The following is a 72,089-nucleotide window of genomic DNA, read 5'->3' on the forward strand; positions in this document are numbered from 1 at the left end:
AGTCTCTTAGTTCTGGGACGGTCTCTTAGTTCTGGGACGGTCCCTTAGTTCTGGGACAGTCTCTTAGTTGTGGGACAGTCTCTTAGTTCTGGGACAGTCCCTTAGTTCTGGGACAGTCCCTTAGTTCTGGGACAGTCTCTTAGTTCTGGGACAGTCCCTTAGTTCTGGGACAGTCTCTTAGTTCTGGGACAGTCTCTTAGTTGTGGGACAGTCTCTTAGTTCTGGGACAGTCTCTTAGTTCTGGGACAGTCCCTTAGTTCTGGGACGGTCTCTTAATTCTGGGACAGTCCCTTAGTTCTGGGACGGTCTCTTAATTCTGGGACAGTCCCTTAGTTCTGGGACAGTCTCTTAGTTCTGGGACAGTCCCTTAGTTCTGGGACAGTCCCTTAGTTCTGGGACAGTCCCTTAGTTCTGGGACAGTCTCTTAGTTGTGGGACAGTCTCTTAGTTCTGGGACAGTCTCTTAGTTCTGGGACAGTCTCTTAGTTCTGGGACAGTCCCTTAGTTCTGGGACAGTCTCTTAGTTCTGGGACAGTCCCTTAGTTCTGGGACAGTCTCTTAGTTCTGGGACAGTCTCTTAGTTGTGGGACAGTCTCTTAGTTCTGGGACAGTCCCTTAGTTCTGGGACGGTCTCTTAATTCTGGGACAGTCCCTTGCATATCCTCTTCTACAGCTGGAATCGGCTCTGAATTATTGTCACTTTATGATAGTTAAATGAATTCAACTAAAACAAGAAAAGCACTTGGAAAGCACAGACCTCCGCCAAGGCAGATCAGTGCCCCCCCCCCCCCCCCCCCCCGATCACCACCAAAATGTAATCATTTCTTCCTTGTGCCAGTATCAACATTTCCTGAAAATTTCATGAAAATCCGTCCATAACTTTTTGAGTTATCTTGCTAACAAACAAACAAACAAACACGCATGCACACACACAAAGCAAAGCGATCACAATACCTCCTGGCGGAGGTAAAAACTGTATAATCACCATAGTAACCATAGTAACCATAGTAACCACAGTCACCCTTTCCATGCATCAATAGTACAACATTAACTAAGTTGACATGAGAACCATGTCCCCTTATTACACAACAACGAACACTAGTGCGTACACCATCGAAAATGCACTGTGGCACGCACACACACACACACACCCACCCACCCACCCACCCACACACACACACACACACACACACACACACACACACACACACACACACACACACACACATACATCATTTCTCTGTACCTCACAAGACAAAATGAACAATGCTGTGATTCCTGAGTTTTGCGACAGTCCTTCAGTTGTGGACAGTTGTGGACAGTCCTTCAGTTGTGGACAGTCCTTCAGTTGTGGACAGTTGTGGACAGTCCTTCAGTTGTGGACAGTCCTTTAGTTGTGGACAGTCCTTCAGTTGTGGACAGTCCTTTAGTTGTGGACAGTCCTTCAGTTGTGGACAGTCCTTCAGTTGTGGACAGTCCTTTAGTTGTGGACAGTCCTTCAGTTGTGGACAGTCCTTCAGTTGTGGACAGTCCTTTAGTTGTGGACAGTCCTTCAGTTGTGGACAGTCCTTCAGTTGTGGACAGTTGTGGACAGTCCTTCAGTTGTGGACAGTTGTGGACAGTCCTTCAGTTGTGGACAGTCCTTTAGTTGTGGACAGTCCTTCAGTTGTGGACAGTTGTGGACAGTCCTTCAGTTGTGGACAGTCCTTCAGTTGTGGACAGTCCTTTAGTTGTGGACAGTCCTTCAGTTGTGGACAGTCCTTTAGTTGTGGACAGTCCTTCAGTTGTGGACAGTCCTTTACTTGTGGACAGTCCTTCAGTTGTGGACAGTTGTGGACAGTCCTTCAGTTGTGGACAGTTGCGGACAGTCCTTTATCGTTTATAAAATGAAAGGATGTTACTAACAGTAAACAGAGCGTGTGGGAGCTAGCTTAAACAGCACTGACCGTGAACGTTAGCTGTGACTGTGAGCGACTCCACAAAAGCCTAACATGCAGCACATCCATGTCCTGTACCAACACCAGGTCACAGAAAACAGAAGGAATACAAAAGGACAAAAACAGCAGACTGGTCACATGGACAGAATCGACACAAATGCAGGTTTATTGGAACACACGTCTGACCTCTGACACAGATGGAATCGGCTCTAAGCCACACCCACGAACACACGCGAGAGGGAACAGCGGTGACGTCACAGTGCTGCGTTCACGGACAGTCGGCCCACAGCCCATTCCCTAACTCCAGATACTTCACTGATTTAGTGGAGTTTAATCAATTATAAAAAAATGAATGGAAACTAATTATTTTTAATAGCCTGTTACACTGGCAGCTGCACCCCCTCCAAGGACCATTTACACACACCCGCACGCACAAACACCTCTACCCATGTCCCCCACCCACCCCCACACACACATCTACAGCCCCCCCCACACACCTACACACACACCTGCACGTCTACTACAGATGTGATGACATTAGAACTCCACACCACGGCCCCCTGCCACCACAAACACCCCAGCCTCCAGCAACACTGTGGCCCCACCAAGACACGCCCCAAACGCCCAAAGACCACCCACCCAAACACACCAACCAGCCCCCCCCACTCCTTCTCCTACATACATACATACATATATACATACACACACACATACATACACATACACATACACACACACACACACATACATACATCACACACACACATACATGCATACATACACACACACACACACACACACACATACTTACACACACACATACATACACACATACATACATCATACATACACACACACACACACATACATGCATACATACACACACGCATACATACATACATCATACACACATACATACACACACACACACACACACACACATACATGCATACATACACACACACACATACTTACACACACACATACATACACACATACATACATGCATACATACACACACAGACATACTTACACACACACATACACACATACATACACACACACATACATGCATACATACACACACACACATACATACACACATACATACATCATACATACACACACACATGCATACATACATACATACACACACACATACATGCATACATACACACACATACATACTTACACACACACATACACACATACATACACACACACACACATACATGCATACATACACACACACACACATACATACACACATACATACATCATACATACACACATGCATACATACATACATCATACGCACATACTTACACACATACATACGTCATACACACACACACACACACACACACAGACACACACATACATACACACATACATTTTTCAGAGCGGGACCCCGGGTACCTGACCCAGGTACCTGACCCAGGTACCTGACCCAGGTGCCTGTCCTGGGTACACAGTGCAGAGGAACCAGCCCCAGACCATCTGGTCAGTGGAGGCAGTCTGAGGAGGGTCATGGAAGATGGACATTCAAATAATATGAAATGGGATCCATACTGGGACCTATTGCCGAGTTTCCACTATGTGGAACCAGCTCGACTCGACTTGGTATTCCTGAAGACCGTTTCCATTACAAGGTACTACCCACTTTACAGTACCTGGATGCGCCGCATTACTTCCGTGTTGTCTGCTCAGAGAGTTGTTGATAAACTCGCTCGTTGCGTGTTGTCTCGTCTGAATTTTTACGTCAGCCACCACAGACTGAATCTCCTGGACTGACCATGGTGTAGTTTTGGGCTGTTATCATGTGGATTCATGTACCGACAGATTTACTGTCCACTTCTGCATCTGTTTTTTGTAAAACAGAGGGTCACAGAGAAAACTGTCTGACCAATCAGTGGTCTGCAGTGTGTACACGTCACGGTTTAGTATCTGGTCCCCAGACCTGGAACCTCGGCAGAGGTGATACCAAAAAACTAGTACCAGGTACCAGATTCCAGGTCCTTTTTTGTAATGAAAACGCAAAAAGGCCGAGTCGAGTCGACCCGATACCACATAGTGGAAATGGGGCATAAACATGATAGTAACACACACACACATATGTGTGTGTGTGTGTGTGTGTGTGTGTGTGTATATATATATATATATATATATATTCTATTTATATGGATGTAGATGTGGATATGAATTGCAGGATATTGTATATATTAAAATATTAGAGATAATTTATAAAGCAAAACAAATAATATGTGTTGACTGTCGTAAAAGTCAGACAGAAAAATCAAAGCTTCAGTCAAACATTGGCCCGTTAAACCCAGACTCAGCAGTGACAGCTGAACGGACGCCTTCAAACAAAGAGGATGAGACCAAAGTGGACAGAGTTCTGGGACAGGTTCATGGAAACCATGCACAGAGTCAGTGTGTCCAAATATTTAAAGCTGTGTGTGATTTACACCGCACTATCAAAACAAACCAAAGAAATGTCCAAAGCAGAGGAGCCCATGGACGACAGAAGGACTGATGAAGGAGTGCATAAAGACAAATACTGTCCAGAAAAAGAATTGTAGTGGCAGAATGGAAATATAAAAAAGAGAGAGAGGAACAAAGGAACGAATGAGCGGAGTCAAAGGAAGGGTCACATCTGCTCTAACACATTTAATGACAAGCATCTACACCAGACTGATATTTGTGGGTCAGTAATTACTTCTATTTTCAGGAAAATGTCATTTGAAACGAGAACAAATTTGTGGAAAAAAAAACTGTATTTAGTGTGTGTGAATGTTTGTCCAGTGACCCAGTTTAGTGCCGTCACTCTTTGTTCATTTTATAAACTCTATAAATAAAGTACATTTATTCAAATATACTAATATTTGACTATTATATTATTTATGTCATATTCTAAACACACAGTGTTTAAATTAATAAATGCATATATCTGATGCAAAATACATGTGAATATAATGTTAATATTATTTGTATGTTGTAAATATTGTAAATAAATGTATATGATATTGATAATTGAAATAAAACTGTTTAATTTGAAATTTCCTTTTGTTTTTCCATCTGTGACGCTGACATTTGTCTAAATTCTTTCTATTTAGGTTTGATCATATATTTTTTTCCTCTATAACCAACTATTGGGTTGTAAAATAGAGGGTTTAAGGTTTACACTGAATACATTTGAGTATGAAAACGTCAGAGGAACTTCACTTTGGAGAACTTTGGAATTCTGGAAAAAAATAGACGTACATTTTCAGTCCGTCTGTGAAGCAGTAGTTTTAGATATTTTTCATGTAAAAATATTTCAGCTAAATGTTTCCGTTTGAGTCTGTTTCAGATGGCCTTTAGACCTTTACAATTCTGTGGAATATTTGTGTTCAACTGGTCTGGTTCAACAGTTAGGAATCAGACAGTAGTGGGCGGTCCATCTGGGACGCCCTGGACCTCACACTAATAGAATAAGAAACTGTAAAAAAAAAAAAAAAACAGAAGAAAAAAAGATTATTGTAGGAGTTTAGTTGGAAAAAACTCAGAAGAAATGAAAGGTGTGTGGAGTTTATGAAATAGTGTTATCATAAAAGGATAGTGGGGAGAACATCTGCCAGATTACCTTCTGGAAAATGGACAAAAAAGTGGAAAATATTGGAAATATTAGAAACACACTGAACGACCACTTTGTTCATATAACACAACTAAACCAACTCCTAAACTAAAGTCAGTTTGAGCCTCATTTCCATCATGACAGACACATGACCATCAGCACACGCTACGACTGAAATCCAACACACCCCTGACCCGTCTGTAACGTCTCCATGGTTACCATGTCCACCCTTCCTCATACCTTGGATCCAGAAGGACATCCAGATGATCATCAGTGTGTGGTCCATGCCCAGTCCTGTGCTGGTCTCTGGTCCCAGTCGTCCTCTTCTCTGTCTCTCTTTGATCTCCTCTGCTGTGGTTCGTGTTCTGCGTCACATGACTTCACATATGTGAGCAGTAATATTCTCCTGTCCATCCAACCGCTGTTTTCTGGATGTAACCATTCACTAAAAAAAAATCTGTAATTTAACAGAATTTTCACTGTTTATTTTGCAGATTTTTCCTGTATTTTTAAGATACAGGAAAATATCAATGAAATGACAAAAACAGACTGATTTTACATGTCAAATGGAAAAGAACATGAAAAAACTGTAACTGTGAATAACCAAAAAATATCCATTTTTTAAAAGAAATTTTTTTGTTTTTTCACAGAAACATACACAGAAAATGTCACAGAAACATACAGCAAATGTATCATATCCATCCACCACCCACCCACTGCCTGCCCACCCGCCTGTCCATCCGTCCGTCTACGACGGCCGATGACAAACTCATATTTATTTCCATGGAAACCATGGAATGTGTCCTCAGTGTCCAATAACGGACACATTAACAGCTGTGTTGAATGATGGATTCTGATTGGTCAATGCCTGCGTCATTCAGTCTATTATTTGTGTAGAACAGACTTTTTCTCTGTTTTATTCCGTTTTATTGGAGAATCCAACTGTTTAATTGAGCTAAATGTTTCAGAACATGTTCAACTCATTATCTGAACTGAATCTAGACACGGAAACACGAACCCACTGAGTCGAGCTGATTTTTATCTTCAGCCACTTCCTGTTTCAGTACAAACAGGCATCATGTGACACGACAACAGCACCAGTCAATCAGATATCTACAAGTTTATATCTATTACTGTGGTCACCATAGCGACCAGGGACCACAGGAACCATGTGTGGTTGGGTTCAAGTCTGTCCATCCTGTGATATGGATCAGAAAAGTGATGAGAGAGATTGGTGGTAAAACAGCAGATCCATTTGTGAGAAATGTTGTTGCTTAGTTTGGATTAGTTACAGATCAGCAACGAAAAAGGTTCAAAGTCTGTTTAACCCTTTCATGCATGATTTATGAGAACCTTAAGATTTTTTTCCTGAGTGTTTTAATTCCTCTGTAGGCATTAAAAAACAATGCAATTACAAAAAAAAAAAAAAAAAAAAAAAAAAAAAAAAAAAAAAAAAAATATATATATATATATATATATATATATATATATATATATATATATATATATATATATATATATATGAACTCATTTTTCATGGAGTTGCAAAAATGTCCACTCAGCTGGACACCATGTGTTTAATTTTTGAAGCTAAGAAACACATATTTACTTATATACTGTGTGAAAACTATGTAATAAAAACATGTTTAATGCAGCTAATCTGATGTTTTCTTACATTTTAACATACTGTAATACTAGTTATTACTCACTTCATGGAGATAATATGCAAAAAAAACAAACCAAAACACCTTTTTCTTAAAAAAAAATGTTAATCAGTCTAATAACAATATCAAGCAATTTTTTACACTTAAACATATCATTGTAGATTAGGAGTATGAAGAACAGCAAATTTACACTAATGGTCTGAATGTCAGTGTATAGGATGATGCATTAGTGTCCACTGTGTCGGCTGATATGGAACTAAAACAACAAAACCCATGAATATACAAGAGAACAGCTGGAGAAGAACTGACCACTGGAGTGACCACTATGCATGAAAGGGTTAATTGCCATTCTAACATTTATTTCAGTATTAAAGTAGCTCCTTGTTTTGGATAATCCCTTATGGTCCAAGTAAAGCAAAAATGAATAGAAAAGTAAAGATGTGGGTCATTTATCAACACTAACCTGTCAAACTGTCTCTAAAATGTCCCATCAGAGAGATTTCAAATACCATGTTTTGATCCTGTATTTAAAATGCAATATCAGAAAGTGAAATAACATGTGAAAACTATGATTTTTTTTTTTTTTTTTTAATGCAGCGAATGTGATGTTTTCTCACATTTTAGCATACACTAATATTAGTTATTATTCACTTCATGGAGATAATATTACATAAAAAAAAAACATTTTATTTAAGAAAACTGTTAATTACAGTTCAATTACAAATAGCAAATGATTTTCACTGAAACATGTTAGTGCAGATCAGGTTTATCATGAGCAGCAAAGTTACAGTAATTGTATGAACTGCAGTGTTTGGGATGATGCATTAGTGTCCACTGTGTCGGCTGATCTGGAACTAAAACAACAAAACCCATGAATATACAAGAGAAGAGCTGGAGTAAAACTGACCACTGGAGTGACCACTGGAGTGACCAGTATGAATGAAAGGGTTAAATACTGTCACTATATTCACTAACCATTAGTACATGTGTGAATAGTGTATGTGTGAGCATAAATGCACATCAGAACTGGTTTGAAAGTGACGCAATACTAAATGTTTAAATGCTGAATCCATAATTTATAAAAGTATGAAAATATAATCATTAAGCACAATGTAGATGAGCTTATGAATGATGAGTAAAACATTTATAACTGTGCTTATAAACCATATATTAATGAGTATTCATGTCATAAATATGCTTTATAAATGATGAATTCAGTATTTGTTAATGTAACAAATACAACCGGAACCCAGAAGCAGACCGACACAAAGGTATGAGTTTGAAAACCTTTACTGAGGCTTTGTTGAAGCAACAGGAGTTCAATATAACAGTTACAGTTTTAGACACAGTTACAAACTCAGTCTCAGTAATCTGACAGGGGTAAGGCAAAGGGGGGCGTCGGGGACAGGCAGATAGTCCAGTAACCGGGGAGTCCGTAGAGTCCAGAGGGGCTGAGACAGAAGACAGGGTCCGAGGCAGAAACAGGTCGAAACCAGACGGCAGGCAGAGAGACGTGGTCAGGGACAAAGGGCAGGTCGAGCACCAGGGAAACGGACGAAAAGGCAGAACCAGGCTGACGAGACAGGCAGGGATCAGACGACAGGTAGCAGAGCGGGTCAGGGACAAACGAGATCAGACACGAAGAATCAGGTAGGTGTAATGCTGGAAAGTTTCTCACAGGTAGAAGACAATCTGGCAAAGAACAAAGGAGAGAGAGGTGAATATAAACCCTCTACCTAATGAGCCCAGGTGTGCTCACAGGTGAGGGGAATGAACTGATGAGGAGGTGTGACAGAAAGAGCAATGAGGAGGTGTGGCTGAGAGTGAGGGGAAAAAAGAGAAAGAAAGAGAAACAGCAGAACAAAAAGACAGAGATGTTACAGAACCCCCCCCTCAAGGGACGGCCCCTGACGTCCCAAAACAAAGCTGGGTGGGTGGAGGGGTGTGGAGGAGGGTCAAAACTCTTCAGAAAGGACCTCCTCTTCTGATCTCGACCCCTCCTCCTCCGAAGAACTCCCCTCTGCCGCCGGCGATTCAGGAGCGTGGGAAGGAGGGGAAACCACACCATTGTCAGCGGCATGGTGTCGGTTATTAGATGGCTGATCAGGGTGCAGATGATGAAAATCACGGATGAGCTGACCATCTAGGATCTGACGAGCCGGAACCCACGACCTTTCTTCAGGGCCGTAACCCTCCCAGTCAACCAGGTACTGGAGCCCCCTGCCCCGGCGACGAGAGCGCAACAATCTGCGCACAGTAAAGGCTGGAGCGCCGTCAATCATCCGGGGGGGAGGGGGGGGCTGAGAGGCAGGCATCAGGGGACTCTCATGAGCAGGTTTCACCTTGGAGACATGGAAAGTGGGGTGAATGCGCATAGTACGAGGAAGCTTCAACCTGACGGCCACTGGATTGACCACCCTCTCGATGGGGAAAGGACCTATGAATTTCGGGGCCAACTTTTTAGATTCAGTTCTAAAGGATAGATCCCAGGTGGACAGCCAGACCTTCTGTCCTTCCTGATACTGGGGAGCCTGTGAGCGACGGCGATTAGCTGTGGTAGAATATCTATCAGCAGCTCGCTTAAGTGCGGCTCTGGCTTGGGCCCATGTCTGACGGCAGCGGCGGATAAAAGCCTCTGCTGACGGACAGGATGATTCCACCTCCGCTGCAGGAAAAAGCGGAGGCTGAAAACTGTGAACACACTGGAATGGGGTGAGTCCTGTGGCAGAGCTGGAGAGGGTATTGTGGGCATACTCCACCCACAGCAGCTGTTTGGCCCAGGTGGCAGGATGTTTAGATGCCATACAGCGGAGAGTAGTCTCCATCTCCTGGTTCATCCTCTCCGTCTGACCATTGGACTGTGGGTGAAACCCTGATGATAAACTGGACGAGGCACCGAGTAGTCGGCAGAATTCCTGCCAGAAAACAGAGGTAAACTGGGGACCTCGATCTGACACGACATCCACTGGGATGCCGTGTAAACGGAACACATTAAAGAGAACCGCCTCAGCAGTCTCCTTGGCTGAGGGGAGCTTGGGCAGGGGAATAAAATGTGCCATTTTACTAAAACGGTCAATAACTGTCAAAATGACTGTATTCCCTTCAGAAGGAGGTAACCCGGTGACAAAGTCTAAGGAAATATGTGACCAGGGTCGGTGGGGTATAGGCAGTGGCTGAAGGAGACCGGCAGGGGAGCGACGAGGAGTCTTGTGTTGATTGCAGACCGGACATGCGTTGACAAACCCTGTAGTGTCCTCCACTAGGGACGGCCACCAGAACCGCCGCTGCAATACCTCCAGGGTGCGCTGAATACCAGGGTGACAGGTGAGTTTTGAACCATGAATCCATTGCGAAACCTCTGACCTTAACTCCTGAGGGACGAACAGGCGGTTCTGGGGGCAGGTGCTGGGACCCGGCTGATCCTCCAGGGCGGCTCTTACTCGTTCCTCCACATCCCAGGTGAGGACTGCCATGCGGGAGGAGACTGGGAGGATGGGGTCTGACTGATCATCGCTTCCCTCCCCGACCATAAATTGCCGTGACAGGGCATCCGGTTTGATGTTACGAGAGCCTGGCCGATAAGAGAGGGAGAAATTAAAGCGGGTAAAAAACAAGGACCAACGGGCTTGACGGGAGTTGAGCCTTTTAGCTGTACGGATGTATTCAAGATTCTTGTGATCAGTCCAAACCAGAAATGGCACCTTGGTCCCCTCCAGCCAATGCCGCCACTCCTCCAGCGCCAGTTTCACCGCCAACAGTTCACGATTGCCAATATCATAATTTCTCTCTGCAGGGGATAGCCGCCTGGAAAAAAAAGCACAGGGATGCATTTTCAGGTCATCTGCAGTTCTTTGAGAGAGAACTGCTCCCACCCCCACATCAGAGGCATCCACCTCCACTACAAACTGTCTCTCTGGATCCGGAACCCGCAGAATGGGTGCTGAACTGAAGCGGTCCTTCAGGTGTCTGAAGGCCTCATCAGCCTCTGTAGTCCATCTGAATGGAACCTTGGAGGAGGTGAGGGCAGTGAGAGGGGCAGCCACGGTACTGTAGCTGCGTATAAACTTCCTATAGAAGTTGGCGAACCCCAGGAACCTCTGCAGCTGCTTACGGGACTCGGGCACCGGCCAGGAGGTGACAGCCGAAACCTTCACTGGATCCATCTCCATCCGGTCCCGTCCCACGATGTAACCCAGGAAGGACACTGAGGAGGCGTGAAAGTCACACTTTTCAGCTTTCACATACAGGGAATTCTCCAGGAGGCGCTGCAGGACCACCTGGACATGATGTACGTGCTCCTGCTCAGAATGAGAAAAAATCAGAATATCATCAAGATACACGAACACGAACTTATTCAACATGTCTCTAAGAACATCATTGATTAGTGCCTGAAACACAGCTGGAGCATTGGTAAGACCAAAGGGCATCACAAGATACTCGTAATGGCCAGTGGGGGTGTTAAATGCCGTCTTCCACTCATCCCCCTCACGGATCCGTACCAGATGGTAAGTGTTCCGGAGGTCCAATTTAGTAAAGATGGTGGCCCCCTGCAACAGCTCAAATGCAGAGGAAATGAGCGGGAGAGGGTAACGGTTCTTAACCGTGATGTCATTTAAGCCCCAGTAATCTATACAGGGGCGGAGAGTCGTGTCCTTCTTTTCCACAAAAAAGAATCCCGCTCCAGCGGGGGATGACGATGGCCGGATAATACCAGCGGCCAAAGCCTCATTAATATAAGTCTCCATGGCCTCTCTCTCAGGGGCGGACAGGGAATAAAGACGGCCCTTAGGGGGAGTTGTGCCTGGCAAAAGGTCTATGGCACAGTCGTAAGGACGGTGCGGTGGCAGTGACATGGCCCGGGATTTACTGAACACCTCCCTAAAATCATGATAAACAGACGGAACGTGGGACAGGTCTATGGCAGAACAGGGGCTGACTGGGGGGTTTGGACCATGGGTCTGTTGAAGGCAGATGGACTTACATGCAGGGCTCCATCCTAAAATGGACCCTGTAGACCAGTCTATGTGTGGGTTATGACGCCGAAGCCAAGGAAAACCAAGGATTAACGGTAGGTCAGGTGACTTCAGCACGTGGAATTGGATGGTCTCATGGTGATTTCCAGCTATTAACATTGTGATAGGCTTTGTCTGATGAGTAACAGTTCCTAGAAGGTGTCCATCTAAAGCACTGGCTGGAACTGGATGGGGAAGTGTTTCTAGCTCCAGCTCCAACTGTTCGACCAGACCCTCGTCCATCAGATTAGTATCCGCCCCAGAGTCAATGAAAGCAGCGAGGGTGAACGGTTCTGAAGCCATCTGGAGCTGCACATGGAACAACGGCCTGCTGGTTGGGGCGGATGTCTTAAATCGGCTCAGCAGGATGCCCCTTTTCCCTGCTGAGCCCTCCCTTTTACTGGACACTTAGAAACAAAGTGTCCAGCTTGACCACAGTACAAACACAGATTCTCACGGCGCCGTCGTTCCTTCTCCGCCGCTGTCAAACTGGTCCGTCCCACCTGCATCGGCTCCGCCCCTCCCTCAGCAAAAGTCTCTGTCTGTGGATCGGGAGGAGGCGGGAACCCCGGAGCTCGGAGTGAAGTTCGGCGCCCTCCCCCTTCCCGACGTGACTCCTGCCTCCACAGCTGTATGCGTCGATCCAATCGTGTGGTTAGTTCAATTAAACCATCCAGAGATGAGGGAAGATCAAAAGAAATCAGCTGATGCTTGATGTAAGGGGCTAATCCGCTGAGATAAGCATCACACTGTGCACCTGAGTTCCATGTGCTGAGTGTAGCTCGGGTGCGGAAGTCTATAGCGTAATCAGAAACAGATCGATTACCTTGATTGACGCTCATTAGTCCACCCGTGGCATCAGGACCCGAAGTCACCGGTCCGAAAACTTTACGCAGCTCCTCAGCGAAAGCCTGGAATGAAGAGCAGGCGGGGGTACTCTTCTCCCATTCAGCCGTTCCCCACAGCTGAGCTCTGCCGGTGAGATGGTTTATGGCGAAGGCGACCTTGGCTGCCTCAGTCGCAAACGTGCGTGGCTGCAGAGCGAACAGGATGGAACAGTTCGTGAGGAACGGGTTACAGCCTTCTGGGTCCCCGGCGTAACGTTCTGGTTCCCCTACCCGGGGCTCCGGCGTGGAATCAGATGACAAACCTGGAAACGGAGCCGGAGGAGCTGGATCGGGTGCGGAAGAAGTCTGCTGTGTGAAGAGGACCGCCAGCTGCTGGACCTGCGCAGCGATAGCCGCTACTCCCTGCTCCACACGGTCCAAGCGAGCCCCCTCCGAGGATCGGTCCGCTGGGTCCATTTCTGGCCAGATTGTACTGTAACAAATACAACCGGAACCCAGAAGCAGACCGACACAAAGGTATGAGTTTGAAAACCTTTACTGAGGCTTTGTTGAAGCAACAGGAGTTCAATATAACAGTTACAGTTTTAGACACAGTTACAAACTCAGTCTCAGTAATCCGACAGGGGTAAGGCAAAGGGGGGCGTCGGGGACAGGCAGATAGTCCAGTAACCGGGGAGTCCGTAGAGTCCAGAGGGGCTGAGACAGAAGACAGGGTCCGCGGCAGAAACAGGTCGAAACCAGACGGCAGGCAGAGAGACGTGGTCAGGGACAAAGGGCAGGTCGAGCACCAGGGAAACGGACGAAAAGGCAGAACCAGGCTGACGAGACAGGCAGGGATCAGACGACAGGTAGCAGAGCGGGTCAGGGACAAACGAGATCAGACACGAAGAATCAGGTAGGTGTAATGCTGGAAAGTTTCTCACAGGTAGAAGACAATCTGGCAAAGAACAAAGGAGGGAGAGGTGAATATAAACCCTCTACCTAATGAGCCCAGGTGTGCTCACAGGTGAGGGGAATGAACTGATGAGGAGGTGTGACAGAAAGAGCAATGAGGAGGTGTGGCTGAGAGTGAGGGGAAAAAAGAGAAAGAAAGAAACAGCAGAACAAAAAGACAGAGATGTTACAGTTAATGCTTAACTAATGCTTCATAGTGTGGACTTATTATAAAGTGTTCCCATATGTCTTTGTAACTGAGTAAAAAGATTGTAGTGCCCCATATGTCGGAACGGGATGAAACGAAAGGACGTTCACCTTAGGGCCTATGTGGGCTTTGGACAATCCCAGCGCAGGACAGGAAACTCCAAAACTAGCCAGTAGGGGGTAGGGCTGTTAGAAAATATCGGTTCTGCAATATATCGGGATATTTCATTTCACAATACTGTATCAATATTAAAAAGTACTGTATTGATATTTTTAGGTATTTATTCAAATGCAGATATGGCAGAGGTTCATTTATGTTTTTTGGTTTTCTTGTTTGTTTATATTTTATTTATTATTATTTAACACTGTTTTATTAAATAATGTTTATTTGAATCCTCTTAAAAGCACTTTTTACTGTCTGAGAGGCAGATGGGAGTTCCTTTGGAAATGAGGAGAATTAGAAAAAGGTTGTGATAGAACATTAGATCCTGTTGTTATCAAATAAAAATGTGTTTAGTATCTGTGCAGATTTCTGCTGTAATTCAATTCTTGCAGGAAATAATCTTAAAAAAAAGAAATAAACAAAAAATTGCTATTTTAATAGTATCACGATATATCGTCATGTATCATATCATGATCCTAGTATTGTGGTTTGTATCGTAACGCCAGATTTTTGCCAATACACAACCCTAGTAGGGGGTGTGGTTGCACTGGTTTACCCAAAGCAGTTTGAATCAAAGCAAAAATATTATTCCAAAGAGTATGAAGTTTTGAGCAAGACCAAAACATGTGAACATGATGAGCAGGAGCAGCACCACAAAGGGTTCAGTTTGGACTGACATCAGAGAAAATCTGTCATGTTTTGGTTGGTCCAAAAACAGCCATGCCAAATTTGACACTGCACATCCTGTTGTTATTTTTACAGAAAACATTGCTGTGGCATGTCTTTGCAATGATTAATCAAACTAGACTTCCATCCATTTCCTGAAGGAAATGTAACCCATGTGCTTGCCTGTTGCCGGATCGGTGGACTTGTGTGACGTTAAAGCAAGAAATGCCTCCCATTCAGTTCATCTGTGAATGTGTGTGTCTGTGTTTGTGGACTGACGTCAGCACAGACTGTGTGTAGACCTGTATTCAGATGAGAAGCCCCTCCCACAGTCTGTGTCAGTCCTGTTACAGCAGTGTTTCAATAGGCTCCTTTAACTGAATAGTTCCATGTGTGTGTGTGTGTCTGTGATCCCAGGTGAGCTCATTCATTTCATACAGAGAATTTATGGGAAGTTTTTCAGCTTCATTATATTTATATGTTTTTATATTTATTCTTATTGCATTCATTATTTATTATTTAGATGTATTTGTAATTGTACTGTATCTGTATTAGTGTGTGTTTTTTTGTGGAGTCTTAATTATCTTAATTGTCTGCAGCTGTGACACACAGAACACATGTGCCGTTACCATGACAACGAGTAGTGCAGACACTGATGACACAGACACAAACATGCTCATCTATGACTGAAACACTGAAACAGCTCTGGAACAGCGGCTAATTATGGGAAAACCGTAAATGATAGGTGAAAACTAACATAATCGTGAGCGTCAGACAGACCTGGGGAACACACAGATGTGTTTTTTTTGTCCGTACTGTGAGAAATGACGGAGTTCTGTCAGTGTGAAAACAGTCATCTCAGCAGGAGCACAGCGATCCGTTTAACACTGATTTGTACTGCTGTGAATAGGAGCTGAGAAGGGACCTGCCCCAAAACTACTGCCTCCCATTTCACTGTAGAAAGAGCTAGGTCTTCAAACATGGGTTCATTTGAAGCCCAGGAACCATGGCTACATTTTTGGAAAAGATCATTCACCTCCTGTTTATCGTTTGGCTGGGAGGGCGAGTTGTTCAGAAAATTTTCAGGTGAATTTTTGCTGCTCCTCCACTCTAGGTGATGACATCACCCACTCTAGCAGATCAGATTTTTACTAAATCCAGGGGTTTTTGAAGACTCACCTATTGAAAACCGTAAACCACATCCTCATACCACAGACATTTTTGCAGAGATGACAAAAATGCCTTCGTTTTAAAGTTTAAATGAAGTCTGTAGGTGAAAGTATGGCGAAGCAGTAGTGGTCAGAAAACAGACAACTTTTTTGTCGCTCCCATTGAAAATGAATGGGGTTTTTTATCGCATTTTTGTGCAAAAACCGTACGTGATATCGTTACCATGTGACCACACAGATAATCTTTGGGCCAAGCTGAACATTTCTGCGCTGACAGAATAATTTTAGCACAAATCGTTTGGGAATGGTAGCCACTTGAAAATGGCCCAATTCATTTCAGATGGAGAAATTTGACCGTTTTTTTTTTGCAATTTTAACGAAATCCGTGCATCGGAATGTCAAGCCAATAACATAGCACAGCTTTCGAGACCAGGCTGCACATTTTTGGTCTATTTCCAACGGTCTGGGCCAGATTTTTTTTCAAAGTTTTTTGTATAATAATAAGTCATAAAAAAAAATAAATAAATGTGACGAACAATAGTCCCCTGTGCACTGCACTGCAAGCACACGGGGAATTAATTTAGTCTCAAGTGAACACCAGTAAAATAATAGCATTAAAACATAAATAATGACATATTCCATAGTTTTCTCTATTTTAACACTAAAAGTAAATTATAATACAAACAATTTTATATTTACAAAGTATCCTTTCACAAGAGACTGTGAATAACCTGAACAACCTGGAATTTCAGAACGATATAATGCTTCATCTTTACACAATCCACAGACCTCAGTGGATCTACAAAAACACAAAGTATTCAGTAACAGGAAGAACACTGTTAAAACTGCTCTTATTTTTTTATTTTTTACCTAAAGGCCCAGTGCTACATTTGTTGCAGTTCCCAGATGAATTTTTCCTCTCTATTTAACCTTTCTTATGTGATATATCACCATTTATTACAATATTATCCTCTATATTGTGCTTTTTTTTTTTTTTTTTTTTGTAAATCATGTATTTTGTATATTTAATTTCCTATGTTTGATTTAGACAGTCATGAAAAAATTTGTTAATTCAAGGTTATTACAGCAAAACAGAAAAAAATGATGAAATAGTGACTTTTTCATTAAAATACATCATTAACTGAACATAAAACAAGTGTCTCCATCTACTGTCATTGATAAAACTCCATGGGTTTTACTGGTGAATCAATGTAGTAGAAGATGACAGTGTTTCCACGTCTCTGAAAGTCCAAATGGGTCATATCTGATAATCATGAAATAATAAACAACTGCATTTTACACTAATAATTTATGATAGGATTAGTGGATGAACACGCATTAAACATCACAGATGAGAAGATGCTTTGGTGACCGGTGGCTATTTGCGTTAAGAAACTTCGCCTTAATCACAGGTTATTGTTTTTTGTTTTTTTTTTGTAAAAAAAATTTGCAAATGTACATGTTTATAATGTAATTTTACTTTTCAATTTTCTTTTACATTAAAACAAAGCAAAATATTTGGAGTTGTCACCCTTGATTGTTAATATCTTCAGTGTAAATTTTGCAAATTCATCCCATGGGTCAGATCAGACTCTTTGACATGCTGGTTTTGACACCCCTAACGTAGATTAAATTAAAAAGCAGTTCATAAATTATATAGACAAAAGTATTGGGACACAATGAATTAAGTTGTTTCATGGCTAACAGAAGGGGGGGGGCAAAAGAATAATTTCAAATATCATAAATTTTGGTGCGAGAAATTTCATTGCAAGTCATTATTTTATTTAACTTATTGAAATGTTTATTTTTCTTGTAAATATATATATATATATATATATATATATATATATATATATATATATATATATATACACACACATAAATCAGAATTAATTCATCATTAATCATAATGAAAGTCATTGTCATTGCTCCTTCTGTAAATTTAAATCTTTTAGCAGGGTCACAAAGATTATGACGCATTTACAGACTCCACATGGTACGTGTTCTGCACTGGCATGTTGGTTTAAAAATGGAAGTAAACCTGTCTCATCAGATTTTCAATTATAAAAGCCACTGAATTTCTAGCACTGAATTTTTTTGCACTGAAATGAAGTATCAGAATTTTTTTGGCGTCACATTTGGCTGGATGTCGGTTCGACTTGAGGTAGAATCAATTGCTTTTCCTTGGTGTCCCAGATGTGTCATCGGAATTGTTTTGCTTCTGAATTTTTTTGCATTTGAATTTTTTGCTTCTAAATGTTTCACATCTGAATTTTTTGCATCTGAATTTTGTAAAAAAATTCAGATACTTAATTTCATGATCACAGTTTTCATGAATACCACCACACTGTAATCTGTTCTTTTTTTCCAAACTCTTTCATGCATGAATTATGAGAACCTTAGTCAAGATTTTTTTCTTCAGTATTTTTATTCCTCCTTAACATGTATTTAAAACCCAATATCAGAAAGTGATACAAAAACAATGAAATGAAACTTTTTTAATGCTGCTAATCTGATGTTTTCTCAAATTTTTACATATTCTAATACTAGTTATATATCACTTCATGGTGATAATATGCAAAAAAAAAAAACTTTGTTTAAACAAAATCAAACCTGTTAATTACAGTCTAATAATTAACAATTGTTTTACACTCAAACATGTGACTGCAGATCAGGTTTATCTAGAACAGTAAAGTTACAGTGATGGTCTGAACTGAAGTGTATGGGATGAGGCATAAGCGTCCATATGTGTGTGTTGTCAGATATGGAACTAAAACAACAATATCATTTCACCATTGACGCTTGGGACGAGTGGAGGGTGGTGTGTCTGTCGGTTCTGTCGGTGGAGGATATCGAAGACATCTACTTATTTGGATTTATGATAGTGGGACACCTAATTGGACTTGGAGTTGCCCCGGTCTATCACAAAATTGGAAAGTCAGCACCACGCAGAGAGACCCCGCTGCTGTTGGTGGAAATTAAGGAGCACTTTGGAGCGGTGAGTGATGACGAGAAGGAATTCCAACAGGTGGTGACGCAGTCGGGGACAGAGTGTGAGACCGGTCTTATGTTTGTGTTCGCATTATCCTCTGTTCTTCACTGTAAATTTCAAAGAAAAGGGTTCTGTGGCGGCACGATGTCCCTAATCATCGATCTTAATTTTGTTTGATGTACTCTGTGCCGTCAAATGACAATAAAGGCTATTCTGATTCTGAAGCTCTTTTAGAGGGAGTTCTTTAGCAAGAGTATTTTAAAGTATATATGCTAACCTTAAAGCTATACCGTATGATGTGGCATTTTTACACTTTTCTTTTGTCATCTTAAAATGCTCTTAATAAGTGTGTGTCAAACTAAAATGTAAAAGAAATCCACCAGGTATTGAAACTCAAAAATGTTTAATTCTCATATATGTCAAATAAAATTCTGACCAATCATTTTAGTCGGTCCGAATGAAATAATTGGCCGAACCTGACTGAGCCTCCTGTCAATCATCCATTACGGCCGTCCAGCATCCGATCCATTATTGCCGTCTCCACATCCGACATGTGTCCCTCTGAATCTGACGCTTCACTGGTGCTGCTTCTCCTGTCACTGACCACAGTCTACTGTCTAGGATGTGTTTGGATAGAACTGACATGCACATGTGGAAGGGAAAAAACGGATTTATGAACAGAAACGACAACTGAGGGGCACAAACGGGAGTCTGATGAATGAAGGATGGAGATAAAAGTCCAGAAGTCAGCTGTACTGGACTGAACAGGTCTGCATAAAGCTCAGCTTTTCTGACGGTGGGACTCATACAGGTACATGCACATGGTGTCACACATGTAAGATGATGTAGGATGATAAATGTATGGACTATGAAACTTCAAATGTCCACGGAAAAATTCGCGGAGGCAGCGCGTTCACAGTGCGCGCGCCCATCCCCTGGGCACTGCAGTGAAGACCCTGACCCAGTACTGCACAGACCAGGTCTACTGATGGAACAGGTCTACTGATGGAACAGGAGCCGCGGGCCCTCGGCAGGTGGATGATGCATGTGATTACTGAGGGAGGGGTCCGCGGACACGCCAAAACGGACCGGACCTCCACCTCTGCTTCCTCCTCCGTTTCCATCGCGCATCAGGTGAGAGGAGGAGAGAGGAGGAGGAGCCTCAGAGCTCAGGCAGAAGGAAGGGGGCGGGGCTTTGGAGGGAGGCGGGTTGTTCATGTTCAAACTTTTACTAAGTGCTGTGAGAAATGTCACATCGGTAGGTAGAGCTTTAATGTCAACCTGGTAACGAACCCACTGTGTTTTAGTTTGTTTTGTGTGGGTCTGTCTGTTTTTGTAATGTGCTGTATGTAAAGTTGTTGAATACTTAAATTTCCCTCTGGATTAATAAAGTATCTCTCTCTCTCTCTCCCTCTCTCTCTCTCTCTCTCTCTCTCTCTCTCTCTCCCTATATATATATATATATATATATATATATATATATAGATATAGATATAGATATAGATATAGATATATATATATAAATAAAAAGAGCCAGATTCAGGTTTGATTCTCAGATCAACTCATGTAACCTCATTTTCCACAACAACAATTACAATGATGTTGTCAGTTGAATAAATGTACCAGTTTATATTTCTTATTAGATATAAAACACGTTGTTTGTTTTTTTGACTTTTGGTTAAAGCACAAAGAGAGAGAGGAGAGCAGAGACACTGAACATATCCACTGGTCTACAGTTTATAGAAATGATCTGACTCAGATTAAATGTGTTAAATGTTACGTATTTTAATCAGATTAATTGGAAAACAAATGTCAAAAAATGGTCTGCTGATGTTTTGACAGTATATGATGGTGCGTTCTTCCACATATATGTTGGTTTGTGTCTATTTATAAACAGATTTATGAATGTTCCACTGATTGAACCTGTCCAGTCCATGAACTGTCATGTGCAGACAGTGTTTGAAGTAGATCTGGTCCATCTGACACTAATATTCCTCTGGAGTTAAACCCATTCTCTTGTGTAGGCCTCTCTCTCTCTCTGAAAGCCTTCCCACACCGGTCACAGTCTTATGGTTTTTCTCCTCTGTGGGTGCATAGGTGTGCCTTACATCTGGACTCTATAGAGTCTGATCTGGAGGGTTTTAAGTTTGATGTTCTTATCAGAAGAAGTCGGTGCTGCTAGTTCACACACTGTGTTTCTGTTCGTCATCTGATGCTCAGGTACTGTTTGGGCCAAAAGATGATTCACATCTGTGTTGATGGTAGGAGAGAGCAGAGTGTGGCAAGAATTTTTGTTCACATTGGTAACACTCAAACTGTTTCGGTGTGTTTCTCTGTGGATGCGTAGGTGTGCCTTAAGCCCATTCATATGGATGTAAGTTTTCCCACACTGTCCACAGTGATATGGTCTTTCTCCACTGTGAACACGTAGGTGTGCCTTAAGCCCTTTCATTTGGGTGAAAGTTTCCCCACACTGTTCACAATTATATGGTCTATGTCCACTGTGGACACGTAGGTGTGACTTAAAGTTACTAATGTGGGTGAAAGTTTTCCCACACTGTTCACAGTCATATGGTCTTTCTCCACTGTGGACACGTAGGTGTGACTTAAGGCTATTCATGTGGGTGAAAGTTTTCCCACACTGTTCACAGTGATAGGGTCTTTGTCCACTGTGGGTGCATAGGTGTGACTTAAGGTTACTCCTCTGGGTGAAAGTTTTCTCACATTGTTCACAGTAATATGGTCTTTCTGCACTGTGAATGCGCAGGTGTACCTTAAGGTTAGACATGTAAGTGACAGTCTTCCCACACTTTTCACAGTCATATGGTTGTTGTCCACTGTGAATGCGTAGGTGTGACTTAAGGTTACTCATCCGGATGAAAGTCTTCCCACACTGTTTACAGTCATATGGTCTTTCTCCACTGTGGGTGACCAGGTGTGCCTTAAGTCTAGTTATAAGGGTAAAAGTCTTCCCACACTGCCCACATTCATATGGTCTTTCTCCACTGTGGATGCGTAGGTGTGTACTAAGGGCAGACGCTTGGGTGAAAGTCTTCCCACACTGGTCACAAACATGTGGTCTTTCTCCACTGTGGATGCGTAGGTGTGTACTAAGGGTAGACGCATGGGTGAAAGTCTTCCCACACTGGTCACAGCCATGTGGTCTTTCTCCAGTGTGGATGCGTTGATGGATTTTAAGCTCCTCCTTTCTGATGAAAGCCTTTCCACACTCCTCACATGAATATGGTTTTTCTCTGTTGTGGATGTGTACGTGTGTCCTAAGGTTAAACGCTTGGGTGAAACTCTTCCCACAATGGTAACACTCATATGGTCTTTCTCCACTGTGGCTATGAAGGTGTGTCTTAAGGCTACTCATCTGGGTGAAAGTCTTCCCACACTGTTTACAGTCATATGGTCTTTCTCCACTGTGGATGCGTAGGTGTCTCTTAAGTTGACTCATCTGGGTGAAAGTCTTCCCACACTGCTCACATTTATACGGTCTTTCTCCACTGTGGATGCGTTGGTGTGTCTTCAGCTGATGCTTGTGGGTATAACTCTTCCCACACTGCTCACAAGTGAGTTTTCCTTCCATATTTGCTGGAATCAGGTGATCTTCTCCTGATACAACTTTTAGGTTTCACTTAAAATCCACCTTCGGCTTCTTTCTACATCAAAACAAAGAGAAAGAAGAAGAGGTGGTCACTGAAATGCAATGGAATGTAACAGAACAAACACATCTGTTCAGGACCAGATTAAGCAGATCGACAAAATTAACTCGTTAGGTCATCGACAGGACATTTTCAAAACAACCAATATTTGATGGGTTCTCCTTAAAAGATGTGTTTCCTGTATGAGACCAGAAAAAGCAAATAAAAACAGACAAACTGAAGATGAAAACTGTCAGGTTCTCTCCAGTGTTGGCAGATTCTTTAAATAGTCACAGAATCACAAAACTCTGCAAAAACTTGTTTGGTTTGGTCACTGAAAGTAAAGTCAGACCAGTTCAATGTATTATTAGGGCCCAAGGGCTGAGAATTGGCTGCAAAGGCCCTATTGTCTGTCAAATGTTTTCTATGATCATTCTTCTTCTTCTTATTGCGTTGATGACTAGTGTGACATCACAAATCCCTTTGGTGCCCAAACCCCTGCTGCTAATGTAAACAGCAGTGGCTGGAGTCCAGGAACTGGTCACCTGTTTCACACACACATCCTACTTTGCTGACTTCCCAAAGTCGACTGAAACAGATCTGATCTGTCAGAACTCAAATAGAGTTCTAAGAGTTAAAGGAGCTGTATGGAAGAATTCTGTTCCAAGGAATCAGAAAAGGGCCCTGAATTCACCCAAAATGAAGGAATCATGTTGATTTCAAATACTGAGAATGTTCACATTTGAAAACCTGAGTGTCAGCCCACAACTAATGTTTCTGTTGTCAGGTTGTGTTTTGGTCTGATGCTCCGCCCATCACCTATCTCCCAATCACAAAGTCAGTAGTGTTTGTTCACCCAGGTTGCCAGTTCCCACTGAGCTGCAACTAGGAACATTTCTGATCCCAAATGTCTGACTGTCGCATTTTTGATGGATTGTAAGTACTCTTATCTATTTATTTATTTATTTTGTATTCTATGCTTTGTCTTTTTTATCCTCTGATGTACAGTGTCCTTGGGTGTCGTGAAAGGCGTTTCTAAATCACATTTATTATTATTATTATTAGATTTATCAGAGTTAGTTTGATGCCAGGTGGAAGTCTGATTGGGAAAGTTCAGGTGTCAATGAAAAAGAGGAGCTACGAGGCTGAGGTGAGAGCGAGTAGCTAGCAAACATAAGGGTTTTAGCAATATAGCTAACGTTACTGTACCCGGGTAACGTTAGCCTTTAATTAGCTATGTTAAAATAAGTACCATATGGTTAGTTGATGATGTAACTGACAACACACACACATCATTTTGCTTTAAAGTTACATATAGACAGGTAATGTTATATAAGCTAATGTTTAGCACTAGTACTAGCTAGCTAAAGTTAGCTACTAATGTTAACCGGGAGCAGGTCTTTTCAGACGCTGGACGTTTGGAGCATGAGACGGTTCACACCTGGCCTGGACGTTTTGAACCCTGGGATAAAGATGTTTCGGACCAGACTTGGCGAACTGATATACACGTAAGTACAAGAAAATATGTAGATGTGTGGATTTTTTTAGGGCTGATGCCGATACCGATTTTCTTTTTCATCAGCCTTAGCCGATGACCGATACAGGCTGACGATTTTCTTGAGATGATATTGCTTTTGCTCCCTCAATTTACTTAATAAAAATGACACAATAATAACAAATGTTACAAGTCTCAATTTAAACAAAATAAAGAAACATTATTGAACTTAAAACATTTAACAAATAGTAAAAAGAGGAAGAAAGGTGAGGTAGAACAAGGAATGTTGCATATAGTAGCATTAAACAGCTTCATCTTTGTTGAACTTTATCAAACATACATTCAAATAAAAAGCAAAACTAAGAGTTCAGTGCTCGTAATTCTTCAAGTAATTTCTTTGAAAATAAATATTTAACCATAAATAAAATTCTTACAGTATTGCACACAGTAGCAACAAGCTAGCAGCAGAATCTAGTGCACAGTGTCCTCGACTGAATTTTAAAGGAACCATTTCCCACCGACTCCTTTAATGCTTAGGCCTAAGTTGTAGTGCACTTCCATAATCTCTTGTCGTGCAAATGGCCTTCCTAAGATAAGGAAAGAGTCAACAGCAATACAAACCCAAAAACAACTGGAAATGAACTGTGCAGAATATGCACATTGCCGCACGTCCAACACTATTGACCTAGTTCTGAATATTCCCAGTTTAGGAGCTGTGGGTTATAATGGAGGAAACGCAGACACTCTGCATTTTCCCCTGTCAGCCTGGACCTCTGCAGGAGAAGCCATTTATTTCACTAACAACACACTTGATCTGAAGCTGGGGGCGGGGGGGGGGGGCATAGCGGTCCATGACTGAAAATATTCCATCATTGACAGATTTTTTTTTTCAATGACGGAAAATTCGGAAGGCCGTCCGTCATTTTGACAGATTCAAATACTGAGGGTAATCTACTGTTAACCTTTCCTCCTCAGCTCGTCCGACCGTAGTCAGCGAGCACAGGGGAAATGTCCTCCAGGGCTGATGTGGGGTTCACTCCCCTACCAGTAGTAGAAGACAGCAGCCTTTACTTCTGCACAGTATATCCATGTTAGAACACTGTTTACTTCTGTCCTCTGACACACTCATACTCTAAACTGCCGCTCCCTCACCTTGCTCGACCACTCACACCATACGCACACGCCACACACCGCCCTCGCACTTAAGGAACACACACATACTCACACTCACACTCACACACACACACACACACACACACACACACACACACACACACACACACACACACACACCAGTCTCATAACACTACCAAAGAAAGTTTTCACACAACACTGTGAACAGAACCTGCTGCAGAATCGCTGGTCTGTCTGTGAGCAAGGCATCAAACAGTCCAGAACAGCATCCACCTGTATAGAACCAACATCCACCTGAATAGAACTAACATCCACCTGTATAGAACCAACAACCACCTGTATAGAACCAACATCCACCTGAATAGAACCAACATCCACCTGTATAGAACCAACATCCACCTGAATAGAACCAACATCCACCTGTATAGAACCAACAACCACCTGAATAGAACCAACAACCACCTGAATAGAACCAACATCCACCTGAATAGAACTAACATCCACCTGTATAGAACCAACAACCACCTGAATAGAACCTACATCCACCTGAATAGAACCAACATCCACCTGAATAGAACCAACATCCACCTGTATAGAACCAACATCCACCTGAATAGAACCAACATCCACCTGTATAGAACCAACAACCACCTGAATAGAACCAACAACCACCTGAATAGAACCAACATCCACCTGTATAGAACCAACATCCACCTGTATAGAACCAACAGCACCACTGTTCACAACTACACTGAATACAACAGCAGTACTGCAGTCACATGACTCACCCTGAGTCCACCTGTGGTAGACCCCCTGTCCAGTTAGTCCACCTGTAGTAGACCCTGTCCAGTTAGTCCACCTGTAGTAGACCCCCTGTCCAGTTAGTCCACCTGTAGTAGACCCCCTGTCCAGTTAGTCCACCTGTAGTAGACCCTGTCCAGTTCATGGTGAGTGTGAATATTAATCAGTCAGTGTTCAGTCTTGTGTGGTTTTTTTCTCTGACTTTTGCTTAAATCAGATGTTACTTTGCTCGTGCAAACTGTGCAGACAGCCCAGTCTCCTTATTTTAAAGCCCAGTAAATGTGATGGCATTGATAAACACGGTTAAAAAAAAAAGAGGGACTGATGCGGTGAAGGATGACGGACAAGCAAGGAATCCTCCAGTTCTTCTTTCATTTGGTGTGTTATATGTATGCATGTTCTACCGTTCAGGTGTTATTTGATGGCATGTCCATTTGTGCACAGATCTGTGGTTCACAGAACCTGAACTCTGACCCTCAGTGCATGAGAACACACTAATTAAAAGTGGCATATAGAATTATGCGAGTCGTGATATCACGTTGCTTTATCAGCCAGCAGCAACTACAGCTGCTGCAACATTAAATACTAGTAAATATATCTCTTTATCATTAAAAAATACAAATGTGAAATGACAGTTAATAATATGTTATGATGGAATTTTTAGACCCTGTCCGTCAAAATGACAGACAATAAAAATGTCTAGCGCAAACTCTGTTCCCTCCCCAGCCAGCAGGACCATGTGGGCCCCAGAAGGGTCCCATTTGGGCTGCAGAGAAGGGTCCCATGTGGGTTTGTCCACAGTTTCCATGGTGACCACACATGTGTTTGACCAGAGCAGAATCAGAATCAGATCTGAATCTGTTTATTGTCATTGAACCAAGTACAAAAACTGAGGTAAAGCTCCGAGGTTCAGTGCACGAACTTACAGACAGACAACAAATATAAGCAAAACAACAACAAATATGAGCAAAACAACAACAAATATCAGTGAAACAACAACAAATATGAGTAAAAACAACAACAAATATCAGTGAAACAACAACGAATATGAGTAAAACAACAACAAATATCAGCAAAACAACAACAAATATGAGTAAAACAACAACAAATATCAGTGAAACAACAACAAACATGAGTAAAACAACAACAAATATGAGTAAAACAACAACAAATATGAGTAAAACAACAAATATCATCAAAACAACAAATATCAGTAAAAAAAAAAAAAAATCAGTTAAACAACAACAAATATCAGTAAAAAAACAAATATCAGTAAAAAAAAAAAAACCAAATATCAGTAAAACAACAAATATCAGTAAAACAACAACAAATATCAGTAAAAACAACAAATATAAGTAAAACAACAAATATCAGTAAAACGACAACAAATATCAGTAAAATTAACAGTTATTTACACTAAAAAATTAAACTATTGCAAACTAAGATTTTTGTAAAACAGAATTTCAGTCGTGTAAATAACATGACAGATAAATATGGTGGGATAAATAGTGTGAAGAATAAATAATATGACAGATTCAGATCTGTGATTCTGATTCTGTTCTGGTCAAACACATGTGGTCACCATGGAAACTGTGGACAAACCCACATGGGGCCCTTCTGTGCAGTCCAAATGGAACCCTTCTGGGGCCCACATGGACATGCTGGCTGGGGAGGGACTAAATGTGACTGAGAACTGGGGCGACTGGGGGACTGAAAAGTAGGGTGGAACCGTTTTGGTTCAGGGCTTTCAATACAATACAGAGATACATGCAGCCTACGAAGAACGCAAAGACTCACCACGCTAAAGTCGGCAAAAGATTCACTGATTCCCACTTTGAGGCTCAATAATCACTGAGACACAAATGACGGCTGTATGCAGCTTTGGTAACACACAGAGGAAACTCCAACCCTGTTTCCATCCAAACAAACGCTCCTTAACCATCAGTAGACGGCATGACCTCCAATGTGGAGCCAGTTAGTGAGCGAAGGTTTAGGGACCGTCTGCAAAGTGCAAATTGGAAAATTTCGACAGATTTCAAATTCCATTATTTTGCTTCTACTCAGTGAAATGTCACCAGATGGATCTGACACAGCCATGAAGCCCTTCTGCACACACTACAGCCCTGAGACTGGACACATATCAGACCCACATTAGACTGAAGACAATATGAGCTACATCTGGATTTCAATGGGACTATATAGTCTGTCCACTAATTCTGGACTGTTGGCTTGTTAACCCTTGTGCCTCCCTGAAAAAAATACCTCTGCTCACCCTGAAGGACAAAAATGTCCACGCACAAAAAACTACCAGAAAAACCATCATACGTCAAAATGAAGAAATGGGCATTTCTGACTTTGCATCAGTACCTGACACAATGGAGTCAGATTTCAGCACCGTTTACTCAGACATAGTAATAGATCCAATATTTTAGACAATGGGAATAGATTCTGTGAGGTCTGTAAACGTCCACAGACACCAAGAACATCCAGATGAACCTTATTATTGTGAAGTCCTTCTTCATTTACTTTGGGTTTGTCTGTTTAGGGGTTTTTACCTGAAAATATGGTCAGAGTTAAACAGGTTAATGTATTCATTTATTTATTAGTTATTTATTTATTGATATGACAAATACAGGTCCTCAGAAACCAGTTTCGTTCTCTTCTTTGTGATGGAATGACAAATAAAACTCCTTTGAATCCTTTGACTCTGAGCCAAGGGCGGATCTAGAAAAATATTCCTGGGGTGGCAAGGGAGGGGCAGGAAATTTTCAGGGGTGTAGCATCTGAGACCGCGCTGGTCCAAAACACACTATTGAATAAAAAAGTACCTGAGAAGATCTCTGGACAGAACTGTATGACAGTGTCCATAAATGCATTGTGTGGAAATACATGTGAACTCCAACAAGTTACTGATCATTACGTTTCATCTTTACTCACAACATGTTCTCCCTGCTCATTCCTTCGTAGTTGAAATAATTACGTACATTTTTTAAACAAAAAACAAAGCTGTACATTTCTTATACTTACATTTTAGCCCCTTAAAGGCTTGCATCCATTTTTTTCCCCAAACAAAACCAAAACAGTATTTCTTAGACATTCTCATAAATGGTCATCATTTTAGCCGATTAAAGGCAGACCACTGAAAATAACAAAGTTGTCACACCTACAACAGCTGAATTCCACCATTTCCGTGTTGCTCAGTGAAACGCTTTACAAATGTGTCCAGATCCAAAGCTTTAGTGCGTTTTGATTCACTGCTGAGTACAGCTATACTTGATCATCTCTTTTCTGTCATGGCTTTAATCAGATATGATCTCCACACACAGTCAGTCCAATTTCCTGAGCACCGCCATCTTTTCTAAATAAATTCAGTTGACTTATTTGCTTACGTTAGCACCATAAACTGAACAGATTGGTTATTTGGTGATTATGATTTGCATAAAGGTAAAATTTCAGTAACTCATTTCAGCACCCCTCGCTGAATATCGTGATCAGAAATTCGGCTACAGCCATTGTCAACGGAACCGACGTGAAATTTGGCCTGTGTGACCCCAGCGTACGGCTCATATGGTTTTCGAAATGGGATGTCTGTGGAAAAATATGAACATTACAGGTGATAGTATACATTTTAGACTTTATTTTGAGAGGCATGCTTGTTTCTGGGAGGGACATGATACCCATAAGTTTGTGTATTCTATTGTTCGATATAGACTGACCCCAGGCTTTTATCTTACCAACGTGGGTGAACAGGACTGAGGTTTTTCCAACGCTACGGTCGGCGACTATGAAGCCGGAATATTGGAATTTTGTTCCAGTACCGGGATAAGAAGAAATCTGATGTAGTAAATGAGTTGTTCCCTTTGTCCTTTCGTACTGCTGCCTTCTGTTCTTGGCGCTCCGTCCTCACTTCGCGCCACTCGGGTTCAAATCAAAGCTCTAGGAGCTGTCGTCACCTCGTGCTGCATTCAATGAACTCAGACATCAGAGCTTTGTACTCACAAATGTCCGATTTGTTAGAACTGTTTCTTGATTTCCGAGTTGCCAGCTGGGGTGGCAGCCAGGGTGGCAAGGCTTTGTTTTAAGGTGGAATTTGCCCCCCTATGCCACCCTAGTAGGTCCGCCCCTGCCCACCCCCCACCCCCCTTCAGTTTTATCAGTGAGCCTAGAATAAACAGAAGAGGAGGGGGAGGTGCAGTCTTACTCACAGAATCATATCAGTGTCAGCAGCTATCTGTGGGAAGTTTCCCTTCTTTTGAATATGTGGCTGTACAGCTGAAGGCATCGTCCAGAGGCATGCTTTTAATATTCATGACCCCCCCCAAAAAAAAATACTGTGCAGACTTTTACGATGATTTTCATGAACTGCTGTCTATGATCTGTGTTGGTTTTGACTGTAGAATTATTGTTGTTGATTTTAACATCCATGTTGACAGCGTTCAGAACAAAGGGACTCCAGACCTGAAGAACACTCTGGACACTTTTGGGCTGACTCAGCATGGAACAGAGCCCACTGTTTCAGTACAGAGACCTTCTGAAGTTTTCAACACAGTTTCACTGTAACTTCAGTTTGGTCTTAGTTTTCAAAAACCTGGATAACTAACAGCAAACGTTCATTTTGATAGAATTATCTGTGTTGACTAAACTGACTTAGAAATCCAATCATTTTACAGCCAAACCTGTTGAACTGTCGTCAAAGTGCAAATGTTTGGATGATTTCAGTAAAGGGTAGTGGATAGATGTGGAATTATTTCTGCTAAATATCCATTCATCCATTTTCTGAACCACTTGTGAGGTGCCGGAGCTTTTCCACTGGGGCTACCAGTGGTGGAAGGAGGATACACTGTGGACGGCTCAGCGTTAGTGATGGACAAATGAGGCCTCATGAGGTGTGTGGCCCATTCCCCTGAGTGTGTGGACACTGTGTGGACACTGTGTTGGTGTGTGGCTTAATGGGGACATCTGGTGGACTTCCAAAATCATTGCAGGCTGCCTGGATTCAGAGTGTGGAGTGTGTGGCTTCAGTGGACGGTGGACACCAAATGATGAATTCAAGTGTTTACTGAATGAAAGGGATTTGGATGAATTCAATTCATTTGAATAGAAGCCAAATATTAGAACTCATACGGTGTGTCAAATGAAGAATGAACAAAACAAAATGTTCAAGTCAAACTGAAAATGTCAAACTAAAGGGACAGTTTGGTCCAAATCCTTTAGGACATTGCAGAGATTGTGGACTTGTTACTGGGGGGACAAGGCAGGGGTTACACCACGGGTGTCAAAGATGTGGCCCGGGGGCCAAATGCCAAAGGTTCCAATCCGGCCCCTGGGATGAATTTATAAAGTGCAAAAATTCCACACTTTTGAACTGAATTCAGCAAAAAAAAAAAAAAAAATTGGCTTGAATTAAGGAAAACATCTAAAATTAAGCCAAAAAAAAAAAAAAAAAATCTTCAATTAAGCCAAAAAAAAAATCTCAAATTTAGCAAAAAGTCTTGAATTAAGCCTAAAAAAATCTTCAGTTTAGTAAAAAAAAAAAACTTGAATTAAGCAAAAAAAAAAAAAAAAAACCCCACTTCAGTTAAGTAAAAAAATCTTGAATTAAGCCAAACAAATCTAGAATTAACAACTTAATTTTTTTGTCTTTGTTTTAGTGCAAAAAACAACATTAAATTACGAAAATATTTACATTTCCAATCTATCCTGTAACAATAAAATGTGAATAACATGAACAAATATGAACAACCTGACATGTTTGTATTAACCCTTTCATGCATGAATTATGAGAACCTTAATCAAGATGTTTTTCATGAGTGTTTTTATTCCTTTTTAGGCATGAAAAAGGCAATGTGATTGAAATTTTTCTTATGAAACAAATTTTTCATAGAGTTCCAAAAATGTCCACTCAGCTGGACACTATGTATTTAATTTCTGAAGCAAAGAAACATGTGTTTATTGATATATTGTGAGAAAACTATGACATAAAAACATTTTTAATGCTGCTAAACTGATGTTTTCTTACATTTTAACATATTCTAATACTGGTTACTACTCACTCCATGGAGATAATATGCAAAAAAAAAAGAAAAATTTTTGTTTGAAAAAAACAAACCCAACAACTGTTAATTACAGTACAATAACAATAACAAGCAATTGATTTACACTCAGACATGTCACTGCAGATTAGTTTTATCAAGAACAGCAACGTTACAGTAATTGTCTGAATTGCAGTGGATGGGATGATGCTTAAGTGTCCACTGTGTTGGCTGATATAAAACAAAAACAAATTCCATTAATATACAAGAGAACAGCAGTAGAATAGCTGTCCACTGTAGTGACCACTATGCATGAAAGGGTTAAATTCAGTCCAGTCTGAACTCTTTTCTTCCTGTTCCTCAGTGTTTAGTGTCTTTGTAGATCTGATCCAGAATGCACATGGACTAATCAGAAGTTAGGACTGAAAAATCCCCCAAATTCACCCAAACTGACCCTAAAACCACCTTTGTTTGACCAGCTCTCTCCGCCTGAGTCCCGGATGATCGCCCCTGTAGAGCCGCATTATGTAATAAAAGTTCAAAATGTAATAAAAATGTCACGTCATCTTGTAATAAAGCCGCATTATGTAATAAACTGACGCATTTTGTAATAAAATGCCTCAGTGCATTATGTAGTAAATTTTTTCGCATTATGTAGTAAGTTATTACAATTTGAGAAATTTATTACAAAATGCACTTGACACATTTTTATTTTCAGGAAAATGTAATAATATGGTTCATTATGTAATAACGGCACTCAAGTAGATTTTTTTGCCCTCTTTAATTGAAGTAGCCCTGCAGATTAGTAGCTGTAGTAGTGCTAATGATAGCCTACCTGTTAGCATTACATTCACAACTAGTGCACACACTCCAACATGCACACACAAAGGAGAAAACGCTGATGTTGAACAATGAATGGCTTTATTTCTAAACAGAACCTTTTTAAGGCAAATTAAAATATTTTGATCAATATAAGGTGTCTATGCCAGTTGAAAAAAAAAAAAAACTCAGGAAAGTGTCTTTAACAATGTAAACAACATTTCTGGATATAAAAAAAGAGCTAAACCGTCACACCTTTGGTGGCGAACTTGCAACTAAAATGTATTTTGCTGAATATATTACCATCAATATAAAGTGTCCAGGGGTTTTTCTTAACTGGGGAACAGGGGCGCTGCGTCATCATACTTTCAGCTAGCGCCCCCTTACCGAAATTCCGATGTTTTTTTTTTCTTTTATCCCTAAGCTCACAGTTACGCCGTACACTTATTAGTGATGAAAGTTTTCCGTTTTTTGCCGGAAATCAGTTTTTTCCCGAAAACTGAGCATATGTTCCGGTAAATTAACTCTTTCTTCGCCAATGACGAGATTTTCCATCAATCCGTGTTTTCACTGTTATAGTTGTAGTTTTCGAATCACCGTATCCCATAGCGATGCATACAGCGCCAGTCACTCTGAATGAGGAAATGCAGACTGTGCAGGAACTGCACGCAGTTTCAAAAGCCTTAAAGATAATTACGGAGACAGAGTGTGACAATTCAATATATGATGGAGCTACAGACAAACCATTTTGAGACAGTAACGGAGAAATAGAAGGTGAGGGAGACGGACACGGAACACAGGAAACACGGATGTGCTCGGGTCCAACAGGATGAGGACGACGGGGGGGGGGGGCATGGAGCAGCACGGAGACAATGACAGACAGCAGGTAGAGAAAAGAGACATTTATGGTGGACATTCAAGGAGAAGACAGACAACCAGATGTGAGACAAGACAAAGGACAGCTAGTGTTCATCTGTTAGACAGTGTGAGTTCAGATTCAGACTGAGGACACAGAACAGATTCAGCTGTAGAATGTCAGCAGGACACAGGGAAGACACTGTTGGATTTGGCTTTAATAGGAAATAAATAAATACATATATTCATAAACAGATAAATAAGTAGATGTCCATATAATTTAGAGCTCGACCGATATGGGGTTTTTGGGGCCGATGCCAATACCGAAACTGGGGGCTAAAAAAAGCCGATATCCGATACTGGCCGATAACCGATATATTGACCGATATATGAAATAAGAACACTGATCTCCACAGGATATAATAATCTAATATTAGATAATTGTGGACAGATGGATAAACAGTTGTATAAATCTGTGTTTATCTCACACAGATAATGGACCCAACTTTCAAATGCAAACTATGCAATCACAAAAAGAATGAGAGCAAAAAATATGACTGAACACACAATTATGTTTTCACTCACAAATTTGGATGTGTCTGCCTCACGGCACTACAACTGCCCATGTGGACTAAGGACTAAACTGAGCATGTGCAGAGTGAATTAGGTCAGTCCTAAGTTGTTCCTGATTGGAGCAACTGCAAGAGTTACAACTGACCTGCGTTCCAACTGTCCCCAGTCTCCCCTACACTATTAACACCCAGGCCTGTCTGCAGAATGAAACTGTGAGGGACACAGGAAGTGCACAGACATGGGTGTGTGTGGGGGGGTGAATACTTCATAAGATGGGGGAGGTCCGTGATTTTCTAAGCTGGGGGGGGGCGGGGGTTCGTCAGAGTGCATGGTAGCGGTCCGTGATTTTCGCCGGGGTGGGGGGCATAAGCAGTCCATCCTTGTCAGAGCGTGCGAGTGGGGTGGTGGTGTTGTTGTTGCTCCATGATTATCTGATTGTGTGTGGGGGGGGTGATAGCGCCATTGTCCGAGCAGGAGTGAAAGTGAAACTAACTCGCTTTAAAGTTCCTCTTATTCTCCGGGCAGCACACACACACACACACACACACACACACACACACAGGAGCAGCGAGCGACAGAGTCTCCGCGTAGCAAAAAAAAGTTAATATATCAGCTACATCGGCTACATAATGGCCGATGTTGAGTAACTGGTGAAACGCTATAATCGGCCCGATTAATCGATCAGGCTCTAATTTAATTATTTACAGATCAAACACAGCAGGTGGTCCAACAGGAGGATGTGGTGCAGCCAAGGAAAGGCCAGAAATCTACAGTATTTAGTGCATTTGTTTCTTGTTTTCGTTGAAAATGAGGAATATTGAAGTGTTTATATCAAAAAGCTAAACTAATATGTGGAAGACTCATAACTGATGTATGTCAATGTGTAAAGTTTAGAAGGAACCTGGTGCTTTAGAAGATGTTTTGTCTAAAGTTTGGCGTGGAATCTCCTAATATTTTGTGGAATGATGGGATATCTTAGAGGTGTTTGTTATTATTATTGTTATTATTATTTTATTTTGTGATTTTGAATACAGTGTTACTGTTTGTAAATAAGAGTCAAAAATTTAAATAGGAAATCAGTTTTATCTTAAAAATCAATGTCTTTGAAAAAAAAAAACAATTTTCTCAGTTTTTTGCTCAAAATTCAGTTTTTTCCTGAAAATGACAAATCTTCAAATGTTTACATCTCACGAACGAATGAATATAGAATAAAATTGTTTTTTTCTGTTTAAAAGTTGAAGTTCTGTTCTTTCTTCTGATGTATCCAGTGTTCACATACACCTAACACAACATTTTCAGTGAGCCTTCAAATATTAGTGAATATGACCAATCAAAAATAAGTTCAAGTGGTCCTGGCTCGAGGAAACTGATAGAAATGTTGATTTTCTGTGTTTCTTCTGCTATGTGCCCAAGGACTAACAACTGACTGCTGTCAGAATACGTGGATCACAGGTATAATCCTTACACTGAAAATGGAACACCTTGGTCAAACTTTGTTGATGGAAATGACTTGGATAGATATTTGGACAGAATGGCACAAAATGGAACCTATGGTGACCACAGAACACTGCAAAGAGCGGCTGAAATTTTTAGTTTTTTCAGTTTCTACTTGTTTCCTCACTGGGTATCAACGCTTCCACCATTATATCTCCATCCAACACGTATTCTGACAGCAGTCCGTTGTTAGTCCTTGGGCACATCGCAGAAGGGCATGGAGAGCACTATTTGAGTCTGGAGGGTCCTGTCTCATCCTTTATTGAAAACATTTTGACCGTTCAGGCAGAAAGGATTTTTCCATTGAGTGGAAACAACCAAACAAATAAGAAAATTAACATCGATAAGATTCAACTTCAAAGTGTCCAGCTAGATTCATCAGAAGACCTTGAACCAAACCAGTTAAGTAATCAAGATGTGGACCACCATGATAATTATCAAGAAAACTGTCACCCAGATCACCCACAATCTGTGACTACGTTGCATAACATACCTCTCCCACCTGTTTTACCTTCTCTCCTGACCTGCGTGCCCAGTCTGTCCAGCCTCATCAAATCAATCAGCCTGTTGTGCCAACAGAAATTTTGACGACAATAATCCAAATGACCCTTGAAGATGACGTGTCAGTGCTTGGCACCTTCAACAGAGTGTCTGATCTTTTCAAACACCTTGCGGCTCAATTCCATCCATACATCTATCCAAGGGAAACGTTAAGCCAAAGCCTTGAATTGGAACACATTGGAGACCACACAATTAGTGTCCAAAAACTGTACAAAGCAGCAGGACACTCCAGTGGTGTGGCAATAAGACTTAAGGAGATGTTTAGCAAAAATTCCAAGTGGATTATGGCATGGCTGTTAATTGAGCATACTAGTCGTGGGCAATTTAAAATTAAAGATATCTTTTGGAAATTGTCATTTAGACACGTGTTTGGCACTAATTAGTGTGTGTTTATTGGCAAAATACGAATTAAGTTGCAAGTTAGCCACAAAAGGTGTGACGGTTTAGCTCTTTTTTTAAATCCAGAAATGTTGTTTACTTTGTTAAAGACACTTTCCTGAGGTTTTTTTTTTCAACTGGCATAGACACCTTATATTGATCAAAATATTTTAATTTGCCTTAAAAAGGTTCTGTTTAGAAATAAAGCCATTCATTGTTCAACATCAGCATTTTCTACTTTGTGTGTTTATGTTGGAGTGTGTGCACTAATTGTGAATGAAATGGTAATATATATATATATATATATATATATCTGTATAGGTAGGCTATCATTAGCACTACTACAACTACTAATCTGCAGGGCTACTTCAATTAAAGAGGGGAAAAAAAATCTACTTGAGTGCCGTTATTACATAATGAACCATGTTATTACATTTTCCTGAAAATAAAAATGTGTCCAGTGCATTTTGTAATAAATTTCTCAAATTGTAATAACTTACTACATAATGTGAAAAAATTTTCTGCATAATGCACTAAAGTATTTTACTACAAAATGCGTCAGTTTATTACATAATGCGGCTTTATTACAAGATGACGTGACATTTTTATTACATTTTGAACTTTTATTACATAATGGGAATTTATTACATAATGCGGCTTGACACCCCCTCCTTCCGTCTCCGCCCAGGTCTCCAGCCTGGGCCCTCCTGGTCCCGTTGGGATTCCCCGGCTCCAGACCCAGCGCCTGTCTGACTGCCCTGCTGTCTGTCCTGTCTGTGGACAGTTTGCCTGTTAATCAAACTGTTGGACTTTACTGGGGTGTTCTGCTCTGGGCTCCTCCGTTGCCCTTGTGTCAAACATATGTGTGTCTGTTGTGTGTGTCATGCTCATGGATGCTGTGTGTCCATATGTGATGTCTGTTTCCATCCCTGTCTGTGATCCTGTGCTGATGGATTGGGTGGCTTTCTACTGGATGTGCTGCTTTTGTAGCTTTGGATTCCATGTGCTGTCTCTGGAGGACTGGACCCATGCTTCACTGTTCTCTCTGATCTTTGTTTGGGACCGAGCAGTAAGACGAGCAGGACACAGCTGTGGGGTTTATTCAGCCCAAATGATCCAAAAAAGGATTACAAATGATAGTTTGAACAATTAAGCAGAGAAAAGAGCTCCACATCCCAGAACTGGACACAAAAATAATAGACACTAAGGCTGAGAACAAGAACTGATGCATTCAACAAACGGACCAAAACTGAGCCGACAGAATGAGACTCAGTGGGAGCAGATATAGAGGTTTGGACAAACCATGAAACTAACGAGGGCAAAACCAAATGGACACCAACGACAACTAAATCCAACTGGAGCTTTGGGAACATTCAATCCCCCCATGACAGACCTACCCACAGATGTTCAATGATGTTCCAGTCTGGGACTGTGAGGTGCGTTCCAAACCTTCAGCTGGAGTCTGTGAGCTGGTCCATGGTGGATTTACAGATAGGGTTCACATCATCATCCTGGTGGAAAATCCATCCTCTCTGACAGTGTTCATTTGTCAGATTTGGCTGCAGTGCTTTGGATTGGATTGTTTGGCTTTTCTTTGGTTTGGAGGACAGACTGTCATCACAGAGAAACAAACACTAGAAATACAATAATGAAGAGTGGAACAGCCCAGTCTGAGTGTTTGAAGTGTGTGTATTTCTATTGGATTGACCTGTTTCATATATTCAAGAGGAATAAGATCAAGCCTCAGTTTAGGAGTTGGACTGGACAAACACAAACACACACACAACAGAGCAATCAAACAGCTGCTTCAGCTTCTGCATCTGAGCTTATTGGAGGAAACTGATATGTGACCTGAGTTCTGTCTGCAGAGGAGACAGAGGACAGAGACACACGTGACCTCTGACCTGCACCTGAACTCTGACCTTTGACCTTCAGCCTCACTGCTTTCCTTCTCAGGATGACTTCATCTCTGCTGACTAAACATAAATATCTTCCAGAGTCGTCCTGTTGGGGGTATTTCAGGGTCAGACTGAAGTCTCCAGTCGTCCATGGGTCTTCATTCATCTTTGTTCTGTTTCTGTATCTATAGTTCTGTTCATCAGGTTGAGCTGACTTCTTCTCAGACACATGGACATGTATGAGTTCCAGGTCATTAGTACGGTACCTCCACCCCACTGTGGTGTCCTGAGGCAGGTCAGGGGTCGTTCTGAAGGGCAGCAGGGCCGACCACGCCCCCTCCTCCACCTCCACCTGTTGACCTGGGAGGAAACATGACATCAACATGAGACAGTTTTTTATCATCAACTCTTCTATATGGAGGAAAATCAGCCTCTGTAAAAGGAAAAGATTGAATAATTGTTCAACTTCAGTTCTGGGACCAGGAACAGCAGAGAAGGCTGATTAGATGACTACAACCACAGATCCATGGTGGTCTAAACTGGCTCTAGGACACAGAATACTACTGTCCTGGTGGGGAAGGAGGCGGAGCTGTGGCAGAGGGTTCAGAGGTCCACACTAGACCTGGGCTCTGGAACCCATCTGCTCAAGGGTACTGGGACTATGGTTTTTTATTCAGGAGTTGTTCAGGGTGAGAGGTGTGGAGCAGGTGTGGGGCAGCTGTGGGGGATGGGTGGGTGGATTATCCAGCCTGATTAAAAATACTCAAATATATATCATTCAAATCTGCTCCATGAGTAACTGCACATTGTGCTCTTTGTGATTGTGGAGGTTGGACAGGGAAAGGGAAAGAAGGGCTCAGTGTTCTAGAACTAGGAATGACCTGTGTCTACAGAACTGACCTGTGACCCACAGTTCCACTCGTTTCCTCCTCAGGATCTCCTTCTCTCTGTTGTAGACGGTGCAGGTGTAGATGTGGGTGTCCTGGTCTGTGGGGTGTTTCAGGGTCAGACTGAGGTCTCCAGTTCTCAGTGGGTCTTCTTTCATCTCTGTTCTGTTTCTGAATTCATCGTCCTGTTCATTAGTTCTGTCAGAGCCGTCCTCATACACATGGACCTTCATGTCCTTACAGTCCGTCCACTCCACTGTGAGCTGACTGACGTCCTCTATATGTAATGTGGTTTTCCAGGGCAGCAGGACAGACTCCTCCTCTGAATCCACCTCCACCTGTTGGACTGAGAACAACACCCATACCATCAGACAACAGTAGAGGAAAACATCTGCCATGGATCCAGTTCTAAGTGATGATGGAATCAGCAGCAGAACCAAGTACTTGTGTGTGTGTCTGAAGTTTTGAGTCTGTTTGTGAATGTCATCAGGATCACAGCAGTTCCAGTTCAGTCTCAGACTGCCCTGCTGGTATGTTATCTGTCATATGTTTGGGATGACTGCTACTAAAATGTCTGTTCAACACATGTGTGAAGAACTCCAGTTTCATCTGTAGATGTGCTTCAATCTGGAGAATTGATTGGATTTGCTCCATGCTGTATTCACAGGTGGTTTCCTCAGATGTTTGTGGATTTTGGGGAAATCATAAATAATAGGAGTGACTCAATGAGGGTTCAGCCAATAACCATACTCCTTTTATATGATCCAGTTGGATTTGAAAGGAACTGTGAGGATATTAAACATCAGTAAAGACAATGTCGCACAAGGAAACTGTAACCAACAAACCACAGAGTAAAAGGAGAATTCATCCAAGTGTGTCATTCCATCAAAGCCAGTTTATACAAACATGTTGAAGAAGTGGTTTCAACAATCTGAACAGAAAAGACCAGAAGGAATGACAAGAAAGACTGACACTAGTGAAGGACTGGGAGGGTTTTTGGGTCCCCCCTAAGAGAGGGGGGGCAGAGTTCAGTTGGTTCTCTGAGTCTACAAGTTCACCACTAGGTGGAGTAAATATCACCAACTTCACCTTTAACGCATCAGTTTTTAACGACACTTTAAACACAATTGAATGTACAACATGAAAGAAAACATGATTTTTGAAAACAGTCACTAACGCAGTGTTTTTCAACCTTGGGGTCGGGACCCCACGTGGGGTCACCTGGAATTCAAATGGGGTCGCCTGAAATTTCTAGTAATTGATTAAAAAAATAAAAAAATAAATAAAAACTTACAAATAAAAAATATATGTTGAGTTGAGCGAGTCGGTCACAATACATAAAAGGCTTCAATGGAAAGGTGAGCGCGCCTTTTCCATCAGGGCCCCTCGACTTTGGAACAGCCTGCCCCAGGAGATAAGGCTGTGGAATCACTGACGTCTGTGAAATCACTTCTGAAAACACATTTTTATAGACTTGCCTTTATGTGATGTTTGTCCCTTTTTATTTTTGTAATTTTTAATTTTATCTTGTTTGGTTGTTCATTTCTATTCTCATACATGATGTTGTTAAATCTCACTCCTTCATTTTTGCATTGATTCGACAGCATCATGTTACGCTATCCCTGCCCTCTTTACTCCCATTCACTCAATTTATTTGAAGTGTCATGTTTTTGCGTTTGCTGTGTATATCTGTTATTGTGTTGCTTCTGTTTTAGTGTCTTTTCTTGCATCTTGTATTCTGCTGTTGTGCCCTTCTGCTTTGTCTGACAAAGCACTTTGTAAACTTCATTTGTAAAGGTGCTATATAAATAAAGATATTATTATTATTATTATTATTATTATTATTATTATTATTATTATTATTATTGTTGTTATTATTATTATCATTATTATTATTGTTATTATTATTATTATTATTATTATTATTATTATTATTATTGTTGTTGTTGTTATTATTATTATTATTATTATTATTATTATTGTTGTTGTTGTTATTATTATTATCATTATTATTATTATTATTATTATTATTATTATTATTATTATTATTATTATTGTTGTTGTTGTTGTTATTATTATTATTATCATTATTATTATTATTATTATTATTATTATTATTATTATTATTATTATTGCTGTTATTATTATTATTATTATTATTATCATTATTATTATTATTATTATTATTATTATTATTATTATTGTTATTATTATTATTATTATTATTATTATTATTGTTGTTGTTGTTGTTGTTATTATTATTATTATTATTATTATTGTTATTATTATTATTATTATTATTATTATTATTATTATTATTATTATTATTGTTATTATTATTATTATCATTATCATTATTATTATTATTATTATTATTATTATTATTATTATTGTTGTTGTTGTTATTATTATTATTATTATTATTATTATTGTTGTTGTTATTATTATTATTATTATTATTATTATTATTATTATTATTATTATTATTATTATTATTATTATTATTATTATAACAGACATGACAAACTGTGAGTGTGAAACTGCAGCACTGTGGTTCTGTTTGTGTGTCAAATGTTCATTGTGGTCAGTTTCAGATGCTGCAGCTCTTTCATAATTCATAGTTTCAGTTCTTGTTTGTTCAGTATTAATTGTCCTCCTTGTAAATCACAGCTGGACTGACTGGACAGATCCTGACCAAGGAAAATACAATTCTCCCTTTGTGCAGTAATCTACACCTGATTTACTGCCTCTGTCCACAATAATAGACATTATATAGACTAAATGTTATCTAAAATGAACGTTTATTTGCAACATAGTATAGCAAACTATTACATCATCAAAAACAAATTAATTTGAGCAAAAAAAAAACAAAAAAAAGTCTCTGTTTTGAATGTTTGGGGACGCCAGAAATGTGTGATGTTAAAATGGGGTCACAAGGCAAAAAAGGATGGGAACCACTGCACTATCAGGTATTGGGTTGGAATTCCCCCTCATTTTTCACAGCACACAGTCTTCTATCAGACTTTGTAAAAACATAAACCTGCTGGTGGTGGCCTTTCTCAGACCAGGTCCTCTGGCTTCCTCCCACCATCCACACACATGCATTTTATGGCTTAATTGGTGAGTCTAAATCAAAAGAATGTGACAGTGAATGGTTGTGGGTCTCTACATGTTAGCGCTGACCTAGACAAATATTCCGAGTAAACCATGCATTTCCTTGTTGGTAGTCAGGATAGGCCCTGGCATCCCCTAGAATGCTGACTCTAATGCCGCGTTTCCACTATTTGGGATCGACTCGACTCGACTCGACTCGACTCGGTCTGTTTGTGTTTGCACTATGAAAAAGGACCTGGAATCTGGTACCTGGTACTACTTTTTTGGTATCACCTCCACCGAGGTTCCAGGACTGGGGACCAGATACTAAAAGGTGACACTGTGTAAACACTGCAGACCACTGATTGGTCAGAGTGGTGTCTGTGCCCCACCCTTTTACAAAAACAGATGCAGTAGTTTACAGTAAATGTGTCGGTAGGTTAATTCACATGATGACAGTCTGTAAAACTACACCATAGTTTGTCCAGGAGGTTCAGACGTAAAAATTCAGCATGAGTTTGACCAGACAACACGCAACGAGTGAGTTTATCAGCAACTGTGAGCAGACGACACGGAAGTAACGCACTGCATCGCTATGACGACCAGGTACTGTAAAGTGAGTAGTATCCTGGAATGGAAACGGTCTGGAATAGGACCTGGTACCAGAGTCGAGCCGGTTCTACGTAGTGGAAACGCAGCATAAGAAGGGCTCAGTGTTCTAGAACTAGGAATGACCTGTGTCTACAGGACTGACCTTTGACCTTCAGTTCCACTCGTTTCCTCCTCAGGATCTCCTTCTCTCTGTTGTAGACGGTGCAGGTGTAGATGTGGGTGTCCTGGTCTGTGGGGTGTTTCAGGGTCAGACTGAGGTCTCCAGTTCTCAGTGGGTCTTCTTTCATCTCTGTTCTGTTTCTGTATTCATCGTCCTGTTCATTAGTTCTGTCAGAGCCGTCCTCATACACATGGACCTTCCTGTTCTTATAGACCGTCCACTCCACTGTGAGCTGACTGACGTCCTCTATATGTAATGTGGTTTTCCAGGGCAGCAGGACAGACTCCTCCCCTGAATCCACCTCCACCTGTTGGACTGAGAACAACACCCATACCATCAGACAACAGTAGAGGAAAACATCTGCCATGGATCCAGTTCTAAGTGATGATGGAATCAGCAGCAGAACCAAGTACTTCTGTGTGTGTCTGAAGTTTTGAGTCTGTTTGTGAATGTCATCAGGATCACAGCAGTTCCAGTTCAGTCTCAGACTGCCCTGCTGGTATGTTATCTGTCATATGTTTGGGATGACTGCTACTAAAATGTCTGTTCAACACATGTGTGAAGAACTCCAGTTTCATCTGTAGATGTGGGTCAATCTGGAGAATTGATTGGATTTGCTCCATGCTGTATTCACAGGTGGTTTCCTCAGATGTTTGTGGATTTTGGGGAAATCATCAATAATAGGAGTGACTCACTGAGGGTTCAGCCAATAACCATACTCCTTTTATATGATCCAGTTGGATTTGAAAGGAACTGTGAGGATATTAAACATCAGTAAAGACAATGTCGCACAAGGAAACTGTAACCAACAAACCACAGAGTAAAAGGAGAATTCATCCAAGTGTGTCATTCCATCAAAGCCAGTTTATACAAACGTGTTGAAGAAGTGGTTTCAACAATCTGAACAGAAAAGACCAGAAGGAATGACAAGAAAGACTGACACTAGTGAAGGACTGGGAGGGTTTTTGGGTCCCCCCTAAGAGAGGGGGGGCAGAGTTCAGTTGGTTCTCTGAGTCTACAAGTTCACCACTAGGTGGAGTAAATATCACCAACTTCACCTTTAACGCATCAGTTTTTAACGACACTTTAAACACAATTGAATGTACAACATGAAAGAAAACATGATTTTTGAAAACAGTCACTAACGCAGTGTTTTTCAACCTTGGGGTCGGGACCCCACGTGGGGTCACCTGGAATTCAAATGGGGTCGCCTGAAATTTCTAGTAATTTATAAAAAAAATAAAATAAAATAAAAACTTACTGATAAAAAATATATGTTGAGTTGAGCGAGTCGGTCACAATACATAAAAGGCTTCAATGGAAAGGTGAGCGCGCCTTTTCCATCAGGGCCCCTCGACTTTGGAACAGCCTGCCCCAGGAGATAAGGCTGTGGAATCACTGACGTCTGTGAAATCACTTCTGAAAACACATTTTTATAGACTTGCCTTTATGTGATGTTTGTCCCTTTTTATTTTTTTAATTTTATCTTGTTTGGTTGTTCATTTCTATTCTCATACATGATGTTGTTAAATCTCACTCCTTCATTTTTGCATTGATTCGACAGCATCATGTTACGCTATCCCTGCCCTCTTTACTCCCATTCACTCAATTTATTTGAAGTGTCATGTTTTTGCGTTTGCTGTGTATATCTCTGTTATTGTGTTGCTTCTGTTTTAGTGTCTTTTCTTGCATCTTGTATTCTGCTGTTGTGCCCTTCTGCTTTGTCTGACAAAGCACTTTGTAAACTTCATTTGTAAAGGTGCTATATAAATAAAGATGTAATTATTATTATTATTATTATTATTATTATTATTATTATAACAGACATGACAAACTGTGAGTGTGAAACTGCAGCACTGTGGTTCTGTTTGTGTGTCAAATGTTCATTGTGGTCAGTTTCAGATGCTGCAGCTCTTTCATAATTCATAGTTTCAGTTCTTGTTTGTTCAGTATTAATTGTCCTCCTTGTAAATCACAGCTGGACTGACTGGACAGATCCTGACCAAGGAAAATACAAGTCTCCCTTTGTGCAGTAATCTACACCTGATTTACTGCCTCTGTCCACAATAATAGACATTATATAGACTAAATGTTATCTAAAATGAACATTTATTTGCAACATAGTATAGCAAACTATTACATCATCAAAAACAAATTAATTTTACAAAAAAAAAAAAAGTCTCTGTTTTGAATGTTTGGGGACGCCAGAAATTTGTGATGTTAAAATGGGGTCACAAGGCAAAAAAGGATGGGAACCACTGCACTATCAGGTATTGGGTTGGAATTCCCCCTCATTTTTCACAGCACACAGTCTTCTATCAGACTTTGTACAAACATAAACCTGCTGGTGGTGGCCTTTCTCAGACCAGGTCCTCTGGCTTCCTCCCACCATCCACACACATGCATTTTATGGCTTAATTGGTGAGTCTAAATCAAAAGAATGTGACCGTGAATGGTTGTGGGTCTCTACATGTTAGCGCTGACCTAGACAAATATTCCAAGTAAACCATGCATTTCCTTGTTGGTAGTCAGGATAGGCCCTGGCATCCCCTAGAATGCTGACTCTAATGCTGCGTTTCCACTACGTGGGATCGACTCGACTCGACTCGACTCGACTCGGTCTTTTTGTGTTTGCACTATGAAAAAGGACCTGGAATCTGGTACCTGGTACTACTTTTTTGGTATCACCTCCGCCGAGGTTCCAGGACTGGGGACCAGATACTAAAAGGTGACACTGTGTAAACACTGCAGACCACTGATTGGTCAGAGTGGTGTCTGTGCCCCGCCCTTTTACAAAAACAGATGCAGTAGTTTACAGTAAATGTGTCGGTAGGTTAATTCACATGATGACAGTCTGTAAAACTACACCATAGTTTGTCCAGGAGGTTCAGACGTAAAAATTCAGCATGAGTTTGACCAGACAACACGCAACGAGTGAGTTTATCAGCAACTGTGAGCAGACGACACGGAAGTAACGCACTGCATCGCTATGACGACCAGGTACTGTAAAGTGAGTAGTATCCTGGAATGGAAACGGTCTGGAATAGGACCTGGTACCAGAGTCGAGTCGGTTCTACGTAGTGGAAACGCAGCATAAGAAGGGCTCAGTGTTCTAGAACTAGGAATGACCTGTGTCTACAGCACTGACCTCTGACCTTCAGCACCACTCGTTTCTCCTTCAGGACCTTGTCTTTGTTGTAGACGATGCATGAGTATTCTCTGGCGTCCCGGTCCGTTGGGTGTTTCAGGGTTAAACTGAAGTCTCCAGTTTATGTTTATGTTTACGCATTTGGCAGACGCTTTTTTCCAAAGCGACTTACAGGGGAAAACCAATTAAATCACTCAATCAATCAAATTTTATTTATATAGCGCCAGATCACAAGAAAGTTATCTCTTGACATTTTATATATAGAGTTGGTCAAAACCAGACTCTAAGTCAATTCTACAGAAACCCAACAGAATCCTCCAGGAGCAAACACTTGTGACTGGTGACAGTGGCGAGGAAAAACTTCCCTTTAACAGCAGAAACCTGGAGCAGACCCAGACTCCTGGAGGATGGCCGTCTGCCTTGACCAGTTGGGGTTAAAGAGAGAGAGTAGAGAAGGGGAAAAAGAGAGAGCGATAGAGATAGGGACTGGGGGAGAGGGGGAGAAGGGGGGAGTAGGGGGAGACACATGGAGGCGGTTGAGGATAAGTGAGTGGTGATGATGAGGGCAGGGAAGAGGCCGGACCACCGCAGCAGGTCCAGAGATAATCGTGAAAGAATCTGTGATAATCCTGGGAAAAACCTTATTAGAATATTTAAAATGGAATGTTTGAAAGTGCTAGGACAGGAGGTGCTCTCGGAAGAGCTGGGTCTTCAGGAGCTTCTTGAAGATAGGCAGGGATGACTCTGTTCTTGTAGCACTTGGTAGAGCGTTCCACCAACGTGGAACGACCCATGAAAAGAGCCTGGATTGTCTTGTACAAGGTCTGGGGACCACCAGACTACGTTCCCCAGACGAGCGGAGTGGTCGTGGGGCGACATAAGCTTTTATTAGTGCACCTAAGTAGGTAGGAGCAGACCCACTGAGGATTTTGTAGGCTAGGATTAAAGATTTGAATTTGATGCGGGCAGCTATGGGTAGCCAGTGTAACTCAATGAGTAAGGGGGTGACATGTGCCCTTTTAGGCTGATTGAAGACCAGACGCGCTGCTGCATTCTGGACCATCTGTAGTGGTTTGACAACACAAGCTGGGAGGCCCGTTAGAAGAGCATTGCAGTAGTCAAGACGGGAGATAACCATAGTCTGCACCAGGAGCTGGGTGGCCTGTTCGGTTAGGTATGGCCTGATCTTTCTTAGGTTGAACAGAGTGAAACGGCATGATCGGGTGACAGAGGCAACGTGATCCGTGAAGGTCAACTGATTATCAATCATGACTCCCAAGTTACGTACTACACTGGTAGGAGCCAGAGGTATGGAGTCAATAGTGATGGAGATGTCCAGCTGTATGGTTGGCTTAGCTGGGAAGACCAGCAGTTCAGTTTTGGACAGGTTCAGCTGAAGGTGATGGGCTTTCATCCATGCAGATATGTCAGAGAGACAATCTGAGATCCGCACTGAGACTGTGGAGTCATCAGGTGGGAATGACAGATAGAGCTGGGTATCATCAGCATAGCAATGATATGAGAAGCCGTGTGAGTGGATGATCTGACCGAGTGAGGTGGTGTATATGGCAAAAAGGAGGGGGCCCAACACAGAGCCTTGGGGGACCCCCGTGGTGAGGCGGTGAACTGCTGATGTGTGCCCTAGCCAGGACACACTGAAGGACCGACCAGTAAGGTAAGATTGAAACCAGGAGTGTGCGTGGCCTGTGATGCCCATGTTCCAGAGTATGGATAACAGGATATCATGATTGACAGTGTCAAATGCTGCTGATAAGTCCAGTAGAATGAGTACTGAAGACTTGGCTGCTGCTCTAGCCTCTTTCAAGGCTTCTGTCACAGACAACAGAGCCGTTTCAGTGGAGTGGCCGATTTTGAAGCCAGATTGGTTGATGTCCAGGAGGTTATTTTGGGAGAGGAATTCTGTGACCTGTTTGAAAACAGCCCTTTCGATGATCTTAGAAAGGTATGGGAGGAGTGAGACTGGTCGATAATTCTCCACTTGAGTGGGGGTGAGGGAAGGTTTTTTGAGTAGTGGTGTTACCTGCGCTTGTTTAAATACTGTAGGAAATGTTCCTGAAGTCAGTGAAGCATTAATCACATGTGTGATTGGTGCTGTGATAGTAGGGGCAACAGACTGTAAGAGGTTGGATGGAATAGGGTCCAACAAGCATGTTGTAGGACGGCTAGAGGAAAGGAGTTTAGACACCTCGTTCTCTGTGAGGGGAGTAAATGAGGGGAATGACGCAGTTGGGCTTTTGTCAGTTGAGTTAGTAGTAGCCATAGTCAGGGGAGAGGAAGCAGTGTGTGATGATGATGATGTTGAAGAAGGAGGCGTGCAGTCTATGGGTGGATCAGTGAACTGACTGCTGATAGTAGACACTTTATTTGTGAAAAATGAAGCAAAACTGTCTGCTGTCAGATTAGTAGTGGGCGGTGGAGGTGGAGGGTTGAGTAGTGTTTTAAAGGTTGAGAATAGTTTCTTGGTGTCGGTGGCAGAATGAATTTTGTTATTATAGTAAGCCTTCTTCGCAGCAGTGACACTGGATGAGAAGGATACCAATAGTGACTGGAATGTGATCAGGTCAGAAGAGCTTTTTGTTTTGTGCCATTTTCTCTCTGCGGCTCTGAGGTTGGTACGCAGCGACCGGAGGTTATCATTGAGCCATGGGTGGGACTGGGAGGATCGAGCGGGTCTAGTAGATAGAGGGCACAGATTATCCAGACAGGAGCTAAGTGTAGAGCACAGAGACTCAGTGGCATCATTAACCTCTAAGGAGGAAAAAGTGCTGGGGGGAGGGAGAGCGGAGGCTACGACAGTGGAGAAGTGGGTGGGGGACAAATTGCGGAGGTTGCGGCGGAAAGAGACCATGGGGGAGGGAGCAGAGTGTTTTTCAGGGAGAGACACACTGAACTGAATGAAATAGTGGTCAGACAGGTGTACAGGTGTGACTGTGAGGGCATCTGTGATGCAGTTTCGGGTGAAAATGAGATCGAGCTCTTTACCAGCTTTGTGGGTTGGAGGACTGCAAACCCGCTGTAGCTCAAAAGAGAGTATTAGTGACATGAAATCTGAGAAGCTGGGATTGTCTAAGTGGATGTTCATGTCACCGAGGACTAGCATGGGGCAGTCATGCTCTGGGATGGAGGAAAGCAGAGTGTCCAGCTCATCAGGAAAATCACCCAGTTGCCCTGGTGGACGATAAATGACAATTATGTAAAGTTTGACTGGTGCTGTCACTAGGATGGCATGGTATTCAAAGGAGTTGTATTTGACTGAAGGTAGGAGTTGATTGTGTTTCCATTTGTTGGAAATTAACAGACCCACACCACCTCCTCGTCCAGATGGACGAGAGGTATGAGAGAATGTGTGGCTGATAGAAAGTGCGGCTGGGGTTGCATTGTTTTCAGGCGTAATCCAGGTTTCAGTCAGAGCCAGGATGTCCAGTGTGTGATGGTTGGCATAGGCAGCAATAAAATCTGCTTTGTTCACTGCAGATTGGCAATTCCATAACCCTACAGAGAAGGACGCACCAATGACTGCGGTGTATATTAATGGGCGGAGATTGGTGATATTACGATGCCTTTTAGCAGTGTGAAACCCCATACGTGAACCGAAAATAACAGGAATAGGATGGTGACCAGTAGAGAGATTGTTCCTCAAAGGTGAGCTGGTGTGAGTGAGGGGTGTAACTGTCATTAGTGAGGGGCTGGGAGAGGAGGAGAGATCAGCTGGGGTGGTATTCAGTCTGACTACAGACTGTACAGGAGACTCTGAACGTGGTGATGTTTGATGTGACCAGCAGGGGGAGCAGGTGACTGCAGCAGAAGACGGGGAGCGTAGTCACATAGGTGTGGGAGTGGTTTTAGTCTGGACAGCGTGTTGAATGTTTTGAGCCAGGACGCTGCTGCCTAGTGTAGAGGGGTGGACGCCATCGGACTTGTAGAAGGAGGAGCGGTTCCAGAACAGATTAAAGTTATCAATAAAACTGAAGCCGTTCAGAGCAGAGGCGGACTGGAGCCAGGTGTTCAGGCTGAGGAGGCGGCTGAAACGGCCCACACCACGGGCAAAGGAGGGGAGGGGCCCGGAAATGAAAACAGCCTTCCCGGATCTTTTCAGTTTATCAAAGAGGTTTTTAAAATGAACCTTCGTCACTTCGGACTGTTGAAGAGAAGTGTCATTGAAGCCCACGTGAACTATGATCCGGGTAACGGTGGACGGCAGTGAGAGCAGCAGCTGAGGGAGTTCATGGAGGATGGAGGTGACGGTGGAACCAGGAAAACACCTGGTTATGGCGTTAAAGAAACGGACGTGACGGATGATGGAGTCCCCGAGGATAGCGGTGGTCGGAGGGAAAAGTGGTCGAGGAGACAGTGTTGAAGGTGAAGGGTTCCTGGTCTCTCTAGGTGGACATTCCACGGGTGGACCGTCGGAGTGACGGCGGACGGCCTCTCGGAGGAGGCGGCGCCGGGCAGAGGAGCGGACCGAGGAGCGTGGACCCTTGTTCGACGGCTTCACAGGAGGACCGGCTTTAGGACCGTCGCCGGTAATCAGCTCGGTGGCAGCCACGGAGTCAGCAGGAGCCGGTTCCGGGACAGAGCCAGGTGGGATGGGGGGCACATCAGCCCTGACGGGGGGAGGAGCCGGAGCGTCCTCCACGGACAGGACGGCGAAGCGGTTTGATGTGCTGATGGTCGGCGGTGGTGAGTCTTTGCTCGTGTTCTTTTTGCGGCCACGAATCACCACTTCAGACCAGGGTGTAGAACACGGGGGGCGAGAACAGGCAGAGGAAGGATCCCATAACACCGTATCATCACAGGAGGCTTTGGGCTTCTCTGCGCTTTTCAGAAACAGACTGGACAGTGTGGGAAGGCGGCTGGAGAAACCACAGAGCTGGGCATTTTTCTCCTCGAGTTCTGCGGAGAGGCGCAGTATTTCCTCTTTGAGATCCGCGATAGTTTGGTAAGCCTTTACCAGGGTTTTGTTGGCTTCGACAAGAGGACTATCTCCGGCTGATGAGGATGACGCCATGGTGGAAACAGCGAGATACCGGGCAGAGCGCGGGAAGCGATGGGTGACAACCAGAGGTAAGGATCCACTGACAATACTGACCTGCCCTGATGGAGGTTTGGATTGATGGCATCAAGTTAAAAAGACATGGTTAAGAGGTTAGGTTCAAGTGAGTAAGCGTTGAAAGGCAAGAAATAAGTAGTTAAAAGGCTGGATTTCTAGGAGTAGATCCGCCGGCGGTTTGACAGACGCCACGCATGCGCAAATGCGAGAATCTTCCAGTTCTCAGCCAGTGTTTCTTCATCTCTGTTCTGTTTCTGTAATCCTGGTCCTGTTCATCAGGTTTTCCAGAGCCGTACTTATGCACAAGGAGCTGATCGTTGTCTAAGTTCTTCCACATAACGCTGATCTGTCTGCAGTTCTTTGTCAGGTGAGCTATAGTTTTACATGGCAGCAGGACAGACTCCTCCCCTGAATCCACCTCCACCTGTTGGACTGAGAACAGACAAATACAAAAGTAGACACCTGATTGGCTGGCCTGCTGTAGTGTGCTTTGTTCCAACATAATCTCATTCTGAACCAAACATATTGTGGACAGCATTGTCTTAGAAGCATGGCAGCTCATTCAATGAGCAGCCCAAACTGTGTGTGTCTAATATGCAGGTAGTGAAAGCACATGGAAGAGCTGCAGAGGTCAAAGCAAAGGCTGCAGCTGCACTGGTTCAGAGGCAGCATCTCCACCCCTTCACCTCTACCACTAATGTTCAAATCCATTCTGCTAGTGCCAGCAAAGAGCAGGTGCACAACAAGGAGCAGTTCTGTGTGTGAGGAACAGACAAAGCACCTGTCTACTGCCATCACACTGGGATATTCACACTGCTCTGTTTAGACGGGGGGGTTCGGCCCGTCAAAGGGTCCAGTCCAAACCGTGGGATGAATGTGAGAAAATCAAAAGTGTCAAAGTCGTTTTAGCTCAGGGGAGACATACAGTCCAGTCTGAACTCAAGTGGGTCGGACCAGGACAAATACACTGTGTTCAATGGAGTTGGAACAGTTCAGTTTTGGGACATGTTCCTCTGTTTATTCCCATTCAATCACTTTTGACCCAGAACAAGGATTACATACTGAGTCCAGTTCCACCTGATCTATCAAGGATAAATCACATTTCATATGAAGAAATATTTATTCTAATTTTATTGGAAACAGTGTAATAACATTATAACTTATAGATGTCAATATTCTGCCTGTTCCTAAATGTCTTGTGTGTTCGTAGATCCACTGTGATCTGTACGTGTGAATGCACATGTGGAAATGATAAGATCAGACTTAGTAGTGTTGGAACTGTACACTTATTTTTGTGGTTGTACAGGGGTGTTCAGGTTATTCACATTTTCACACACAAAGGGGTGTGGCTTCTATTGTTGTCATTTCCTGTCTGCAGCGCTTTGAGCCAAGACAAAGAAATAGATTTATTCAAATTCAAATCTGGTTCTCATTACACTGGACGATCACACACACACACACACACACACACACACACACACACACTGTGATGTTGTGTTGTTGCAGCAGTCAAAGGGGGCCCTCTGGTGGTGGAATCAGTGTCAGTGGTGTGTGTTTTGTCCTTTGGGTGTTACCGTAGTCAGTTCAGACATGGAAGGAAGTAGCAGACACGTTTGTGTCATTGTATTTGTATGGACACAAAGAACGTTTGTCTGTGAGTATTTTCTGTTCAGTTGTTGTGCTAATGAACAGTCAAACCTGTCTGTGATGGAAACTTTTGTTCTTAGATTAAAAGACGTAAAATCTTAAATCAATCTGAAGATGCTAATCGTTAGCATGTCTATGGATTTTCCCATTTATGTTAGCATTGAGCTAGTGATCTTTTCTCATTCATTTGAATGTATAATGCTGTTAATGTGCTGTAACACAGAACAGAACTCAGACATGTTTTGTTTGTATGTTACAGTTTTACACTGAAGTCTGCAGTAAAAGCTCTGGACACAAGTTTTGGGCGTCTGCCTTTTCTTGGTAAACCTGTTATCTATCTGCAGAGCTACAGCTGTACACACAAGCAGGAGCAGAATACACACAAAAACACCGCTACAACACCGCTACGCTGGTTGAAGGACAGTGGCTTGCTGGCACATAAACTCCTTGGCGGAGGTAAAAAAAAAAATAAAATAAAAAAAAAAAAAGGTTTTTTTTTTCCTTTTTGGAGTATCTGGCCCACAGAAGTGATACCAGTGTAAGTCAGTGACAGGCATCAGTCGTGCGTACGTGGACCAGGTAATATGAGTGATCCACATGTGGTTCTGTTTAAACTGGGGGATCCGTGCGTGGAACAGACCGACCCAGGACACACTGGAGGGATTCTATCTGTGGAGCTGGTGGATGTGTGTGGGCACAGGGCTGTGTGGGCTCCTCTGCTGAGGCTGATGACCCCGAGACCCAGACCCAGATCAGAAGAAGACAGTACGGTACGGATCCAGGACAACGGAAGATGAGTGATCCACATGTGGTTCTGTTTAAACTGGGGGATCCATGCGTGAAACCACGGCTTATGTTGCTGTAAGTACTGTGGGCTCATGAACAGATTTAAAGTCCATGGTCATTACACAGACTTCTGTGACAGACAGGAGGAGGAGCCTACAGTAGCCCGCAACCACGTGACCCGGAGGCACGAGAAAGATGAAATCCATTTTACGATTTCCCTTTTTAAAAAATTGTCCTAATTTAAAAATCCGATTTCGGTTTGAAATTGATTCATCGTGCAACCCTAGGCATAACTGTGAGCTTCGGGGTAGAAAAAAAAAAAAATCTGAATTTCAGTAAGGGGGCGCTAACTGAAAGTATGAGGGGGCAGCGCCCCTGTTCCCTGGTTCAGAAAAACCCTTGGTCATTTAAAAAGGTAGTGAAGCAGTTTAAGGGGGTTTTCACATCAAAGGTGGTTCATTTGGTTTCATCTGCAGAAGCCTCCAGCCATAAAACAGAATGAAGATGATGAAGAAACTCGTTCTAAGCCACTGTAGAAACATGGACATGTTTGTGTCCTGTTCATTATTTAAGAGCAGATTCAGCTACTTACTGATAAAATGTCAGATTTATTTCCTTTCTAATATCAATATTGATCCCAGTATTGATGTGTTGCATGACTGCAGTACTCAAATAATCAGATTACAACTCAAAATTGTACTTTGGTATCACTAAATTAATCTGAATCGATCAATTAATACTGAATCGAATCGATATTGGATCGGATCAAATCGTGATTAATTGATTCAGAACCTTATGAATCGAACTGATTATGGAAACTGGCCATGATACCCAGCCCAAACTTGAATGTTGGAACCCCTGTTGAATCAAACTGATTCCCCGATCGAACCGAACCCCCAACTGAACTGAGTCCCCAATGGACCCAAGTCTAGCAGACTGTTAGGTCTGAAAAAGACTTCAGACACCAGTTTGACTGTGGTTTGTGTCTGAGTCAAATTCTACACATGATCTGAAGCATTTCTCTGATCAGTCCACTGGGACTCCTGACCTTTGACCTCCTCAGCAGCGACTACACACACACACATTACAATCCCAAACTTGGTCTGTAGGTTTCTATATGTATGAGTGACAGTCTGCTTCTAGAATCACATGAGACAAAGACAAACATGATGAAGAACAGCACCATGGGTAATATAGGAACAGATGGGACGTACCTGACAGAAAGTACCCTCGAAACTTATAGGAAAGTCCGAGAAGGATTAGAAGAAGAACAGCAAAGACAACCAGGAGAGCTGTGGCCCAGGCTGGAAAACCCTCTGTGGACGACAAAACACCAACATGAACTCCTGCTCAGACATGATCGTATGATGACGTGTCAATCAAATCCTAACAAATGTTTAAAGACATGATCAAGGACCCGAAAACCTGCAGATATGAAGCAGAAAAGAAAGAAGTGTTTTATTCTGTGAACCTGTTTGACAGTTGGTCATATGAAAGAGCCAGAGCTGACAAGGTGGAGTACTGACTGTAGTACTGAGTATTGATCAGGTGGAGTATTGACAGTAGTCTGAGTATTGATCAGGTGGAGTATTGACAGTAGTCTGAGTATTGATCGGTAGTATATCCAGACAGAGTATTGAACAGTGTCTTTTCTCCATCAGTATGAAATATCATCAGGACATGGATCTCCATATTGAATGTTTTGGACTCAGAAGTGAGAGCTGCAGCAGAAGGTGTGTGTTTTCAGATTGGAGCTGTTTCATGTGGTCTATCCCAGCACTGACCTGGGACCACCTGGAGCAGGACTTTAGACCTCAGGACGTCTCCTTCCCTGTAGACGGTGCAGATATACACACCTCCGTCTGTGTCTGTGGGCTTTTTCAGAGTCAGACTCATGTCTTCATTCATCTGTGTGCGGTCACGGTAAGACCTGTCCTGTGTTTGAAGATCATCAGTTTTACTCCGGGACACGTGGACCACCATCGGTTCTGGATCAAAGTGAGTCCAGTCCACTGTGGTGTCTTCAGGCAGATCGGCTGAAGCTTTACAAGGCAGACGGATAGACTCCGCCCCCTCCCGGACCTCCACCTCCTCCTGGTCATCTGACAGGAAACAGACCACAGTGATTAGAACAGACAATAAAGTCCTCTAGAACTTCAACAACACACACTGTTCACATGAAATGGAGAAGAACAAGAACCATCCAAGGTGTGTTTTCAGCAACAGACTGAAAACAAGTTCAGCTCAACCTTCATCCACAACCACAGACTAAATGGAATAATCCAGTCTGAACCTGACCTTTGACCTGTGTCTGCTGTAGTGGGTGTGGTTTATCTCTGACCTCTGACCTGTGTCTGCTGTAGTGGGTGTGGTTTATACCTGACCTTTGACCTGTGTCTGCTGTAGTGGGTGTGGTTTATATCTGACCTCTGACCTGTGTCTGCTGTAGTGGGTGTGGTTTATATCTGACCTTTGACCTGTGTCTGCTGTAGTGGGTGTGGTTTATATCTGACCTCTGACCTGTGTCTGCTGTAGTGGGTGTGGTTTATATCTGACCTCTGACCTGTGTCTGCTGTAGTGGGTGTGGTTTATATCTGACCTTTGACCTGTGTCTGCTGCAGTGGGTGTGGTTTATATCTGACCTTTGACCTGCAGCTGTACTTCTGTCATTCTCCGTTCTCTAGGCCCCTCCCACCTGTCTTCCCATTGGAGGTTACAGGTGTAGTTGCTGCTGTCAGACAGTTGTGGTTTCTTCACAGTGAGGCTGAAGTCTCCAGTTTCCAGAATGTTCTTCTTCATTGACATGTGCTCACTGTGTCGGTATTCCTCTTTCAGTTTGCCACTGTCGTATTTCAGCAGGTGAATAACTGTTTGGTTCAGATCAGAGCGTTTCCAAACCACTGAAGGATCGTCTGGTAATATGTCAGAATACTGGTAGGGCAGCAGGACCGACTCCATCCCCTCATAGGCCTGCACCACTACAGCCAGTGCATGCTGGGAAACTGAGGACAGACACACAAACAGAGTTGATCTGTGAATGGGACCAGAAGAACCCAGGTGAGTCCTGCTCAGGTTCCTCCGTCTGGTTGGTGTTTCTCATCCTTATCTGTTCCACACTCACATTAATAAGGCTGGGATTTTACACCAGAACTGTTGTCAAAGTCATCCTGTCAGAACATATACGGTGTGATTTGTTGGGGGTGGGATGGGGGGATCAACCACCCCTCTGGTTGTCACATCCCTACTTCTGCTCATTGAATTTCATCTTTGGGGGGGGGGGGGGGGGGGGGGGGTGAATGGGACTAATTCCTGGTGCCCAGCATTTGTGTGTCCAGTAGATACAGGTTAGAAGGTGTGAACATTTCATTTTAGATCCACTGTATAATAGAGGAATAGAAGCAGGGAGTTGGACGTTGAAAGTATGGAAAGGTTCACTTTAGTTTCACACCAGCGTTAGTTCCATTAGTTCTGGACCACACCCCCACGTATACAACTGCTGCCAAGTACAGAAGTATAAATGTGCATTTACAGAATGACTTCTGTTGGGATTGATCACTTTGGATGTTTATTATGAAAGTCTAGAGTGGAATGTAAACTGTGTTGTGCTAAATAAAGTGTATATATAAATATATACTGTATATAACTGCTGCCAAAACATACCCATCTGCTCCTCTGTTTTTCTGACAAATGTCTCCCTGATAACATATGTGTGATTGTTTGTATGAGCCTTTTTCATAAACAGTAGATCAGTCATTCCATCAGTGACCAGTGGTTTCACTCTACAGTTATTTTCTTCATATTTCCAATGAAATTAACTCTTTTCTTGTTCCTTTATCTGCCTTCAAATTGTCCACAGTTGTTCTTTTTTCCTCTCAGAAACAGTCTGTGAAACATTTGATGTATTTGAGTAAAATGTCCAAAAACAGTCAGTGCAGTGACAGTACAGACATGTTCCACCACATGAGATGGGGGACGGCTGTTTTATGGTTTTCTTACCGTGGATGAGGAGCCCAACCACCACCGACACTTTCATCTTCCTGCACAAAGTCCACAGTTGTAGTTGAACGTCCTTGGGACTGAAGGGACCCAGGCTTCAGAAGCACACAGGTGTCACTGGACCGCTTCCACTGAGCTCCACTGTGGACCGTTTCCAGCCAAGAACCTTCTGGAATGGAATGGAAAACAGGCTGAGCAGCTTTGGACTGAAGAGTCTGGAAAGAGTTCACTCAAACACTCTACTGTCTTCAGAACAGATGTGATCACCTGATACTATTCTGTGAGGAACCAAACATTTCCCAATCCAACTGTTTGACAGAATGTGGATCAACAGGTTCCACAGCCACACCTACACAGATCCACGCTAGAGTTTCCTCTGAAGGCTTCATTCACTGAAGAGTTCAGTGTTTCCCTCTGACCCAGACTGTACTGAACAGGTCCAGTTTGTGTCCTTTAATATTTAACCCTTTATCAGGAAAGTGACCATTTTTGGTCATTTCCACATACACTACAAGACCGTGACAGTAACAGTTAAAGTGAGGACAGTGAGTCCACAATCTGAGGTCCAATATGGTCTCCAGGGTCTGTCAGGTCCAATGTGGTCTCCAGGGTCTTTCAGGTCCAATGTGGTCTCCAGGGTCTGTCGGATCCAATGTGGTCTCCAGGGTCTGTCAGATCCAATGTGGTCTCCAAGGTCTATAGTTCCAATGTGGTCTCCAGGGTCTGTCAGGTCCAATGTGGTCTCCAGGGTCTTTCAGGTCCAATGTGGTCTCCAGGGTCTGTCAGATCCAATGTGGTCTCCAGGGTCTGTCAGGTCCAATATGGTCTCCAGGGTCTTTCAGGTCCAATGTGGTCTCCAGGGTCTGTCAGATCCAATGTGGTCTCCAGGGTCTGTCAGGTCCAATGTGGTCTCCAAAAGTCAGTGCTGCAGTAAATCCACATCTAATATTCACGTTTTTACCAGTTTGCTCTTCTGAACAGAGGATTTCCAACCTTCTGCAAAATCTAAATCTAAAATCTAAAAATCACCATTTGGGTTAATTTTGGAGCCAGTGGGGGGGGGGGGGGGGCTGGCTGACCTCAGAATGACCTATAAAAGAATTGTTAATAACTCAATAACTACAGCAGCACAAACAACAGTTTTAGCAGCACAAACCAGCACTAACGAAGCACAAACGCATGAGAATATTTATCCAGAGGTTTTTTTTGGGTGGGGGGCCAACTTCACGCAGATCTTTAACCTTCAGCTGCACAGAGCAGGAGCACAGAGCAAACACCTGCAAAGGAAAGAGAAAGAAGCAGAGTTCAGGAGGAGTTTAGGACACTGACAGCACCAGCACACACAGCCAATGGAAGAGCAGCACATCTGAACAACTGCAGCAAGTCCACACAAGTGAGACCCAGAGGAACACAGCTGCAGGAACAGGCTGGGACAGAGCCAGCATGTGTTCAGCCAAAGCACTGAACACAGGGCCGGACTGAGACTCATTTTCAGCCCTGGAGTTTCATACCTCAGATCGGCCCACTTTAGATCACGACCGATTATTATTAAAATCATGGAATTCTAACCTTACATGTTAGGTCTACACACTGTTCTCCAAAGCCTTCTAATTCAGTGTATTTTCTAAAATATTTCCAATTCAGTACAAGTAAAGGTTGCTTCACAATGTGGATTTATTTCAACAGTGAGTGCACATCCACATCTCCAACATTATTATTCCTCACAACACAACAACAGAATCTATATTTTTGTTCTTATAAGTGTTAACATTTTTCAAACCTTTAAAATGTTTGAAATGAAAGAATATATAAAAATATTTTTTAAAAAAATAAAAAAAATAAATAAATAAAGCTTGCTGCACTTTCTAATAACTATCATTTTTGTATCCTCTGCAACAAAAGATTTCCATCACAGCTTACTTGTGGTTTGTCCCATCGTTGCTATTGAAAACTTTTGGTACAGTGATATGAGGGGTTTGACGAGGATGATCAGAAAAAACTGTGTGTATATCCTGTGACTGAGGGTGAGCAAAGCAGTCAAAGCTAACAACAGACTCCTGTTCATGTGTGTCATTAGTGGTTCAGGGTTGTGCTGCTGAGCTGCTCCTCTGTCATCAGTAGACTCTGCTCTCCCTTTCACTCTTCCTCCAGTTTCTCTAGACTCTCCTGCACCTGGATCACAATAAAAAATAAGATCTACAGACATTTGGACTTACTGAACCAGTTCAGATCTTTACACTGGCTAAATATGCAGGTTTATTTAATATGACTTTATGCTGTTGCCTTTCACTTGTGGGCTTTGTGTATTTCCTGTCTCACTTTTAATGATAAAAATAAAACAGGTCAGGACTATGGTTTGGGTCTAGACAGTGGTTTTAGTGGAACTACTGCTTGTTCACAGTCTGTTCCAACAGCTCACCTTTTCCTTCCATCCTGACAGGAACAATCCCCTCATCACTACTGGCTCCTGGCTCTGCTTCTGACACTAAAGCACAGTTTCAAAATGCTCAGAATTCTCAGCACAAACCTTCTGTTTCCAAAGCCTTGGTGTCAGTTTCATTCATGTAGTTCAGAATCATCTCAGATACCTTTCATACTGAACAGGCCTACACCATACTCTTCATTGGAGCCTGTTTCTTCTAATCCTCTTCCCTCTCTGAGCAGTCCTACCTGCCCACTCTGGACTTGTGGGCTCATGGCTGCTGTCTGCTGCTGGATCTGCTTTCTGACTCTGAGGAGCTACAAGACAAATTTTCCCACTTCTGTGACCTCGCATCAGACTATTATTTAAACTGCATAACCTTATGTTCCACACCACAATGTCACACAATTCACTGACTCCATAATTAACTCACTTTAAAGGTGGTTTACCCGGTTCATCGTCCTCATTAGTTGTTTCCAACCGGAGGTGGTTTTTGTGAAAAAGTTGCAGATTTTGTCACATTTGGCTGCGTTTGCTTCCAGAGCTTTCCTCTTTTTCATTCTTGCTTCTCCACACCACCCTTGTTCTTTCTATTCTCCATGTTTCAAACAGTAAACACAGCTGAGCATCCACAGCCTACAGAGCACAGATGGTATCTGCTCCACAGATACAGGACAGAGCTACTAACTGTATGTAAGGACAGATGACGTCAGGTCACAGTGTGTCCGCAAAACAAGAGGAAGAAAACAAACAGTTTGCTAGTAGAGGGGGTGGGGCCCAGGAACAGCGGCTGCAGATTACATGATCAACTCAGAGCTATGACTGAACACCGGCCCCAAAAAATAAATAAATAAAATATTAAATACATATTTAACCCTTTCATGGACGAATTATCAGAACCTTAAAATTTTTTCCTGAGTGTTTTTATTCCTGTTCAGGCATGAAAAAAAAAACAATGCGATTAAAAATTTTCCACTGAAAAATAAATAAGAATAATTAAAAAAAATAACAATAATAATTTTTTAAAATTTAAAAATACATAAAAAAAAATAATAATGAAAAAAAAAAATCTTATGAACCTATTTTTCATGAAGTTGCAAAAATGTCCACTCAGCTGGACACCACACGTTTAATTTTTGACACACAGAAACATATATGTACTGATAAACTGTGTGAAAACTATGGGGAGGGCTTGTGATTCTGGGGTTTCATGCTCAGGAGAGATCTACATAATGTTACCAATTCATGCCAGAAAAGATATGTAGAGTCTTAAAAGTTTAATAAAGATATGTGTAAAAAAAACAACAACAAAAAGAACAAGAAAATCCATGAATATAGAAGAGAACAGCTGTAGAATAGCTGTCCACTGTAGTGATCAGTGTGCATGAAAGGGTTAAAGTGAACTCCAGCCCTCGCGGCCTAAATATTATACCAGCCCACTGGGAATTGTCCCGGTCCTCCTGATTAGCCAGTCCAGGCCTGCTCAGGTCCATGAGCACGTCACCATAGCAACCAGAGGAAACAACACGTTGGACCAGGTGTACACCAACAGGGCAGAGCAGGGGCGATCCTAGGATCAGAGGTTTAGGGGGCCTGAGCACCCAGAATGCAGGAGGGTCAGCCAAGAGAAGTTTCACTGTTTTGTACATTTGAACGCAATTTTGGACCATCATTCCTACATTTATGAAAAAAAAGAAGAACATTTTTTGGGTCTGAGAAACTCTGTGACTAAACCATCAAATCTGACAAGAGTTATTTAAATGCTGATCCACAATCAAAGAGAAATGGATTGGAATTTTATATATATATATATATATATATATATATATATATATATGTGTGTGTGTGTGTGTGTGTGTGTGTGTGTGTGTGTGTGTATGTATGTATGTATGTATATATATATATATATATATATATATATATATATATATAGATATAGAGAGAGAGAGAGAGAGAGAGAGAGAGAGAGAGAGAGAGAGAGAGAGAAAGAGAGGCCTACACAAGAGAATGAAGAGAATGGGTTTAACTCCAGGTGAACATTAGTGTCAGATGGACCAGATCTACTTCAAACACTGTCTGCACATGACAGTCCATGGACTGGAAAAGTTCTATCAGTAGAACATTCAGAAATCTGTTTATAAATGGACACAAACCAACATATATGTGGAAGAACACACCATCATATACCCGTCAAAACATCAGCAGACCATTTTTTGTCATTTGTTTTCCAATTAATCTGATTAAAATACGTAACATTTAACACATTTAATCTGAGTCAGATCATTTCTATAAACTGTAGACCAGTGGATATGTTCAGTGTCTCTGCTCTCCTCTCTCTCTTTGTGCTTTAACCAAAAGTCAAATAACCAAACAACGTGTTTTATATCTAATAAGAAATATAACCTGGTACATTTATTCAACTGACAACATCATTGTAATTGAATATTTGGTTGTTGTGGAAAATGAGGTTACATGAGTTGATCTGAGAATCAAACCTGAATCTGGTTCTTTTTCATTTTTAGAAAAAAACAAAACAATCGAGAGCTCATGATGAGGCTGGCTGTCTGCACACACACACACACACACACACACACACACACACACACACACACACACACAACAGGAGTTAATGGACGTCTAGTCAGATAAAGTCAGTATCATCTTGTCTTTAATCTGAACACATGCACAGACACAATAGCAGCTTCTGTCAGTCCAGTTCAAACAGAGGACAGAGGTGGACAGAAGTGGACAGAAGTGGACAGAGGTGGACAGAAGTGGACAGAGGTGGACAGAAGTGGACTGAGGAGGAAAGAGGTGGACAGAGGAGGACAGAGGTGGACTGAGGTGGACAGAGGAGGACAGAGGTGGACTGAGGTGGACAGAAGTGGACAGAGGAGGAAAGAGATGGACAGAAGCGAACTGAGGTGGACTAAGGTGGACAGAAGTGGATGGAAGTGGACAGAGGTGGACTGAGGTGGACAGAGGAGGAAAGAGGTGGACAGAGGTGGACTGAGGAGGACAGAAGTGGACAGAAGTGGACAGAGGTGGACTGAGGTGGACAGAGGTGGACTGAGGTGGACAGAGGTGGACTGAACCACATGGAACATTTCTTAGGTAGAAAAAACCTCAGCTAACTCCCACCTAACAACGTAAACAGTGATCTTCGTTTCACTGCAGTAAAAACAGGGACTGGTGATGAGAAGAATGTGTTCAGTGGTTGAAATAAACAAATGTGTCCCATGTCCTGGTTTCCACCAAGTACTTCCACCACTACCATTTCCCAACTCTGGAAGGCAGCGCCTGCACACTGCTCTACACCTGTGAAGCGCTCACAGTGGGAATGGAGGAAAGGGGGGAGGGATGGAGAGGATCAAACCATTTTCAAGACAAGGTGCGGGGGGGGGGGGGGGGGGGGGCTGTATTTTTGTTGATAAAATATTCCGTTTCAGTCATGTACTGTGTATGGTTTGGACATTTTTCTAGTATGTTAAGAATGGACATAAAGTAAACAAGAAAAAGAAAAAATTCAGCAATCTTAAAATATTTTAGGGGTGTTTCAGATCCCCCAAAAATGGGCCAAAAACGCCCATGGGGGAGGGGCGTACAGAGCGGTGCCCCGCCTTCACCTGGGTTTCTCTGACCACATCTCCATTCTGCTGATTCCTGCACCGTCCTGTGCTTAAACACAATAAGCCCACACAGAAGAACATCACTGTGGGCCCACTACAGCTGCTCCCAGGCTTCAGGACTGTTTTGGAGGAACCGACTGGCAGATGTTCAGAGGCTGTAACCAGTGAGGGCAGGGCTGACCTGGAAGACCATGTCTGCGCTTACATCAGCAAATGTAGAGATGATGTCACAGTCACCAGGAGGATTACCGTCCGCCCCGCCCACAAACCCTGGTTGAATGGAGAGGTGAGGCGTCTCCTGAAGGCACGGGATGCAGCTGTTAGATCTGGGACACATCTGCACTGAGTGCAGCGAAGAGGAATCTGGAGGCTGGAATGAAAAGAGCAAAGGCGGAGTATGCTCTGAAAATTCAGGGTCATTTTACAACCAGTGACCCTTGGAACATGTGGAAGGGCAGAAAAACCACCATGGATTACACCAAAAGAAATGATGAGTGCCCCCGGGACCATCTGTACCAGATGCCCTCAACACATTTTCTGCTGGCTTTGAAGCCTCCAACTCCTGCCCCTGCTCCAGGCTCACTGTTCCACCAGGTGAGCTGCCTCTGTGGGTCTGCTGAGGATGTGCAGAGGGGCTGCAGCGGGTTCACCCCCGGAAGGCAGCGGCCCGGATAATATCCCGGACAGGGTTCTAAAGGATTGTGCTCATGAACTCCCAGAGGTGTGGACAGACATTCTGAACATCTGACTCTCCCAGGCTGTGGTACCGCTGGGTCTAAACACTTCCATCATTGTTCCAGTTCCCAAAAGTGCAGCAGCAAAACCCATGAATGACTCTGGCCCTGTGGCTCCAACTCCAATAGTCACCAAATGTTTTGAGCGGCTGGTCATGGACCACATAAGGAAGAACATGGACATCAGTGTGGATCCACACCAGTACGCCTATAGGAAGAAGCGCTCCACTTCACACACAGTGTCCATAGTTGTCCACACTGCTCTCACCCACCTGCAGAGCAGGGGTTCGTGTTCGACTGCTTTTTCTGGATTTGAGCTCTGCATTGAATACGATCATCCCACAGACTCTGGTTCATAAACTGCTGCTGCTTGGATGAACACCTTCCCTGTGGAACCGGGTCCTGGACTTTTTGACACACCGGCCACAGACCGTCACAATCCACGGTATCTGGTCCTCCCCCATCGTCCTCAACACCGGCTCCCCCCAAGGCTGATATCCCACAACCATGAGTGGTTGTACCGGCAGGAGGTGGAAGATCTGGTGGACTGGTGTGGAGAGAAGAACCTGTGTAGAAATGTGGGGCGGACAAAGGAGCTGCTCATGGATTTTAGGAGGAGGAGCCACAGCCCATCCCCTCTGACTGTTAACGGAGCGACTGTGGAAATGGTCCACAGGTACAAGGACCTCGGAGTCCAGATTTCCAGGGACTTCAAGTGGACCACAAACACCTCCGTTATAGTGAGGAAGGCCCACCAACGCTTTTACTTCCTCCAGAAGCTGAAGCAGGCCGGCCTCAACACCTCAGTGCTGGAGGCTTTCTACAGGTGTGTGGTGGACAGGACTGTCCCCCACTGCATCAGCACCTGGTACAGGAACTGCTCCACCGCCGACAGGAAGGAGCTGCAAAGGGTGGAGGAAGTGCTCAGAAGATCACCTGCAGCAGTCTGCCTTCCATGGAGGAGCTGGACATCAGCAGGTGCAGGAGCAGCGCAGCCCACATGATGGGGGACCCCACCCACCCGGCTCATGAACTGTTTGACCCCACCCACCCGACTCATGGACTGTTTGACCCCACCCACCCGACTCATGGACGGTTTGAGCCCCTCCCCTCAGGGAAGAGGCTGTGGAGCATTAAAGGCAGACCCCCCAGGCTCAGATGCAGCTTCTGCCCAGAGGCTGTCAGACTGCTGAACTCCATGAAAACTGATGCACTACTGCTGATCCTGCTGCTGCTGGAATCCACTGCTGTTTTTCTTCTGTTTAACATGCTGCTACTTTGGAATCCTGCACTGTAGTATTTATGCAGATTTATTCATGATTTATTTGTAGGTTTTACTGTTATTATCAGATTTTATTGTCATTATCTTTAATACAGGATTCATTTTATAGGTTTTTTTCCATGTACATTGCTGGACCTGAGTACTGATTTCATTTCATGTATACACTACATGGAATGACAATAAAAGTGAACCTTGAAATAAGGACTTTATTCTTGTTAAATAATGAGTTTATTCGTATTAAATAAGGACTTTATTCTTGTTAAAAATGACTTTATTCTCATTAATTAACAACTTTATTCTCGTTAAATAATGACTTTATTCTCATAGTGACGTGTTTTTTTCTGTGGCCCTCATACGCCGTCGTAGGTCTGAGGTCCTTCTTGAAGACAGAAAACATTGGCTTTGTCTTTCTCCATAGTTATCCAAGGATCCAAGCCTGTGGAAAAACACTGTGAAAAATGAGGACCACATGAGTCCAGAATGACCAACGTGACCACATGAGTCCAGAATGACCAACAGGACCACATGAGTCCAGAATGACCAACAGGACCACATGAGTCCAGAATGACCAACGGGACCACATGAGTCCAGAATGACCAACAGGACCACATGAGTCCAGAATGACCAACAGGACCACATGTGAGTCCAGAATGACCAACAGGACCACATGTGAGTCCAGAATGACCAACGGGACCACATGAGTCCAGAATGACCAACAGGACCACATGTGAGTCCAGAATGACCAACAGGACCACATGTGAGTCCAGAATGACCAACAGGACCACATGAGTCCAGAATGACCAACAGGACCACATGAGTCCAGAATGACCAACGGGACCACATGAGTCCAGAATGACCAACGGGACCACATGAGTCCAGAATGACCGACAGGAGTGTGTCCAACAGCCCCCTCCTCACACTTTCACTCTGGGTATTTGACTGGTCGTGGCTGCTCTGGTCCTTGGGCTGTGACTGGACTGCTGGGGGGGCTGGAGATCGTGTGGGGGGTTGATGGTGTCCTCCCCTCCTCGGGCTGAATTATGAGAACCTTAGTCAAGATCTTTTCTTCAGTGTTTTTATTCCTCCTTATGCATGAAAAAAAAAAAAACATGTGATCGAGTTTTTTTTCATGGAGTTACAAAAATGTCCACTCAGCTAAACGATGCATTTGATTTTTCAAACAAAGAAACATGTATTTAAAACCCAATATCAGAAAGTGACACAAAAACAATGAAATTAAACTGTTTTAATGCTGCTAATCTGATGTTTTCTCTATTTTTTACATTTTCTAATACTAGTTAATAATAACTTCATGGTGATAATATGCAAAAAAAAAACTTTGTTTAAAAAACAAAACAAAAAGCAACTATATAAATGTATATATAAATATTAAACCTGAGGCCACAATAGCAATATTTGGCATTACATCATATTCTTTTCATTTTAAACAAAAATCTAAAAATCTAATTACCTTCACCACTCTTCTAGCTTGTAGAGTAATACTGCTAAAATGGAAAGATAAACAACCTCCAACATTTAAATCTTGGTTTCGAGATCTTTTACATCATTTAAATTTTGAAAAAAATCAGATCTTCTATAAGAGGATGTGCCGATAAGAGTTTCAGTACCTGTAACCTGTTCTGAATCACATAAAAGAGGCAGATCCACCACTTATTCCACACTAGTCTGATTAATACAAGTCTGGGACTAATATCTGGATACCTTATTTATTTATTATTCTTATTGTCAATTTTTTTATTTATTTTTTTTATTTTATTTTATTTTTTGGTGCAACAGGGTGGGAATGTTTATGGGTTTGGGCTTAAAAAAAAAACAAAAAAAAAAACAATGACTATTAGATTTTTCTGTGACTTGATATGTAATAAAACCACTTTGAACAAAAAAAAACAAACAAACTGTAAATTACAGTCTAACAATAAAACAGAGGATATAAAAATAAGACACTCCAATGAAAACAGGACAAAGGACTCAACCTTAGATCACACACAACAGACACGTCCAGTGCACTCAGTGTAAAGAACCACAAACAATAGAACAGCTATACACACCGGCCACTTTATTAGGTACAGCTGTTTGATTATTAACACTAGAAGCACTCGGAGAGCGCAGACCTCCGCCAAGGCTGATCAGTGCCCCCCCCCCGATCACCACCAAAATTTAATCATTTCTTCCTTATCCCATTTCCAACAAACCCTGACAATTTCATCCAAATCTGTCCATAACTTTTTGAGTTATGTTGCACACTAACGGACAAACAAACAAACAAACAAACAGACAAACAAACAAACAAACCCTGGCAAAAACATAACCTCCTTGGCGGAAGTAATTAACAATTATTTTACATTCAAACATGTGACTGCAGATCAGGTTTATCTAAAACAGTAAAGTTACAGTGATGGTCTGAACTGAAGTGTATGGGATGAGGCATAAGCGTCCACATGTGTGTGTTGTCAGATATGGAACTAAAACAACAAAATCATTTCACCATTGACGCTTGGGATGAGTGGAGGGTGGTGTGTCTGTTGGTTCTGTCGGTGGAGGATATTGAAGACATCTACTTATTTGGATTTATGATAGCGGGACACCTTCTAATTGGTCTTGGAGTTGCCCCGGTCTATCGCAAAACTGGAAAGACAGCAGCATGCAGAGAGACCCTGCTGCTGTTGGTGGAAATTAAGGAGCACTTTGGAGCGGTGAGTGACGACGAGAAGGAATTCCTACAGGTGGTGACGCAGTCAGGGACAGAGTGTGAGACCGGTCTTATGCTTGTGTTCGCATTATCCTCTGTTCTTCACTGCAAATTTCAAAGAAAAGGGTTCTGTGGCAGCACGATGTCCCTAATCATCGATCTTAATTTTGTTTGATGTACTCTGTGCCGTCAAATGACAATAAAGGCTATTCTGATTCTGAAGCTCTTTTAGAGGGAGTTCTGTAGCAAGAGTATTTTAAAGTATATATGCTGACCTTAATGTCAACCTGGTAACGAACCCACTGTGTTTTAGTTTGTTTTGTGTGGGTCTGTCTGTTTTCTGTAATGTGTTGTATGTAAAGTTGCTGAATACTTGCATTTCCCTCAGGATTAATAAAGTATCTCTCTCTCTCTCTCTGAAAGCCTTCCCACACCGGTCACAGTCTTATGGTTTTTCTCCTCTGTGGGTGCATAGGTGTGCCTTACATCTGGACTCTATGGAGTCTGATCTGGAGGGTTTTAAGTTTGATGTTCTTGTCAGAAGAAGTCGGTGCTGCTGGTTCAGACACTGCGTTTCTTGTCGTCATCTGATGCTCAGGTACTGTTTGGGCCAAAAGATGATTCACATCTGTGTTGATGGTAGGAGAGAGCAGAGTGTGGCAAGAATTTTTGTTCGCATTGGTAACACTCAAACTGTTTCTGTGTGTTTCTCTGTGGATGCACAGGTGTGCCTTAAGCCCATTCATATGGATATACGTCTTCCCGCACTGTCCACAGTGATATGGTCTTTCTCCACTGTGGACACGTAGGTGTGCCTTAAGCCCTTTCATTTGAGTGAAAGTTTTCCCACACTGTTCACAGTTATATGGTCTTAGTCCACTGTGGACATGTAGGTGTGACTTAAGGTTATTCATCCGGGTGAAAGTTTTCCCACACTGTTCACAGTGATAGGGTCTTTCTCCACTGTGGACACGTAGGTGTGACTTAAGGCTATTCATGTGGGTGAAAGTTTTCCCACACTGTTCACAGTCATATGGTTTTTCTCCACTGTGGACACGTAGGTGTGACTTAAGGCTATTCATGTGGGTGAAAGTTTTCCCACACTGTTCACAGTGATAGGGTCTTTGTCCACTGTGGGTGCGTAGGTGTGACTTAAGGTTACTCCTCTGGGTGAAAGTTTTCCCACATTCTTCACAGTCATATGGTCTTTCTCCACTGTGGATGCGTAGGTGTGCCTTAAGATCACTCATCTGGGTGAAAGTCTTCCCACACTGTTCACAGTCATATGGTCTTTCTCCACTGTGGATGCGTAGGTGTGTATTAAGGCTACTCCTCTGTGTAAAAGTTTTCCCACACTGTTCACAGTGATAGGGTCGTTGTCCACTGTGGATGCGTAGGTGTTTCTTAAGGATACACAGGAAGGCAAAAGTCTTCCCACATGTTTCACAGTAATATGGTCTTTCTGCACTGTGAATGCGCAGGTGTACCTTAAGGCTAGACACGTAAGTGAAAGTCTTCCCACACTTTTCACACTCATATGGTCTTTCTCCACTGTGGATGCGTAGGTGTGTACTAAGGGTAGACGCTTGGGTGAAAGTCTTCCCACACTGGTCACAGCCATGTGGTCTTTCTCCAGTGTGGATGCGTTGGTGGATTTTCAGCGCCTCCTTTCTCATGAAAGCCTTTCCACACTCCTCACATGAATATGGTCTTTCTCTGTTGTGGATGTGTACGTGTGTCCTAAGGTAAGACGCTTGGGTGAAACTCTTCCCACACTGGTAACACTCATATGGTCTTTCTCCACTGTGGCTACGAAGGTGTGTCTTAAGGCTACTCATCTGGGTGAAAGTCTTCCCACACTGTTTACAGTCATATGGTCTCTCTCCACTGTGGATGCGTAGGTGTCTCTTAAGTTGACTCATCAGGGTGAAAGTCTTCCCACACTGCTCACATTTATACGGTCTTTCTCCACTGTGGATGCGTTGGTGTGTCTTCAGCTGATGCTTGTGGGTGTAACTCTTCCCACACTGCTCACAAGTGAGTTTTCCTTCCATATTTGCTGGAATCAGGTGATCTTCTCCTGATACAACTTTTAGGTTTCACTTAAAATCCACCTTCGGCTTCTTTCTACATTAAAACAAAGACAAAGAAGAAGAGGTGGTCACTGAAATGCAATGGAATGTAACAGAACAAACACATCTGTTCAGGACCAGATTAAGCAGATCGACAAAATTAACTCGTTAGGTCATCGACAGGACATTTTCAAAACAACCAATATTTGATGGGTTCTCCTTAAGAGATGTGTTTCCGGTATGAGACCAGAAAAAGCAAATAAAAACAGACAAACTGAAGATGAAAACTGTCAGGTTCTCTCCAGTGTTGGCAGATTCTTTAAATAGTCACAGAATCACAAAACTCTGCAAAAACTTGTTTGGTTTGGTCACTGAAAGTAAAGTCAGACCAGTTCAATGTATTATTAGGGCCCAAGGGCTGAGAATTGGCTGCAAAGGCCCTATTGTCTGTCAAATGTTTTCTGTTATCATTCTTCTTATTATTATTGCGTTGATGACTAGTGTGACATCACAAATCCCTTTGGTGCCCAAACCCCTGCTGCTAATGTAAACAGCAGTGGCTGGAGTCCAGGAACTGGTCACCTGTTTCACACACACATCCTACTTTGCTGACTTCCCAAAGTCGACTGAAACAGATCTGATCTGTCAGAACTCAAATAGAGTTCTAAGAGTTAAAGGAGCTGTATGGAAGAATTCTGTTCCAAGGAATCAGAAAAGGGCCCTGAATTCACCCAAAATGAAGGAATCATGTTGATTTCAAATACTGAGAATGTTCACATTTGAAAACCTGAGTGTCAGCCCACAACTAATGTTTCTGTTGTCAGGTTGTGTTTTGGTCTGATGCTCCGCCCATCACCTATCTCCCAATCACAAAGTCAGTAGTGTTTGTTCATCCAGGTTGCCAGTTCCCACTGAGCTGCAACTAGGAACATTTCTGATCCCAAATG

The 72,089-nt window shown here is 42.5% G+C and overlaps 3 protein-coding genes across 3 annotated transcripts in view; all 3 read right to left on the reverse strand.

Moving 5' to 3' along the window:
- Positions 1 to 13,684: 13,684 nt before the first annotated feature.
- LOC115435858 (zinc finger protein OZF-like) lies at positions 13,685 to 23,021 on the reverse strand. Its single transcript, XM_030158465.1, has 2 exons — positions 21,523 to 23,021; positions 13,685 to 14,013 (listed from the first exon to the last, which is right to left on the reverse strand). The coding sequence occupies exons 1-2, from the start codon at positions 22,796 to 22,798 to the stop codon at positions 13,685 to 13,687; spliced, it is 1,605 nt and encodes a 534-aa protein (XP_030014325.1). The 5' UTR covers positions 22,799 to 23,021.
- Positions 23,022 to 37,577: 14,556 nt separating this feature from the next.
- Positions 37,578 to 58,594, reverse strand: LOC115435069 (uncharacterized). The gene is made up of 7 exons (XM_030157258.1): positions 58,294 to 58,594; positions 56,940 to 57,299; positions 56,082 to 56,399; positions 55,512 to 55,613; positions 43,628 to 43,960; positions 39,794 to 40,126; positions 37,578 to 39,253 (listed from the first exon to the last, which is right to left on the reverse strand). Exons 1-7 carry the CDS (start codon positions 58,328 to 58,330, stop codon positions 38,790 to 38,792), a joined length of 1,947 nt encoding a protein of 648 aa, XP_030013118.1. The 5' UTR covers positions 58,331 to 58,594; the 3' UTR covers positions 37,578 to 38,789.
- Positions 58,595 to 68,664: 10,070 nt separating this feature from the next.
- Positions 68,665 to 72,089, reverse strand: part of LOC115435071 (zinc finger protein 420-like) — a 19,339-nt gene continuing 15,914 nt past the window's right edge. Inside the window, exon 2 of the mRNA XM_030157259.1 lies at positions 68,665 to 71,197. Coding sequence (XP_030013119.1) covers positions 69,553 to 71,124 — 1,572 coding nt within the window. The 5' untranslated portion in view covers positions 71,125 to 71,197 and the 3' untranslated portion in view covers positions 68,665 to 69,552. The remainder of the gene's footprint in view (positions 71,198 to 72,089) is intronic.

Source organism: Sphaeramia orbicularis, chromosome 16, assembly GCF_902148855.1.
Source record: "Sphaeramia orbicularis chromosome 16, fSphaOr1.1, whole genome shotgun sequence".
Lineage (NCBI taxonomy): Eukaryota > Metazoa > Chordata > Actinopteri > Kurtiformes > Apogonidae > Sphaeramia > Sphaeramia orbicularis.

Bases quoted from the DNA above. Each gene is read 5' to 3' on its own strand.
- LOC115435858 (XM_030158465.1), bottom strand. From the start codon at position 22,798: ATGGAAGGAAAACTCACTTGTGAGCAGTGTGGGAAGAGTTATACCCAC. The intron at 14,014-21,522 runs GTTTGAGTGTTA...GTTCTTTGCCAG, and splicing joins CAGAGAAACACACCGAAACA to ATTGTCTTCTACCTGTGAGA.
- LOC115435069 (XM_030157258.1), bottom strand. From the start codon at position 58,330: ATGAAAGTGTCGGTGGTGGTTGGGCTCCTCATCCACG. The intron at 56,400-56,939 runs GTCAGATATAAA...GTTTCCTGTCAG, and splicing joins AGTACAGCTGCAGGTCAAAG to ATGACCAGGAGGAGGTGGAG. The intron at 40,127-43,627 runs GTCAGTCCTGTA...TGTTGTTCTCAG, and splicing joins AGTGGAACTGAAGGTCAAAG to TCCAACAGGTGGAGGTGGAT.